Consider the following 72089-nt stretch of genomic DNA (forward strand, 5'->3'; position numbering starts at 1 on the left):
TTCGATCGATGTTTGAACGTGGTTCGATCGAGGTTCGATTGTGGTTCGAATGTAGTTCGATCGATGTTTGAACGTGGTTGATCGAGGTACGAACGTGGTTGATTGACGTTCGATCGATGTTTGAACATGGTTCGAAGGTGGTTCGAACGTGGTTCTATTGACGTTCGAAAGTGGTTTGAAGGTGGACGATTGATGTTCGATCGAGGTTCGAAAGTGGTTCGAAGGTGGTTGATCGAGGTACGAACGTGGTTCGAAGGTGGTTGATTGAGGTTCGATTGTGGTTCGAATGTAGTTCTATTGACGTTCGAAAGTGGTTTGAAGGTGGTTTCAATTTTATATATTATTCATATGCTTATTCTCATTATGGATTCTTTGTCTCAGACCGTATTGTTCTGTATCTGCGTTGCGTTGTTACGATATTATTTGTGTTGTTATTATTATTTTTATGCACCTATCCTTCCTAGGTCGGACATTCGAATCTTAAGGAGAAGAGGCTGTGTTGAGTGGTCGAGTTAACTTAACCTTAATTTCTTTATTATTATCTTTCTTATTATTTTTCTTTTTCTTATTTTATTATTACTTTTGTGCCAATAGCTTAATCAACACAGCCTTACACGCAGGTCTGTGTACAGGCTGTACACGGTATGCAGGTTGGTGCATGACTATAGCGTATTATAATTTAGCAATTTGGATTTATTGGATAATCATCTGTATTGCGCAGTAACTTATTGCAGTAGCTATTGTTATTATTTTGTCAAAACCGCAGCTATATTTGGGGGGTAATCTCCGTCGGTAACCTCTGTTTGAACGATTCTCTGGGTTTATCGTTGGGAAAAAACTCAGAACTGATAATATACCAACTGTATAATCTTTGAGTAGGCTCTAACATCAGTCGGTAACTGAATATTGGTGTAGAACAACTTTCGTCCGTCGGTAAAAGGAAAACTACTGTCGGTAATTTTTAATAGGACAAACTTCGACATTACCATCAGTCGGTAACATAGAAAACTACTGTCGGTAACTTTTATTAGGACAAACTTCGGCCGGTAACTTACCGACCAGTGTCGATAACTTTTGTTGGGGTACTCTAGAGACGGTAATACCATCAGTCATTGCTGACCAACGTCGATAACTTTAGAGTAATTTTTGGCTGACACCATTGTTGGTATACTTTGCGCGGGTAATCTTTCTCTCTTGCGTAGTTTTGGTGATATCCGGTATTGATATATATACTAGTTGGTCGATAAATACAGAAAACCGGTTGGTGTTATCTGTTCTTGTCTATTTATTCTTGCTGGGGTTGCATAAATTTAGATATTTGCCTTAAAACTAAATTCTTACACGAGGGCTTAGCAAGCAATACTTGACATCCTGCTTGACATTAAGGGGTTGCTCCTGTCCCTTAACTATAAGTGACACTGTAGCTATTCATGGTCAGGCTGGAATTATTGTTTTGCGGTTATTGATTGGCTAATTTTTTGGCACTGCTTTGCGCTCGGACTTGATTAGTGTTGGACCTCGATCTATTGAAAAATAGAGTTGTTAGAGTCCATTTTTGGTCCACTCTGGTCGCATAGTTAAAATCAGACGTTAAATATTGCAACTAAAATTAGACTAGCTTCACCATGACAGGAATTTTGAACACTGAGGAAATGTTGGATAAACTTAAAGAGGAAAATATTTCAGTAGAAGAAATTATTGGCAGAACATGTAACATTCTCTACTACATAGAGAATCAATTCCTAGCAGGTTACCTCCTGAATAAACGTAACCTCGTCAGGGAACTTACAGGTTATATGAAGATCCTGTATGACTATGGACAGCAGATGGACCTTGCTCGTAAGGTCCTTTTACATAAGATTACTCTGCGTGAGATGCGAATTAGGGACATGACTGCGGAACTGAGTGTCTTGCGGTGACAGCTCATCTCCCGAAAAAAAAAACTTGGGAGGAGATGAAGGGAACTACTGCTTCTTCTGAAATCATCACTATTGATGACTCATCCACAGATTTGAATACCAGCAATATTGAGGAGGATTTGAATCGATCACAAAGAATTCTGCTTGACGTCTCAAGGCAGCTGACTGACAAAAAAGAAGTCATGTTTGTATTGGACGTTGAAATGGAGCGAGCACTCGACTCTGTTCGAGCTACTCTGCAAGAGGATGCCAACATAACAGCTCTGCATGAAGTTTATGACTTGCCACGGGTAGAGCAGACCTGTGGCTCGGATGACTGCTGCTCTCTTATGCAATCTGGCATGTCACTGGACATAGGGGGAAGGACACCTCTTGAACAAACCAATCTTAAAACGAACATGGAAAGCACAACTGAACAGAGTATAAACGTATTGCCGCAGGGGGACTTCGGAACCCCCAGCGACCGGCACGGTGACATGGTACCCGGTGTTGTCCTGTCGTCATCAAGTAAGGGGAAAGTCTGCGCGTCACCGGCGAGCGCACAGGCTGAATTTGCTATCGCTTCGGTTTTCATTGATGATCAATGCGTGGACGACGAACAGGCGGTGGGGTATAGTAATTCACCTGACCCTTTAAATGAATCTCCAGTAACGAATGTCTCACAGGATTTGTCGCCATCAATGTTTGAGCCAGTTGTTGTTTCTCATGAACAAGATATGGAGGTTGATGCACCTAGACTCAAAAGGAAAGCATCTGCATCACCTGAAAATGCTGTGGAACGTGTGGAGGAACTGCGTCATACTAAAACTAGATGTCATCGTAAAACTAAATACATAGAGTCGTCTGAGGACAGCGATGAGTCTGAAATGGAAATAATAAGTAACAATGATTCAGATGATCGAGAAACTTATCTTGATAGTTGCGTTAGCGCTAGTAGGATGTCCACTAGATCTACTAGAAGAAGCACTAGGATTTTGGGAGACACAATTAAACTCTCAAGTGAAGAAGAGGAAACTAACAAGAAGTCCGCTTCTAAGAAGGAAAAGAAGAAGACGAAGAAAAAGGAGCGACTAACTATCCGGGATGATACATCTGAGCCACAATCCTCCAACCAAGAGGTACCTCTGTCATTGAATGAGGAGCAGTTGATGACAAGATTTTCTAAACAGCAACTGATAGAAATGAATGTAGTAGAATTGGCTGAGAAAGGATTAGGACATCTTAAGAAGTTAAGAGAATATCGCGACAGATGTAAAAATATCAAGGGACCTTTTAGAGGTATGATGAACGATCATAATGAAAAAGCAAACAACGTAATGAAGGCAATGATGGAAAAAATAACAGCGTCAGGCGATGTGACTACGTTTTAGAGTCCATGAACTTGAACAGGAGCTGGCAGCTTCCAAACAGCGTGAAGTAACCCTTAATAAAGAAGTGGACGAACTTAGGATTATAGTGTATCAAACTAGGAAAGAATTTCAAGCTTTTAAGGATAATGGAGGCCTATGCTTGGAAGCAGAGAGGACGTCTAAAGCTGGTCGCAGTAATCCGGGTAGAAGCCAGGAAGCTCTTAAAAAACCGAAAGAGTTTTCCTAAGGATAAAGATAATGAAGATCATAATTATCCTGATCAGGGAGGTACCTTGTGGGGGGATAATTGTATGGAGGAAGATTATGATCCTAATGATGACAAAGTTAGGAGTGTGCTGGCGAGAATGGAGGACGATGGTTTGATTGACAGGCGCAGGGTAGACTCCCTACCGTCTGTATCGCTAGTACCTAGGGAGAACAAGGGTATAAAAGTGGTGGAAAATATACAGCTTGTTCCTCCACAAGATTGGAAAGAGGTAGCGAACAGAAGGAGATACAGGGCTACGGCGTCAACAGCAGTCCTGGGAACAGGAGCAGTAGCAGCGAAAAAGAGGGCTACGATGAAGACGAATGTTGCAGCGACATCAGCAGCAGCGGCAACTGCGGCAACATCATACGTACCTTATTCCTCTCCGGGTTCGTCTGGTCGCGCTCCTCTTTCTAGGGCTCCAGCAGATGAAAGGTTGACTGGAATGAGAGGAGCTCCTACGAGGTCAGCTGTTTCTGATGGACTGACTGGGCAGAGTCAATGGTCTAAAAATTTAAGTAAAAGTATTAGTAAAAGGCGTAAGACGGCGGTAGTCACGATCGTTGGTAATCAGGGTGTTTCATATGCGGATATTTTGAAGGAAGCGAGAGAAAAGGTTTCGCTTCAGGAGATAGGTATAGAGAATACTAAGATCCGCCGAGCTTTCAATGGCGGATTAGTAATAGAGGTCCCTGGACCGGAAGGTAATGAACTCGCCAGTCGCCTTCAAGGAAAACTTATTGAGGTTTTAAAGGAAGTGGCCAGGGTAGATAGACCTGTTGCCAAAGGTGATTTAAGACTGTCGGGCATCGATCCATCCACCTCATCAGAAGAGGTAAGATGCTCATTAGCCAGGATTGGAAATTGTTCGCCTAATGACTTACGACTTAGCAATATCATGACGAGGAAAGATGGCATGGGTATCATGTGGGTGCAATGTCCAGTAAATGCGGCAGTCAGAATAGCTGAAATTGGTAAGGTCAACCTAGGCTGGACACGCCTTAAGGTTGATTTGCTGAGGAATAGACCAATACAATGTTATAGATGTTGGTCCTTTGGTCATGTGCGACAAAACTGCAAGGCTCAAGTGGACCGGACGGGGTCCTGCTTTAGATGTGGAAACGCCGGACACCAGGCTGGATCATGCAGCGCACCACCACATTTTGTTGTGTGTGCTGGTTTAAAAAAAGCGCATAACCACAGGATGGGCTCAGCACAATGCCTAAATAACAACGGATTTGCATCTGGTTTTGAACGTGGAAATGCAACAGGAGCAAGAGGAAGGAGGCCTCTCAACTCTACTAGCACATATGGTCGTGAAGACTAATATTTTACAGTGTAATATTAATCACTCTTGGGTAGCGTATGATTTGTTACGTCAACAACTGTTGGAACTGTGCAACCGCAGGTCCGGGTGGAGAGGATAACGACAGCCGGATCTAACAAAGAGCCAGCCAAGCAGCCGCCAAGTACGACCACAGAGGAGAAGACGGCTGATGGGGTCCCGAAAGGCCAGATCCGAGACTTGGAGAAGAGGTCAGCCGCTGCCGACTTTTTCTGAGGAGGTAACTAAAGTGATACAAGATAATAAGTTACCGACAGCCGACGGTCGGTAACTAACCTACCCGAAAAGACTTTACAAGTCGAGTCTGACGACTTACCGACGGACGATAAGTGACCGACTGTAAGGTCACCACAAAAACTTACCGACTTACCGACCGAGCACAGTCGGTAAGTTGACCGACACCGACTTACCATCAATGGTACTTACCATTGACTAGGACTAGCATAATATATTTAGTCTCTGATTTAACCTTTATTATATTATTAATTAATATTAATTGCGGTAGAATTAAGCGTGTATTAAACCATAAGCGGTTAGATATAATAAGCGCATATGTATTTAGAGTTAAGACGCCTATGCGTAATTGTAGGAGGCGCTGGCGCAAGGAGCTCGCCATCTTGCGGAGTGGGGGCCGACGCCTATATAAGGAGAGCCGAGAGAGGAATCGAGGCTCTTTCTCCGAAAACTACCGACGCGTTCACGTCGCGGGGATAAGCGTGCAATATACACGCAAAGCTATTTCTTTTTTGTTTTGTGCGCGTAGAGTCAGATTATTTATTTTGTTTTGGATGGAGAGAGCGAGTATATTTTATATTAATTAAAATAAATTTTATATATTTATAATATAAAATTGAGTCCTCGTTTATTATCCATAAACCGAAGTCCTGTGCGTGGAGACGTCTTCGGTGAATCCTGGACAGATCCTGAGGCATAGACGGGAAGCTGCCACATCCTGGTGATTCCTGAAATAATAATTAATACGATTAATTATTAACAACGCGTGTGACGCGAGTGTTGCGTCATTGCGTATGACGAACAAAGGTGACAGTTGGATGACGTCATCTTGTGCCTTTGTCTCTGACAAAGGAAGCTACGCAGTACAGCGAGCAGTGAAGCAGTAAAGGTGCTCATCTGCAGAAGGGGTTCTCATCCTGGGGATCCAAAGATCTTGTCGGGAGACAAGGTAAACCAAGTAGCAGTGGTGATCATCTGGAACAGGGGTTCTCATCCTGGGGATCCAGTGGTCCGGTCTGTGGACCAGGTAGACTACGCAGCAGCGGTACTCATCTGGCGAAGGGGTTCTTATTCCGGGGATCCAGAGATCTTGTCCGTGGTGTAAAGAAACGGACTGGCGACCGTGTTAAAGGTAGGAAAACTACCTAAATCACATAACTCCCGAACTCTCAAGACCCATCGTCCGGTCACAGTATTATTGTGCTCGTCTACGGGGAATTTGATACCGTAACCGCGAATCCTGTTTTGGAAACGAAGTCCGGTGTCCCGTGTCTGTGGGAATATCGCGCGGTAAAGTAACATAACCCAGTAGAAAAATATATCGGAGATTCTTTAGAATTGACGCTGTATTTCTTTCGAATTGGCGACCGTGACAGGACGTTGCTACCCAAGTGTCGTGAGTGCTTTACGAATACGTGTTCACGCGGTGAAGTCGAGTAGCGAGCGTGACGAAATAACCGTGTTCGATCGTGCGTAGCGATACGGCAATTGTTAACGGTAGAGCCTGATACGTGGACATAGCATAATGACCGACAAAGACGAAAGAGAGTGTAAGGAGAGCCGAGAGAGGAATCGAGGCTCTTTCTCCAGTAACCACCGACGCGTTCACATCGCGGAGACAAGCGTGCAATATTCACGCAAAGCATTTATTTTGTTTGTACGCAGAGAGTCATATTTTATTTTTGTTTGGAAGAGAGCGAGTATATTTTATATTAATTAAAATAAATTTTATATATTTATAATATAAAATTGAGTCCTCGATTATTATCCATAAACCGAAATCCTGTGCGTGGTGACGTCTTCGGTGAATCCTGGACAGATCCTGAGGCATAGACGGGAAGCTGCCACATCCTGGTGATTCCTGAAATAATAATTAATACGATTAATTATTAACAACGCGTGTGACGCGAGTGTTGCGTCATTGCGTATGACGAACAAAGGTGACAGTTGGATGACGTCATCTTGTGCCTTTGTCTCTAACAAAGGAAGCTACGCAGTAACAGCGAGCAGTGAAGCAGTAAAGGTGCTCATCTGCAGAAGGGGTTCTCATCCTGGGGATCCAAAGATCTTGTCGGGAGACAAGGTAAACCAAGTAGCAGTGGTGATCATCTGGAACAGGGGTTCTCATCCTGGAGATCCAGTAGTCCGGTCTGTGAACCAGGTAGACTACGCAGCAGCGGTACTCATCTGGCGAAGGGGTTCTTATTCCGGGGATCCAGAGATCTTGTCCGTGGTGTAGAGAAACGGACTGGCGACCGTGTTAAAGGTAAGAAAACTACCTAAATCACATAACTCCCGAACTCTCAAGACCCATCGTCCGGTCACAACTGAACATAGGGATCTGCGTGATTGCGGAACCTCCCCCGAAGATACAAGGTTCACCTAGCTTGTTTGTTAGTTCTAATGGTAGTGCGGCGGTTCTTTATATGCCTGACGCAGCGCGACATCCGTGTAATTTTAAGGCCAGGTCGTCTAGTACGGTAGCGGTTGAATATGGTAGTTTCTATGTAATATCTTGTTACATTTCGCCGAGTTTGCGTATCTTGGAATTTGAAGATGCACTCGATGAAATCGAGTGCATTATTAGGGGACTCTCAGGTGAGAGGATTTTGATTTGCGGCGACTTTAATTCAAAATCGGTATTTTGGGGGTGTTCATTTACGGATAGAAGAGGAGAAATCCTCAGTGACTGGGCCTCGGCTAATGAATTGAGGCTGGTAAATACCGGGAATCAGGCTACCTGTGTTAGACCACAGGGTAGCTCCATAGTGGATCTCACCTGGGCGTCCCCTAGTGCGATTAACCTTGTGCGTGATTGGAGAGTGTTGCAAGAAGTTGAGACACTCTCCGATCACCGATATATAGGTATGAGCGTGCGTGGTCATGCTACCGCTAATGTTGGCAGAAATGGTCGATGGAGATGGAACTTTAAAAAGTTAGATATTCCGCTATTTATTGAGGTAATAGAGTGGTCCTTGAATGGCAGGACCGAGGATAATGCGCCGGAAACTGTTGACGAAGTGGCAAAAATAATAGACAGCGTGATGAAAACAGCGTGCGATATATCAGGTCCTCGGGTTTATGGTTCGCGGCCGAGGAAAGCAATGTACTGGTGGAGTGACACCATAGATGGATTACGTAAGTACGCGATACGCGCTCGACGCATGGTCACACGTGCAAAAAGAAAAGGACATCCGGAGGAGATCTTTGATTCAGTCGGAGCATATAGAGAGGCTAAGAGGAGCCTCAAACTAGAAATTCGGAGGTCCAAACGCCAAGCCTGGAGGGAGCTTCTCGAGACGCTCGATCGTGATCCTTGGGGCCTGCCGTATAAGTTGGTTCTCAACAAAATAAGGAGAAGTAATTCATCCTTTGTAGAGACAGTTTCAGTGGCGGAGCTGGATACTCTTCTTGATAAGTTATTCCCCGACAACAGACGGAATTACATACTGCAGCAACGGGACGAACCTTGGAACGAGGAACTAGATGTATCATATCACGAAGTAATGGAGTTTGTTAAAAAGAGGACGGCGAAGAATGTTGCTCCCGGACCGGACAACATAAAGTCAACCATTTGGAAGAAAGTTCCGTCATCGATGATCGGCCTGCTCGCTTATTGTTACACGAGGTGTCTGAAAGAGGGGATATTTCCGAAGACCGGGAAAAGATCGACTCTTGTATTAATACCGAAAGAGGCGAGGACAACGGACGAACCAGCTAAGGCAAGGCCTATCTGCCTTCTTAACGAAGTAGGTAAAACCTTTGAGCGTGTTATTGCTGGTAGACTTGTAACTTGGATGGAGTGTAATCCGAGATCTAATCTCTCAAGCGTTCAATTTGGTTTCCGCCAATACCTTTCGACTGTGGATGCGCTTAAAGAACTGAGAAAGATAACATCAACCGTGACTGAGCGTAAAGGCTATGTCATAGCGGTTGCACTTGATATTAGCAATGCGTTCAACTCTTTGCCGTGGGGCATAATTATAAGGGCGTTGCATGAAAAGGGTTTTCCTTATTATTTAATTAGAATAGTAAGTGATTATTTGAATGACAGAAGCGTCTCTTACAGAGATAAAGATGGCGTCACCTGTGATCGGAGCGTTACAGCAGGGGTTCCACAGGGATCTGTCCTCGGCCCCCTGCTGTGGAATATTACTTATGACTATGTTTTAAACCTCGAGGTAGAGAAAGGGTGTCGTTTGTTATGCTACGCAGACGACACGCTTATAATAGCTGCATCGAGTGGTATCTATGATGCGGTGCTTAAAGCTAACCTTCAGCTAGCAAGGATTTGTAGAGGTATTAGGTCTCTGGGGCTTAATATTGCGGAGGAAAAGACAGAAGTGGTTCTTTTCCATAACGTAAAGAAATCGCCGAGTGTCTGGCCTGAAATTACAATTGGTAAAAGTAACATAAGAGCCAAAGGCTTTATGAAATACTTGGGCGTGATGGTTGATAGCTGGTGGACCTACCGGGAGCATTTTAAATACGTTGAGGTCAAAGCTGCCAAGGTTACTCGTGCATTGTGTAGAATAATGCCCAATTTGAGGGGACCGGGTGAGAGAAAGAGATCACTCTACGCTCAAGTTCTCTCATCAGTGGTTCTGTACGCCGCTCCGGTATGGGCGGATGTTTTTGCTGGTTCGCCGTATAGGATTCAAAGACCTCTGCGATGTCTGCAAAGGACCATTGCAATACGCGTGATATCTGGTTACAGAACCATTTCTTATGACGTGGCATGTTTATTGGCAAGGATGCCACCGTGGTTCTTGGAGGCGTCGCTTAGAGCGCGAACGTATTCGCGGTTGAAGTATTTGCGGAGCAGCGGTGAGTGGTCGGTTGCAGCGGTGGCACAAGTCCGAGAGGAGGAGGGCATCCTACTGATACGACAGTGGGATGTCCTCTTAAATAAACCTGGATGGGGTCAAGTGACAAAAGCAGCGATTCTGCCTCACCTTCGGGAGTGGCTAAACAGGAGGCACGGAGGTATGCATTTCCACCTTACGCAGTTATTAACAGGACACGGATGCCTGGGTCACTATTTGCGGAGGATGCAGAAGCGGTTGGTGGCGTGGTGCCAGCATTGCGGTGAAGAGGATGACACCGTAGAACATGTGTTGGAGGTATGCCCGGAATGAGACATTCAGCGTGCGTCTCTCAAGAGAGAACTTAATATAAGGAATGCGTTGACGCTTGTAAACATTGTAAGTGTGATACTAGATTCGGAAGATAAGTGGAATGCTTTCACGGTTTTTGCCAGCCATGTAATGCGAGGCAAGGAGGAGGAGGCGAGGAGGCGGGAAAGCCTCCTCTCCCCCCCCTCACAAGGTAGTCTTCAAAGCTTGGCCTCTGCCCATGACAATTAGAGTCATGGATGGGAGCCTCTCTTTATTTCATTGCGGGAATTAATTTTCATTACGTAACCCACATTGGTAACGTTACAGGTGGAAGGGACGGGTGCGTCTCTTCGTACCATTGTACGTGACTTACCACGGTGGGCGGGGTGGGTCGGCATTGCAGGTGGCGCCGACTTCACTCCTGTATTTTCGGTTAGTTTTTCAACGTAGCGCGATGTGCGCATCGCGGAGCTCGGGGGACCCCTGGAAGTTATGCGTAAGCGATTCCCGGGGGTCCCCCTATGAGCGTTAGGTTGCCACCGGTGAGGTTTAGTCGGTAAGAGTCCGGCACTACCCGAAGCTTCCCCCGAGGTGGAGGGTGTCCTATGCAGGATTCCCCACCGACATAAAAAAAAAAAAAAAAAAAAAAAAAAAATGATTTTCTGCGCTTGGGGTTATCGTAATGAACCCATTTTTCGTCCCCAGTCACAATGCGATGCAGAAATTCCTTCCGTCTTTCAAGCAACTGTTCACAAGCAAACAAACGCCGTTCAACATCTTTCGGTTTCAACTCGTACGGCACCCAATTTCCTTGCTTCTGAATCATTCCCATGTCTTTGAGGCGTTTTGAAATTGCTTGTTGAGTCACTCCCAATGATCGTGCCAATTCTTCTTGACTTTGACTCGAGTCTTCATTAAGTAATCCCTCCAATTCTGCATCTTCGAAAACCTTCTCTCTTCCATCGCTATGCCGGTCTTCGACGTGAAAATCACCGTTCTTGAAGCGTTGAAACCACTCACGACACGTTCTTTCACTAATAGCGGCCTCACCATAAGTATTTGAGAGCATTCGATGAGCCTCAGCCGCAGATTTCTTCATATTGAAGCAGAAAATTAAAACCTCCCGCAAATGACGAGAATTTGGCTCGTAAACTGACATTTTCAATCGAGAATAACTTTATGATGCAGACACAAATCGAGTAATGTTTCTATGGGGTTATGTTGACAGATGCTCAAGTTTATTGCATGACGTCTATGATCTATTTATTTCGACCACTACTTACCGCTAAAGCTATCTATAGGAAAACGGCGGAAGCAAAGTTGTACACCTAATATAAATATTTAAAGGTAGATCAAAATAGACTTAAGTTTTAAAGATAGAGTTTTGAATAAAAGAATAAGTTGTTTTTATTTTGGTTAGCAAACTTTAGGTTTGATAAGATTCTAATTATAGAATGCGCAAGAGCAAAAGTTAATTGAAATAATAAGAGCGCAAAAGGAATAATTAATTTTGATTTAGAATCAAAAGGAAAGATGAACCCGATAATTATTTTGAGTTGAAACATTAATTACGATATACGCACGACAGAGCGTACGAATAGAGTTTTGTAATATAATTAATCATAACCTTTTAATAATTAGAATAAGTTCATAATATTGGAAAAAAATGGAATATATGAAAACAAAATAAAAAGAAAAGAATTAGAGAACGATCCGTATGATCAGTGCGAGGTCAATAAACGAAAGTTGACGAATCGTTATAAAACTCTAATGACGTAACCTTATAAATATTTGAGACACATTCCAATCATTAATTCAGTTAGGAAATTATTTTGAATCAACGTAATACAAAATCAATTATAAACAGGTGTTGAAAAATAAAGACACTGATTGAAAATTATTTTATAATTTAAAACAAGCAGACAGATGCTATTCATTTTTAGTTTTATTAGAATTATTAATTGACGTTATTTTTAGTTGTGAAAATCAATCACGGTATGAAATCAATTATCAATATTATTTTATCAATATTATATTTGAGAAATAAATGATTGAAGTGTGTAAATATATAAATATGGATGTACAGTTAGTTGTAAGCATTGTAATATACGCGAAGCGTCCGCTAAGAACGCGAGAAGGGAAATGATATGATTGGCTAGCGCGAGCGTGGTGGGGATGACTAGGTGACTACCCAGCGGCGAGCGCGGACCATAACGAGAGGCCTGACGCGCTATTGGCGCTGAACGACAGCCAGCGCGGAGGACACGGATTGGCCGGCGACCCAGTAGTGGGGAGACGTACTATAAGAAGCGGCGATCCGAAGACTCGAGAGCTTTAGACTCTCCGAATCTCGACGCGTAAGGATCGCTCGGCGATGGGGGCTTCCGCTCACACCCTCGTACCGCGTAGAAAAAACACGTTCAAACTCGTTGACGCGAACGCGACAAAACTTGTAACGAAACGTGACGTGATATAAGTGCGAGAATTGTAACCGCGTTATTACCTGCCATAGTAAAACAGCGCGAGTTAATTTAATTGAGATTCCCTGTAATAAATCATAATTTCATTAAATATATATAACGTGACAATAAAAATCAAGTGTTACTTACCTGTGATACTTACCCAATCCTAATCGGTTGAGTTGACCATCCTTGTGAATGGTTGTCCTGTCGATGATTCCGGATCCTACGGGCGGTGCATCGATGTCCAACGGCGACCTGAAACAGAAAAAGAAGGAAGTCTAAATCGAGGAAATAGGGAAATTGACCCGAAGAAGGATCTTTGGCCAAAGTTGTCCATCGTTACTTATCAAACAACCAAACCTTGGTATTTCCACTGGTTAAAATACCTGGCGACCGATGAAACTTGGCGAAAGCGTTGCAACCTGGGGACTGGTGAGTGATACGTACCACACGTTACTCTCTAAAGACCGGTCACAACCTAACCTTGCAACCGCAGGTACGGGTGGAGAGAACTGCCACAGCCGGACCCAGCAAGGAGCCGGTCAAAATTGCAAGACGACCACCAAGCCCGTCTACAAAGGAGGAGACGGCCGAAGGGGTCCCGATAGACCAGATCAGGGACCAGGGAAAGAGGTCAGCCGCTGCAGACTTCTTCTGAGGTAACTAAATGACAGCTGACAAGCAGTTACCGACAGCCGACGGTCGGTAACTAACCGACCCGAGGAAAACCACTTTACACGTCGAGACTTACCACTTACCGACGGACGATAAGTGACCGACTGTAAAGTGTGCACAACAAGACTTACCGACTTACCGACCGAGCACAGCCGGTAACCTTACCGACACTCGAACTTACCATCAATGGTACTTACCATTGAAGAGATAACCATATAATATTTAGTTAATTATTAATTATTATTTCTTGCGTTATAATTAAGCATTTGTTAGACTGTAAGCATTTAGATCTAATAAGCGAAAGACACAACTAGTCATTAAGACGCGTTTGCGTGACTTTTAGAACGCGCAGGCGCGAGGAGCTCTCGACGACGCAGAGTGGGGGCTCGGCTATATAAGGAGAGCCGAGAGAGGATTCGTGGCTCTTGCTCTCGCAACAACCGACGCGGAACGACGCAGAGTCAAGCGTGCAATTTAACCAAAGATTATTTTAATTTTATTTGTGCGTGAATTTTATTTAGTTTTGGGATGTGAAGAGAGGTTTTTGTTATTTTATATATTAAATAAAATAAATATTTTATATATTTATTAATATAAATAAATCGAGTGCCCGTTCATTTACCCATAAACTGAATCCCGTGCGTGGTGACGTCTTCGGTGAATCATGGACAGGCCCTGACGCATGGACTGGAAGCCGCCACATCCTGGTGGATCCTGAAACAATAATTAACGCGATTAATTATTAGCAAAGTGTGTGACGCAAGTGTTGCATCATTACATACAACGAACAAAGGTGACAGTTGGATGACGTCATCTTGTGCCTTTGTCTCTGACAAAGGAAACTACGCAGCAGCCGCGAGCAGCGAAGCAGCAGCGGTGCTCATCTAGAGAAAGGGTTCTCATCCTGGGGATCCAGAGGTCTTGTCTGTGGACAAGGTAGACTACACAGCAGTGGTGATCATCTGGAGAAGGGGTTCTCATCCCGGGGATCCAGAGGTCTTGTCTGTGGACCAGGTAGACTACGCAGCAGCGGTACTCATCTGGTGAAGGGGTTCTCATTCTGGGGATCCAAAGATCTTGTCCGTGGTGGAGAAAAACGGACTGGCGACCGTGTTAAAGGTAGGAAAACTACCTAAACAATATAAATCCCGAACTCTCAAAACCCATCGTCCGGTCACAACCTAATCTTGAAGCCGGAGGGAAACACACCCGCAACGCCAAATCGCGACACAGAGCGGGGAGGCAACAAGGACACGACAGCTGACGACAAATCCTTGCCACCTACACCTAAGGTGATAAAGCGTCTAAAGATCCTGAGGACCGAGCTTAAAACGGACGACAGCGGAAGCCAGTCAAAAGTGGCAATCCTGGGACGATGCCAGCAGGACGAGGACAGCGATGACAGCGGGCTGGAGCCTACTGCGACACCTGTAAATAAATAATTAGTAATAAGTTATACTTAGTTATAAGTAGCATATAAGTGTACTTATAGGCGAGATGCCTATGAATGCGGCGAGCATTTTTCTTTGTTTATTTAGTAGATTATATCTTATTTACTGTTGAGCGCGAAAGCGTGAGCGAGAGAGCTCGAAAACACAAGAAGTGCAATAAAGTGTAGCTTCACTGCACTTTTCTATACCTGTAGGACTTGCACTTTCCTACACATTCAGTCATTACTTATTTGTTTTGTTATTATTGGAAATGTATCCATATATTTTATTTGTTTCACACGCGACAAGGGTAGAAAACCCGATATTAGCGTAGAACTTTAATTTAATCAGCCTGATCATCCTGAGCACAAGCGCGAGGCGGCGGCGAGGAGTGCGCATGCGTCGAGCCGCCGATGGAGCGAGCATAGTGGGGGAAAGATATATAAGGGAGAGCCGAGAGAGAACATTTCCGATTGGGCATGAGTAAGAATTAACATCTCGTGATCGAACATCAAGTCTTGAGACTTTTCGGTTAAAGAACAACGAAATAGTTAACATCTCGTTATCGGAAGTCGAATACCGTGCGCGTACAATAATAGCAGCTTTTGTTCAAGTAACAGCGAGATAAATAATAATCGCGAGCGAAAGTACGCTGTGATAGGACAAGCGTTTCGGGCGAATTACCATCGCGAATAAATCCGGGCGCAATCCTGATTGGACCAATGACGCGTGCGACGTGCGTCAGCGTTTGACATTGTGATAATTAAATCCAAAGACTAAACCTGTAAACACGTAAACATATATATCTTTTTGTTAAATATATTTTATTTATATGTTTTAACTAAAGTGAAGTTACTTACCTTGGCGAAATCCCGACATCCTGGAAGTCCGTAAAATCCTGTGTCCGTGGTGATCCTGGAATCCTGCGAAGACCTATAAAAAAGGAAAAGGACATTAAGTAAAGGCAATAAGGGAAAAGTGAGTGCGAACACAGCATACTTAGCTGGGAAAAAGTATTGCGTCATCACGACGTGTCACGACGTGTCGAGGCAGCCATCTTGGAAACAGTTGGTCGACACAAAGAAACTGCGTAGTTACGGCGGCCATCTTGGATACCGTCGACAGCCGACAAAGGATTGATACGCAGTGACTGAAATAAACAAAGCATCCTTGATCATTAGAGGTGAAATGATCTGGCGACCGTGTATGTAAGGTAAGAGATATCAATATTATCTCAATCTGTAGTTCTCGTCCATGTATCGTCCGATCACAACCTAACCACGTTCGAACCTCGATCGAACATCAATCAACCACCTTCGAACCTCGATTGAACATCTATCAACCACCTTCGAACCTCGATCGAACCACCTTCGAACCTTAATCGAACCTCGATCGAACTTCAATCAAGCATGATTGAACCTCAATCAACCACGTTCAAACCTCGACCAACTGCATTTAAAATAAAAAAATAAAAAAATAAAAATAAATATAAAATTTTAACATATAAGAATGCCGTCACGTACTGAAATTAATACGTGCACGTGTGGAAATAATCGCTTGCATACATGAACATGCACGTGCGGAAAAGTAATACATGCTTATGATAGAGGAAAAGGAGAGAGAGAACAAAGAGAATATTATTTTAATATTAATTTATTCAAAAAAGGATGTGGCGAATCATTGCGATGATTTGACCACCAATTAAATATTTTAAATACATTTTCTAAAGCGCAATTTTTTACATGTTTATCGCAACGTAGGCTATAGGTAGTATCTTGTTTAAGGTAGGAATATCTTCGTAGTTTGCATCCAAGGTCTCAATAATGAAACCTTTTCTCGCATCGTCCATTATATCATCCAACCATTCTCGCTTTTCATGTCCTTTTACGTACACGAGAGAGGATGACTCTTCTTCTTCTTGTATCATACCAGCGATAGCTGTTGTAATCAAACGCTGAGCCATGCTGTATGGAACGTTTCCATCTTCCCATTGCAATCCATGATGATTTCGAGTCAACCATGAGGCTTGACGTCTCTCCGATTTTATGAGCACACTCCATGGTACGGGGCATGCGAAAAAATAATGTGAAACAATGAATCCTCTTCTCAGGATCGCCGCTTCCTTCACAATAAACTGTTTATTGAAAATAAATCCCTGTACATCCAAAAACGTCGGTACATCCATATTGTTGCAAGAATGTTGGACGACTGATGTCGATTGTTAAAAATCTCAATCTTTTATATCAGAGGATAATTGCTGGTTAAGTAATTTTACGAACTATGTTGATCAACGGACAATATTCGACAACACGATCGTGCAAAATTAGACAATAGGCGGTAGTATTTGCCGGTACATCTTCCTTACATTCAAATTCTATTCTCACGTCCACGGTAGAATTTTGACAGATTCATTTTGTCGCGAACAATCAATAACTGCGAGAGGACCGTAATGTAGAAATTTTGCGATAGTTAGTACATTCTCAATATCACACCCGTAATAAGATTTGCGAAAACGAGAGTACATATCATACAGAATCGACCATCTGTTTTTATCGAAATCTAAATTTAAACCATCGTAGGGATAAGATTCCGAGTTTAGATATAGCTTAACGTTGGCTAATTTACAATGATCGAATGTAGTATTATCTTTTGTCATAACATTCTTTTTACCAGTCTGCAGTGCAAAGATCACATATCGCGGCTTTTCCAGCTGAGAGACGGTTTTCACAGTCCACGAACGCTTGGTCGTACTATGTAACAGCGGAAATTCGTACAGATCCCAAGAGCGAAAACTCATGTTTAAGAATCGCCCGCTTTCCAATGCTCGTAACAAGGATAGTTTATTGATTTCGTTCAATATTACATGCGGCATACGCCATTGTATCTTGATCAATTCAATATCAGCTTCCGCCCGTCCATACAGACAATTGTTGTCGTTGCGCGAACGTATCAAAATTAATTCATGGCGAGCGTTCATCACAACTTGCTTGTAATCTTCACAAAATCCCAACAGCATGTTGAGCGGTACGCAAAAGTTAAACATGCAACTATCACCACATAATCCATTATGCGTCATATCCCACCCGGCAAAGATTTTACTTCTCTCGATAGTTAAAGAGACATAATTTTTCAACGTAGAAGTTATTCCAACGTTTCTGTTGCGATCAATCTCCACACCATCGAGTTCATTTCGAATTTCATCAAACATGAACGCAACGCAGTTATTTGCCAATACCAGCGTTTCATTTGCATCTATTTTAGATACCGTCAACTTTCCCTCAACATACAGAAAGCTTTCGCACGATAACGTGTACAAATCCTGGTGGTGTATAGGTATCCGTATTTCATCGCTATGTCCAAGCGATGAGTTGGCGTATGGATTGTACGTATGTGTCTCAACCTTGACGATACGATCATCAAAGACTGGCTCACCACCAATATTCAAAATATCAATCATCTTTTCGTACGATGAATCCCAATGATTTTAAAAATTCGCGATTCAATGCGCTGAGTTTCTTTTTAGTGTAACGAGATCTCTGATTATTGTCGCTCACTGTCGCCGCCGCAGCTGCTCTCGCAAAAGTATTGTCCCTCGCAATGTCCCTCGTAAAATTTTTGTCTCTCACGTGCTCCGTATCATTTAGCACGAGCATCACACGCTAATTTTGTCGACTCCGTACGTGCAATCTTACAGTAACTTCCTCTCCTCGAAAATCCAGCAATCGTCCTTCTTGATCAACAATGCGTATCATTAAATCAGTAATGCTCCGTACGACGATCGGGAGATAAATGATCTGTGCAGGTGTTTCCGATATCTTATATCCTGGCGGCACGCTCGGTGAAAATTCATGTATCGTGTGTACGCGCTTGTCATTACTGTACGCACCAGTGGTGACGCTACATTCTATACGGATAATATTCACGCTAATTATATTTATAGGTAAATCCGAATCATGCCATTTGTGAGGTTGCAATATACGATTCGACGAGAATCCCAACAGCGATCCTATGCTGTCTGGTTTGCTAAAATTTATTCTATAGATGCATTTGATTTCGCTCTTTAGAGTATTATGATTGGCGCGAAGCGCACTATTGCATCTTCATTCTGCTCTTTATTGGAAGGATATTGTGAAATTGCAGGTCTCAGATACTCATCTATAGCTTGTATTTCGTATGATCCCTCGGGTATCGTAATTTCCTTGTCATCGTTATCAAAGTAAAATTTATTATTCTTAGAATTTACATTCGGTATCGTATGATAAGTTTCAAAATCTGTTAAACCGAGCTCATAATCACCATTCGATAAATCTATAGCTGGAAAGTAGCTTACAGCGAGAACGCTACTTTTGCCAGTCAACGTTAGTGTTAGCGACATGTTGTCAAACTGAATCGTGATGATGGATTGACAGGCTTTATATCAGTCGTTTGAAGAAATCGTAAACACAATTGTCCACAAGCATTCTGATTATAATTTTGATAGGATGTGTGATTGTATTCTATTTTCGTAACATTTAAATATTGCACCAATTCTTTGGGTGGTTAAAGATTGCCAAAACTATCGAAATATATTGCTAGATTTCCTCTCTTTACATATGCTACCCAATGTGTACCGGAACCATCAACGTCATCCAAATTTACAATACCGCTTTCATTTTGTCGTATATCGCTTATCGGTAAATTATTGAGCATGAAAACACCTCTAAAGAATGGTATACGCATACGTCTTGCCAGTTGTTGCAATTGTACATTAGTTGTTACACCCACAGGCATTTTTAGCTTTTTTTTGACGTTTTTTTTTCTTTGTTGAGAATCCCTGTCCACGCTTGTATGGGGCGAGATAAACTCCACGACCTTCCATAGCGGGATTATGACGTTACATTTCTTCAAGCTGACGTTGCGCAGCCTTGCTATCATTCACAGCCTTTGCGACTCCCGCTGCTCCACCGGCCAACGAACCGAGAACTCCCAACAATGGTAAAATTGGCAAGATACCACCACGCTTCGCCACTGGCAGTATTCGTTTCTTCTTCTTTTTGGAAGATTTTTTCGTCTTCATCCCCATACCGAATTTTGTCTTTGCTTTCATAGCTGCCCAAACAGTAGTAGCGGCTGCTCTTTCACCAAGAGTCGAATCTCTCGCAGTAATACGTTTTCGCGCTTTCGCAGCGAGTATATTGTCAGCAACGTGTCGTTCTCTGAGGGCGTTGCTTTGAGAATATGCAATGTCGTGCTCGCGACACGCAGCATCCAATGGATTAATGCCTCGATCACCTCTAGCCAATCGCTTTTCCAAATGAGTCCCCGGACCGCAAAACTGATAGCCGGGGATATGTAATTCGATCGGAAGTGCGTTTATCGCGCGATTAAAGAGACCACTACCTATTTTCGTTGACATTCGCTGCAATCCTTTATCATCGGCGCTGGACCGTCGATGTGCGTTTGCTGCCACGGTCGATTGTAATGTTTGAAACATCGACGACAGGTCTGAATCTCTGGATCCGCCTTTATGTGTTCCGGAAGCTTGTCCCACACGTAGTGGATGTGATTTTCATATCGCAATAAAAATGCTTTTGGTACAAATTGCAGCTGTTCGGCGCTCAAACCGTGAATATCGGAAGCACTTGTTAGCAGAACAAACATTTTTTCAATACTGAGTGATTCATGGTTCCGCACAGCTATAAATAGGCTCTCCATGAATCATTCATTCATTCGAGAGAAAACATGCGGTTCGTTCAGCAATCGACGATAATCAAAGTTACAAATTTCGACGATAAAACACGGCTGATGTCGGATAAAGAAATACGCAGACATGGAAACATACTGCCGAATACTATACGCGGAATCATTTGCGGTCCTTCGAATTGTGGTAAAACTAACGCGTTGATTAGTTTGATAGAAAGCCCGCACGGCGTTTGCTTCGAGAACGTGTACGTATACTCGAAATCGCTTCAACAACCGAAATATCGATATTTGGAAAATTTGCTATCACCGATAGAAGAAATTGGTTATTTTACATTCTCTAATAATAGCGATGTCATTCCACCGAGTGAGGCGCTTCCGAATTCCATTTTTATCTTTGATGACGTGGCATGTGACAAGCAAGATACGATAAGAGAGTACTTTGCAATGGGGCGACACTCGAGCGTCGACTGTTTCTATCTTTGTCAAACGTATGCCAAGATACCCAAGCATCTTGTACGTGACAATGCAAACTTATTCATTTTATTTAAACAAGATGGGACAAACTTGAAACATGTGTACAACGATCACGTAAATACAGATATGTCATACAATAATTTTCGCGCTTATTGCCTGAAATGTTGGCAACATAAATATGGATTCGCGGCGATTGACAAGGATAGTCCGCTGACTAATGGACGATATAGAAAAGGATTTAATGAATTTGCAATACCGCAAAGCAATTAGTCGCTTTCGACGCATTGATCGAGCAACGTCTAAATTGCAACATGATGAATAACGATCGTGAAAAGATTGTGAGAGAGATTGCGAAAACGAGCGATTCAATCCGTAAAAAATATCGTTTCTTGAAAACTGGTAAAATGGAGGAGGACGATGCATTGGAGATGCATTTTAAACCAATCTCCGAACCTCTGAAACAGCTTGTTGAAAATACAGTCGGTGTTGAGTCTGGTGAAGAAAAGATTGAACCATCGAGTATGCTCGGAGAGAAAAAAGAGTTTAAAACAAAGCGATCAAATATATCATTGAGCGGTATAACTTCTACTCCAAAGCGAATAAAAAGCAGGCGAATGCAACAATTATTGGATGCAACTACTTCTACTCCGATACAAGATGTACAGCCAAGTCAATTATTGCATGATAAGACGTCTATCGAGGAAATTTTCGAGACTTCACCTGAATCGCTTGTGACATCAATTCAACATTCATTACAAACATCCGATGGTCAAAATTCATTGCGAAATCACCTGGGTCCACTTGCTCAAAAATATGTGGCAGCTATATTGAGTCAAGATAAAAATTCCAAGATGGATTACGTATACGGTGTTAAATTTAACGATAAAGGAATGATGCTCGGTAATAAAAATTTCGATGTGGATAAAAATGATAATATAATTATCGATGGTTCAAAATACTTTGGAACAGCAGGTCTTTACGAGTTGGTTTTCAAGAAAATTCCCGACGATGAAATATATACTGCGAATGATTTGCAGAACTACAAAAGTATATTAATAAGAAGAAATGCGCACAGACGAAATGGTAATGTGAATCAGCCAGTATTAGGTAACAAGGGACACAAATAAAAATATATAATCGCACCATTATTCTCTGATAAAAAATCTGGAAAAGGTATACCGCATGCTATGACCTTAAACAATAATAAGATTGATTACGTGCATTGGAATGATCCCAACGAATTGGTAGATCGTCTGCGATTGCTCGAAGCTTCACGTCAAGCCGGCAACACCGCCCATGGCAATGAAATATTATCGATTATCGAGGAACTTTACGAAGCTGGTATTATTATAAAATAAGCTATACATCCACGATACGAGTCAGTCTGTCAATATTAGTGGTATCGAAATGTCGATTAATAAATTTGGATTATCACTTGGAACGTCGAATAATAATTCATATTATCAATGGAATGGATTACTAAGAAATTACGTGCGCGATAACACTCTGTGTCTAACAGCCTCCGGCTATGACGCAAGGTCGCGCAAGATACGACGTGTAGCGCAACCGGAAGATGATAATGATGCAGCCAACAAACGATATGTCGAAGCGAGTGTCAAGCTTTTGAGAGATCAACAGAAAGAAATTCAGAAAAAAATAATGAGGCTTGAAAGAAATATGCAGGCGCTATTATTAACTCTGGATAAAATGGTTGTAACGCAGACTACATCAAATGATACATAAAGAACTGTACGTGAAATTATATCACATTATTACAAATATGCCTCGATCAAACACCTCTGAAAAGCAGCCACTCGTGGAGGAATTGCACGCTCCAGCGAGAAGAAATTTTCCGCGTAGACGCGTCATAGTACGTGGATACGACGACCTGTGGCAAGCTGACGTGGTCGAGATGCGTCCTTGTGCAAGAGTCAACAAAGGATACAATTCCATACTCACCGTTATCGATGTGTTGAGCAAGTATGCATGGGCCGTGCCGCTCAAGAGTAAGAGTGGAAACGAAATGTCCGAAACGATTGCAAAGATAATTCGAGATGTTGGAAGATGCCCGAAAAATTCTCAAACCGATAGAGGAAAAGAATTTTACAATGCGAATGTGCCTCGGTCGTGGAACTATTTAATCGTACTTTAAAGAACAATATGTGGAAAATGTTTACACTTAATGGCAATTACAAGTGGATCGATGCGCTGTCCCGACTCGTTGCAGAGTATAATGCGCGAAAACATCGCACTATCGATATGAAACCTATCGATGTTACGCCTGCCATCGCCGAAAAACTTTTAAATACGGTATACAATAACGTAAAAATTGCTGCTCCGGCAAGATTCAAAGTAGGCTGTCAGGTACGCGTGAGTAAATTCAAGATCATCTTCGAAAAAGGTTTTACGACAAATTGGACTACTGAAATATTTAAAATTATCAAAGTGCAGAAAACTAATCCCGTAACGTATCTACTCGAAGATTCGCGCGGAAATTCCGTCGCCGGAGGATTCTACGAGTACGAGTTACATCATGTTGCAAATCCCGATGTATATCTCGTGGAAAAGATTTTGCGGAAGAAAGGCGATGATGTTTATGTGAAATGGTTGGGACTGGATAAATCACACAACTCTTGGATATATAAAAATAATGTATTGTAAAAATTGTTTGAAATATACAATAAATATATAATAAATATAAAATAAATATACAATGAAATCAAACAATCAATAATAGGCCTACTTGCGAGCCGAATAATCAAGATGTTAAACAGATTCTTTATTAAGGAATAAATTAAGTTATATAAAAAAACATGTAAACGTTTCGACAGTACAACTGTCTTTTTCAATACAAAAACTTAAGACATATTATTACCTTGAAAATGACAAATTAAAATTTGTTTATAAAGAGACTATATCTAACTGCTAGATTAATTAACAAATTACTATAAATGTTGAATATATCGCAACGTGACACGTACATGGTTATATTAGGTAACAATATGTCTTAAGTTTTTGTATTGAAAAAGACAGTTGTACTGTCGAAACGTTTACATGTTTTTTTATATAACTTAATTTATTCCTTAATAAAGAATCTGTTTAACATCTTGATTATTCGGCTCGCAAGTAGGCCTATTATTGATTGTTTGATTTTAATTATACACGAGCCTTATCTTAATTTTGATATTATTAATATACAATGAATATAAATATAATATAATAAATATATAATATATAATAAATATATAATATACAATAAATATTCTAGTAAAATATAATTTTATTTACAAAAATTTAATTCACAATGGTACCTTATAATGTCCCCATGGTAATGTTTCGGTGGTTTCAGGTACGATATACCGCTTATCGTCGTACGGACTAAGAGCAATTTTTGTTTCGCGAATGGTGTATACTTTATGCAGCTTGGATCTTATGCAAGACTGCTGACGCGTCATTTCAATATCTTCATTCAGACACCGCGTATAATCGTCGAATGTTATCGTTCTCGCAACAACGTTACTCTTGACTCCATTTACTTTTTTGATATCTTTCTTGCCATCCACTCGCAAGGCATACATTTTTGCTCTAAGCCCTACAAATTCGGTCATTATCGCGCCGTTGTTTCCATCTTTCATTAGACCGGGTACCTTTTTATTCACGAGCGGTATACCGTACGCATTGTCCACAGCGTAATCGCTCGTATCAAATTTGCTCACGTCGCGCTTCATATTCTCATATACATCTTCGCATTCAATGTGATATATTAGGCTGTCTGTGTCGGTGTACATTACCCGACATCTGTCACGATACAGCGGTGACATGTACTCGTGAAGAAATTCGTATAAACATGTTTTGGAGATGTCGAGTATGCACATGCCAACATAGATTGGTTTATAAAATTTTACCTCGAGTTTGCGTAATCCGACAGCGATTAGATTTTCAGAAAAGCTGCTTCTACTGTGAAAATTTGATTTCGCAATCATTGCCTCTGCACCGTATCGTCCATCCCAATGTGTGATGAGTTTTACATCGACACGATTACGCACATTTTCCATCGTCTTGACAAATACCGCATTATTCATTAATTTGTATAAATTTTTTTCAAAATCATTTTTCGCGTGTGTTCGAAATTTTGTATTAAGTTCGATATAATTTCGGAGAAATGGAGATTGAGTGAATTGTAATACGCGATGTATTTTTGTAACGCGAAGGCCGTGTCGCATACATTGCTGCAGGTTGCGGTAGTGTATGACATAACGCTTCTTATCATATAGCGTTATGAGAAGCTTATCTTCCCGCTTGCCGGGCGGTTTGTCACGTGTCGGGCAAAACGGTAGGTCAGTGTGCGTGTCGTGAAGATGTTGTGGATACTCTAAATCTACTTCGAGGATATAGCCTGTATGCGAATCGAGCGCTATTGACGAGATGTTGAAATTAGATACGTCGTCGACCCATCGAAAATCGGCATATGGCAATGGTTGGCACATTGCCCATCCGTATAAATTATTTACATCAAAATACATGAGATATGATGATGGTTTCGATGGATCGTACGACTGCATGTACTTATTATTAGCATGAGCGTATCTGTTGGAACATTGACTTAGACCGCCGCGTATACCACGTTCGATAAACATAACCATGTCGATATCGGTAAGCAATTCGAACGTAATATTTGTATGTTTTATCATGGCGTCCCATGTATACCCGGGAAGAGTATAATAATACGCGGGGTCGAGTCCATTACTTTTGATACAACTATCGCGAAAATTTTCAAAAATATCTTCTAATAACAAGACATCAATTTTTAAATACAGATTGCTATATTCGCCTAGCGTTCGAAGGGAGAATCGATTCCAGACGTTCTCGGCGTGCGCGTAATCGCTCTCGGATACTGTGTCACCGGTCAAGGAACTGTAGAATGATTCGCGCGGCGGTAAACACGTATCTTGCAACTTGTCGACACAGTCTATATATTCGTACGGAAAGACGCCCTTCCGTGTTAATAGATTGAAATTTTCAATCGGTAAATTTTGAAATTCCGAATGTAAAATTTTGAGATTGTCTTTATCCAAAAAAGATGCCAATTTATCGAGACTTGTCGTGCGAAATTTATATGAATCGATGAATCGTAATTTTATGCAAGCTGTCCAATCTTTGTCATCGTTGGTACTATTGACAGTTCTTGTGAATGATATATATTTTTCTTTAATTATCGGAAGTAATTCAATGCTCCCTTCAAACGCTGTAGCTATATCCTCGATAATGAAATGTGAGTCGTAACCAGATAAATTATGAAATACTATTGGAATACAAAAAGAGTTTTTATAATTTAGATTGCAATTTGAATGCGCGGGACCTCGGTACCGGCCAGTCAGATGGCAATGATCGCGTACGCGTGTATCATCTTGCGTAAACGATTTTTCGCAAATGTGACAATGCGTTGCGCTATGAAATTTTTCCCACTTGTTTGATGTTAAATTTACCATGGGGACGTTAGTTGCTAAAATATTCTTTACGCGTATCGCTAAATTTCGTAGTTGTTCGGAAAACCACGAAACGCAATCGGTGCTGCAACGAGAATTGTATGCGGATAACGAATTGTTGTACGAGCAGTGTACATAGTATCCGATACTAAATACTTGATGATGTTGAAAGTTTTTTTCTTCTTCCATCTTTGCCAAAACGCATTCCAAGTCGGCGTACAGCACAAATGGAAGCCGCTCTTTCCTGGTGTAGTTGGTGAAGCTGAGCCACTTGTCTTTTTCGCTCGGTAACCGGATAGCGCAGTCGTTCATCTCTCCGCAGTCTACCGTATGTGATTGCAGTTTGTCTTCAGATCCGAAATAATGCATACATCTGTAAAATTACAGTTATAAACAATTTTATTTTATATACATATATAATTTACAATAAATATACATATATAATTTGCAATAAATATACATACCGATCGCAGATATATGTCTTGTGACCATGTTTGCTCAATTGTGAGCTGACAGGTCGGGAGAGATTCTTGATGCATGTGAAATGTCCAATGTTGTTGCTGTCTTCCACGTACAGCAAGTTGGCGTGTTTCTCTCTCTTTTGCTCCGAGAGACGCATCGGGATGATGCCGTTCTCAATACAGTAAACGTTGATGGTGATGTTGTTAGCAAGTTCAAACTTTTTAATTTGGTTTAATGTCATCGGAAACTCAATGTCTTGGAGATTGAGTACTGTCGTATAATGAGGATATGAAGATTCTAGTTGCACATTTCTTTCGGCGGGATACAGTGCAGCGACCACAGCCCACGCGAAACATGCATTGTCTTTTGATTGCACGTTCACCACCGCTCTTTTGATCATTATTTCTCACGGTAATTTAATGTGGCATCCCGCACGCATTGGATTATACTTGTTTATATTTACAGTCAAATCAATTATCCGCGACAATGCCCAACCACTATCCTGTTCTTGGAACTCTTCGAGAGATGCCAATGTGGGCTCGATAATGCGATGTTCGTACCACTCGCGTAGGTTGGACGTGTGAAAGATTTCATAGTTTTTAGTATTAATTGATTTATTGGCGCCCTTATCACCCGACACGAACTCACCATTAAACACAGTGTTCACTTTCACATTAAAATGTTTTTGCATAAATTGTTGCATGTGTCTGATCACAATGTCTTTGGCATCTTCGAGAAATTGACGAGGTTCGATGTAATTATAGTTTATTACCGCACCAGTCAATATGCGGCTTTCAAACGCTGTATCAATCTCACGCCAAAATAATCTGTTTTCTTGCGTACTGCATCCGGCACCTGTGTGTATGAAACGTCGGCGTACCAAATTTTTCAACCCTTCTAGGCGAGCAATTTGGGCGACAAGTGATTGTCGAACTCCAATCGCTAATCGTGGGCGTTTGATTCGGCTTTGTTCTTGCAATGATTCGATGTATTGGTCACATTGCTGCTCCCACACAATGTATTCCTCCACCGAATTCACCCTTGCTGATTGCTCCAACAAACTTGCTTCCAATTGTGCCATATTTCTTTACTCGAGATGCACTTCTTGAACCTCTGACAAAGATACTGACAGAGTATGCCTCCTTACCTGCATTTTTATTTGATCACTGACACTTGAAAAACTCGAGTATGTTGCGATTTTGTCACGTGCGGCTCATCGGCCTTGAAATTGATATATTTTTTACATCTAATAGTTCATCTGAAGATGATATCATAACAGCTGTACATTGGCGCTTGAAAATTGCAATTTTGCAAATCGGTGTGATTTTGTCACGTACATTTTGAAAACCTGGGGGTGATGTCATAGCAGCAGCCGTACATCGGCGTTTGAAATTGTGAATATGTTGCATTTTTTACGTCTAATCATCTGAGGATGATATATGTCATAGCAGCCGTACAGCGGAGCTTGTAATTTTATATATGTTGCATTTTTACGATGATTTCATTGAGGATGATATCATAGCAGCTGTACATTGGCGCTTTGATACATTTTGCTAATCAGCTGATTTTGTCACGTAGGTTTTGAACACCTGGGGATGACAGCAGCCGTGCATCGGCGCTTTGATTGGTTGAAAATATTATCGCGTCAGCAATAATTGCAGTTGCAATGCAACAATGTAAAATTGTAATAATAATTATTTAGTATTGCGTTGATTACTTGAGTGAAAGGTTCTTTTAAGCAGCATGAATTATTACACTCCGAGAATTCAGGAGAGCGATGTTTTGTGCAAGAAGAAATGTGATATGTAAGTTTTAATACTTTTTTTGTTAAATAATGATTTTTAAATAACCTCAAATTTATAGCGCTCATCGTGCGGTTCGTATTCTTGGAAGAAGATACGCCCTAACATTAACATCATATAAATATTTGGAAATTGGAATCAGCGTTGGAAATATATCTTCTGTGGAATTAGCTCTCGGAGATAATCGAGGCAATCAAATAGTATTACCTATTGAAACGTGGAAATTGCTAATGCAGAAACGAGCAGACATTGAGCGGTTAACTGAAACTCCACTATGGATTCGAGATCTAACACTCGAAGCGGTTAACATGTATACTTCAAAAATTATAAAAATTACATCATCTGATAATTCTTTGTACATGAAGCCATCAACGTTACTACATTTATTCGATTTCGAAAAATGTATTGATCATATGTATTCCTGGCTGTGTGAGAATACTCATAGTGTTAATGAAAAATTTAAGCAATTTGTAAATATTTTACAATGTGATAATATCCGCGATGTGAGCAATGCCGCAAAGGCGATACGTGATAGTAATATGTTTAATAGCGAATCACTTATAGATTGTGAATTGATAACTTGTGCTATAAATAAAATTATTTATAATGCTTGCAACAAATAAATTATTTTACTGTTAAACTGTGTTTAATTATTTCTTCCCTGTCTGATATACATAGTCGACAAAACTCTCTGGAGATGTAGAAAAATGATGAGCTGGATGATACTCCAGTTAGAACAGAGAGATGAAGAGATGAAGAGAGATGTAGAATTAAAATCAAGAGGGGAGCAACATTATAATATATGTGTCGTGTCATAGAGTAGCAGACTTATGCTCGTGCTGTGCGGTTGCATGAAACTGTAAGATATACTCTAATTGAAGGGAAAACGTGTTGCAACTGTAGATGCTCCCTAAATCAAATTTTATCGTGCAGTGTGTGTCCTATTTGCACACATTAAACTGTTAAAAATTGGAACACTTAAAGTGTGAATTCTGCAAGTGCTGTGAAGATGGTAACTCTGATTAAATATATTGCATCGCTGGAAGAACTTGTGTTAAAAATTGCTGCTGCGATGGAAAAAAACATTTTAAGGGGAGGAATGCGTCCGACTAAAAGTGATAAAGTGAGTTATCTGTTCTGGGAGTTAGATTGCGATGAATGTATCGACTTGTTAGAAGGACAATGCTCACAAGAACTATTGACATTTGTAGACCTGACAATAAACCCGAAAAACTTTTTAATTAAAAATTTGCAATCACGGACAGCTCAAATCGCGCGACTTGAAAGAGAAAGAAAATTTCTACGCAAATGTTACTTAAGCGTAGATACCAGTGTTTCTGCGCTTTCGACACACACTCCGGTGAATTCAATCGTCCAGATGATACATGGACGAGAAATAGGTTTGAGAAAATGTCATACAGCTACTCTACATACTCAAATATCTCATAATTTCCTAAAACCCACATAACCCTACGTTTCGTCCCCGCGGAACCAGGGTATCTCCTTGGAGATTTCCCCTTCGATACAAAAAAAAAAAAAAGATATCGCAATTTCCTTGTGAGCATGGCGACTTCTTTGAGAAGGAATAAATGTAGTAAGTATCTCTTTAAATTTATAATAAATAAAAAATTTTAAAGATTATTAATATTTTTTGTGTTATACAGGAGTCCCGCCCAGCCGTCGCCTCCGCTTGCTGCTTCAACCACCATCACCTCATCATCACCATCACCATCGCTCAACACCGCCCCACATCCCCTATTTATATTTTACATTTTATATTAATTTATATTTTATATTTTATATATTGTATATTTTATATTTTAAATTCACACGCACACACATTTTGTAAATACATACACACACACACACTTATCAAATATAATTATTTAAAAAACAAAAAAAATCTATTTGCTTTAGAATAAGATTCCTACCTCTTGTTTCCTTTAAAATTATTAAATAAATGTATTTATTTTAAAATTCCTCTCTCCCCTTCCTCATCCTAAAAATATTAATTTAAAAAATATTAAAAGAAAAAATATTAATTAAAAAAATTCTCTCTTTGCGTTCTCCTTCGCCGCGTTACCTCTCTCGCGTGCGCCTCGCGATATCTCTCTCTTTCTCGCGACCGCTATCTCTCTCGCTCTTGCATATACGCCTCTCTTGCGATATCTCGCTCGCGTGCGCCTCGCGCTCTCCTTCGCGTCATCTCCTCGCTGTGCTACCTCTCCATCTCGCACTATCTCGCGACCGCTATCTCTCTCCTTCGCGTGCGTCATCTCTCTCTCGCGTTCGCCTCGCGCTCTCCTTCGCGTTCCTCTCTCCGCGCGGACCCCTCACTCATCAAGCTCCACGCGGTCTTTCGCGGTTTTCCTCTCCCCGCGGACCCCTCGCCCACAAAGCTTCACGCGGTCTTTCGCGGATTCCTCTCTCCCCGCGGACCCCTCGCGGACCCTAACATCGTGGACGCTTCTCCCTCCCTGCGGACCCCTCGCGGACCCGGCACCAAAATCGCGGACGCTCCCCCCTCCCCGCGGACCCCTCGCGGTACATCGCGGACGTTTCCCCCTCCCCGCGTGACGTCATTCCCCCACCTGCGTGACGTCATTCCCCCTCCCCGCGTGACGTCATTCCCTTTCCCCGCGTGACGTCATTCCCCCGCGCCGTGGGTTCCCCTCGCCCCTCACCCCCCTTATTGCCCCGTAGTTAGAATCGGCCTAGTATACCTACTATCAATGTTCCGAAGAACGAAGAAAAATATCCGGATGTGTAACGAATATCACCAGTGCATTTTCTACGCGATCGCGAACTCGGTCTACGCGGAACTAGTAAACACATCGTCAGACAAAGAATTATTATCGATACTGAACCTCCCTCTGATTGGTCTTACTACATGAGACGGAAAATATATAAACGGACGTGGGATGAATGCAAGAGAGATGAAGAAGATTATGCGATCCATGAGGTGTCACAATATAATGAAATAGATCATTATGCGACAAAAATCGGCAAAAAGATCCAATTTAACTTTCACAGAGCTCTATACATTAAAATTATAGATATTGGAAGGTGTGTGGAATTGCTGGTGATGAATAATTTGCGTAATTCAAAGTATGACCGTTGGCAAAATCCTAACCACCTAACAATGTTCCAAAAAATGTGTGACGATGATAAGGATGAACTTGAACAATATGTACTATAGAAAATATCCCACGCTTCAACCGTCATGAATATATGCTTATGCATTATCGCGTTCAAGATAGTGAACGGTATTGTTTCTCGTGTGGACAAGTCACGTGCAAGTGCTCCGTAGAAGAATGTGATGTGATTTAAAGTGTGTGGGGGGAAAAAAATGGAAAACATCGACCAGGAAACTGAACGCGACCTGTTGGAGCGGTCCCACCAAGTCGCCACCTTGGGCGAATATTTTACATGGTTGCAGCGTTGCGAAGAGTTTATCGAACAGCTCGAAGAACGCACCCGTGTCAAGCGTCAGCGATTTTCAATCGGAAATAGACAATCTTTGGTGGCTAGAATCGCGCGACTCGAGAGTGCAAAGACTCGATTACAGACAAGGTTTATATCTAGTGGTGGTGATTATAGTGGTGAAAATAATGCGGAAAGACTCGTTTGGCGAGAGATTGATACGTTCGAAAGCCGCATCTTGACCGGTGCGGTAATAAACAATAATTACATCGAACCTCGTCAATTTCTCGAGGATGCCAAAGACATTGTGATCGAACACGTGCAGAAAGTAATGCAAAGACACATTAATGTCAAAGTGAACACTGTGTTTAATGGCGAGTTTGTGTCTGGTGATAAACGCGCCAACAAAAGTGTTAATACAAAAAACTATGAACTCTTTCGCACGTCCGATTTACGCGAGTGGTACGAGCGCCGCGTTATCGAGCCCACGTTAACATCGCTAGAAGAATTTCAAGAACATGATAGTGGTTGGGCATTGTCACAAATAATAAATTTAACTGTAAATATAAACAAATATAATCCAATGCACGCAGGATGTTATCTAAACTTGTCACGAGAAATTGTGACAAAGAGCGGTGATTAATGTGCGATCAACGGATAATGCCTGTTTCGCGTGGTCAGTGGTGGCCGCTTTGCATCCAGTTACAAAATATAGTGAGAGAACATCGTCATATCCGCACTATACGGCGGTGCTAAATCTCCAAGATATCGAATTTCCAGTGACTTTAAATCAAATTAAAAAATTTGAACTGGCAAATGACATCTCCATCAATGTATATAGTATTGAGAACTGCATTGTCCCGATACGTCTTTCGGAGCAAAAGAAAGACAAACATGTCAACTTTCTGTACATACAAGACAGCAACAGCAATAGCGTTGGACATTTCGCGTGGATCAAGAACCTATCCCGACTTGTCAGCACGCAATTGAGCAAACACGATCACAAGAAGTATATCTGCGATCGGTGCGTATATATATATATATTTATTTATTGCAATAAAATTATATAAAAATTATATAAAAATAATCGTAAATTGTAATTTCTATTTTACAGATGCTTGCACTATTTCGGATCGGAGGACAAGTTACAGTCACATACGATATACTGTGGAAAGATAAATGACTGCGCTATCCGGTTATCAAGCGACAAGGACAAGTGGTTATCTTTTAACAGTTACACCAGGAAAGAGCGGCTTCCATTCATAGTGTACGCCGACTTGGAATGCGTTTTGGTAAAGACTAAAGAAGCCAAAAGTTATCAACATCACCAGGTATTTAGTGTTGCTTATTATATACATTATTCGTACGACGACTCGTTATCTGCTTATAATTCTCGCCGTAGCGCCGATTGCGTTTCATGGTTCGCTGAAGAACTTAAAAATTTAGCGTTAAGTGTAAAGACTATTTTAACGACAAATGTCCCCATGGCGAAATTAACGCGAGACGAGTGGGAGAAATTTTATAGAGCGACGCATTGTCATATATGCGAAAAACCATTCGTACAAGACGATACACGCGTACGCGATCATTGTCATCTAACCGGACGGTACAGAGGTCCCGCGCACTCAAATTGTAATCTAAATTATAAAGAATCATTTTGTATTCCAGTAGTTTTTCATAATTTATCAGGTTACGACGCGCATTTTATTATCAAGGATATGGCTACAGCGTTCGAAGGGGAAATCGAATTACTTCCGATAATGAAAGAAAAATATATTTCATTTACAAAAACTGCTAAATTGACACAAGAAAATTCGAAAAATCATATCAAATTACGTTTTATCGATTCATATAAATTTCTCGCTACAAGTCTCGATAAATTGGCATCTTTTTTAGATAAAGATAAACTCAAAGTTTTACAGTCGGAATTTCAAAATTTACCGACAGAAAATTTTAATTTATTAACACGGAAGGATGTCTTTCCATACGAATACATTGACTGTGTCAACAAACTGCAAGATACGCGTTTACCACCGCGCGAATCATTTTACAGTTCTTTGACCGGTGATATAGTATCCGAGAGCGATTACGCGCACGCCGAAAACGTTTGGAACCGATTCTCCCTTCGAACGCTAGGCGAATATAGCGATCTGTATTTAAAAATTTATGTCTTGTTATTAGCAGATATTTTTGAAAATTTCCGCGATAGTTGTGTTAAAAGTTATAGTCTCGACCCCGCGTATTATTATACTCTTCCTGGGTATACATGGGACGCAATGTTAAAGTATACAAATATTACATTCGAATTGCTTACAGACATTAACATGGTCATGTTTATCGAACGAGGTATACGCGGCGGTTTAAGTCAATGTTCCAACAGATACGCCCGTGCTAATAACAAGTACATGTAATCGTACGATTCATCGAAACCATCAGCGTATCTTATGTATTTTGATGTAAATAATTTGTATGGATGGGCAATGTGTCAACCATGCCTTATTCAGATTTTCGATGGGTCGACGATGTATCTAATTTTGACATATCATCTATCGCGTTCGATTCGCCTATAGGCTATATCCTCGAAGTAGATTTAGAATATCCGCAGCATCTTCACGACATGCACACTGACCTGCCATTTTGCCCGATACGCGACAAGCCACCCGGTAAGCGGGAAGATAAGCTTCTCGCAACGCTATACGTTAAGGAGCGTTACGTGATACACTACCGCAACCTGCAGCAGTGTATGCGTCACGGCCTTCTTATCGTAAAGATACATCGCATATTACAATTCGTTCAATCCGCATGGCTCCGCGATTACATCGAACTTAATACAGAATTTAGAACTCATGCAAAAAATGATTAAGAAAAAAAATTATACAAATTAATGAATAATGCGGTATTTGGCAAAACGATGGAAAATGTGCGTAGTAGTGTCGATGTAAAATTATTGACAAAGTGGGACGGACAATACGGTGCAGAGGCAATGATTGCGAAACCAAATTTCCACAGTAGAAGTATCTTTTCAGAAAATTTAATTGCCGTAGAATTACGTAAACTCGAGGTAAAATTTTACAAACCAATATATGTCGGCATGTGTATACTCGACATCTCTAAAACGTGTTTGTACGAATTTCATCATGAGTATATGTTACCGCTCTATCATGACAGATGCCAGGTAATGTACACCGACACCGACAGTTTAATATATCATATTGAATGCGAAGACGTGTATGAAAATATGAAACGCGATATCGCCAGATTCGATACGAGTGATTACGCTGCGGACAATCATGCGGTATACCGCTTGTGAATAAAAAGGTACCGGGTCTAATGAAAGATGAAAATAACGGCGCGATAATGACCGAATTTGTAGGGCTCAGAGCAAAAATGTACGCTTTGCGAGTGGATGGTAAGAAGGATACAAAAAAAGTAAAAGGTGTCAAGAGTAACGTTGTCGCGAGAACGATAACATTTGATGATTATACGCGGTGTCTGAATGATGAGATCAAGAGACACGGTAGTGTCTCGCGCCTAGTTTGGGCGAAGCCGACCCCTTAGAAGCGAGGCACCGTGTATCTTTACGCGAATCGGACAGTTGAGGTAATCATAGATTTCGGATGCTCAATAACGGCTGAAGCGATCGAGTTTTTACTAGTCTTAATCGAAAGATTGAGGTCGAATTAAATAAGGAAAGTGTCTTTATTTTTGCTCTACGTTCATTATAAACGAAGATATCACGATGCAAAGTTTCAATATGAAAAATTTCTTGTAAGAAACGTCCACGTCTTCATCGTTCGCAAGTCCCCAATGTGCGCATGCGCGATTCTTGTACAGTTCCAGCTTTTGGTACAAGGGCGCTAGTGCTTCGTAATGTTTACCACAGACAGATGTGTGCTTATAGGTTAAATGGTCCGGGATATATACAGGGTGTCTCAGACCACCCGTATCACCCTATTATATCGAAAACTGAGCGCGGCAGACAAAAATGTTTCAGACAAAAATTGTAGGGCTTTAAGTAATGCATTACATAGTAATATTAGTATGACCTTGAAGAGTGTTGTCAAGGTCATATAAAAATGACCTTGAAATTTTTAAATGGAAGTACCTATATTTCATTCCATATTCTTGTAGCTTATCTCGAGAGCTTTTCAAAACACTATATGTAAGTCTCTTTTTATTAAGTAGTTTTCGAGTTATGGAGCTTGAAAGTTACAGTACCGCCGGCGTTAGCACTACTCAAAGTCTACCGCGCGGAGGTTGCCCGGTCGGATTTACATTTCTTTTATATGTGCGCGCGCGTATGTCTGTGTGCTGTGTGTGTGTGTGTAAATGTATGGCTAGATGCTACATGTGATTAGGCCTGATGTTCGAAATGTTTACCGTTTACTTCAATACAAGCACGTATTCTTTTCTTTAAATTATTTGTTGCATAAAGAATTTCATCGGCATCTAAAGAACGAATAGCGTCGAGTATTCTATGAATCATATTATCTCTTGTCGTTGGGGATTCGCAGTATACCAGATCTTTTACTCTTCCCCACAAATAGTAATCGAGAACACTGAGGTCCGGTGATCGTGCTGGCCAATGATGTGGGCCATATTTGCCTATCCATTTGTTTGGAAACATATTGTTCAATCGTTGACGAGCAACTATAGATGTATGCGCTGGGCATCCATCTTGCTGAAAAAACATGTTTAGGCGTAATTGTAGAGGAATATTTTCAAACAAAAGCGGAAGATTATTTTCAATGAAATTGGCATATCGAGCACCGTTTAAGTCCTCTTCAAAGAAAACGGCCCAACGACATGTTTTTCAATAATTCCGCACCAAACATTGACTTTCCAAACATGTTGATGGTCAATTTCTCGGAACCAATGAGGATTTTCTTGTGCCCAATAACGACAGTTCCAAGTATTTACAGACTCGTCACTTTTAAATGTGCTTTCATCAGAAAATAAAATTTTCTGATGAAAGTTTTGTGGTTGTTGACGTATCCAATTGCAAAATTCAAGTCTGTTTCTAAAATCGACAATCGTCAATGCTTGGTGAAGACTCATCCTGTACGGATGCAGCTTGTTTTCATGAAAAATCCGGTGGATCGTGGCACGACTAATACCAGAATCTCTTTCTCTACGCCTTAAAGAATCGTGGGGATACAATTGAGCAGATGCAAGAATTTCTGGCGTCCTTTTCTCTATAACTGGGCGTCGAATTTGTCTACCCTGTTAATAATTCCGCTTAAGTGAATTTTATGTACGGATTAATTGTTACGCCATGCGCCGCCTAGCGGTGCTTTTTGCCGATGAAATTCTTTATGCAACAAATAATTTCAAGAAAAGAATACGTGCTTGTATTGAAGTAAACGGTAAACATTTCGAACATCAGGCCTAATCACATGTAGCATCTAGCCATACATTTACACACACACACAGACACACAACATACGCGCGTGCACATACAAAAGAAATGTAAATCCGACCGGGCAACCTTCGCGCGGTAGACTTTGAGTAATGCTAACGCCGGCGGTACTGTAACTTTTAAGCTCCATAACTCGAAAACTACTTAATAAAAAGAGACTTACATATAGTGTTTTGAAAAGCTCTCGAGATAAGCTACAAGAATATGGAATGAAATATAGGTACTTCCATTTAAAAATTTCAAGGTCATTTTTATATGACCTTGACAACACTCTTCAAGGTCATACTAATATTACTATGTAATGCATTACTTGAAGCCCTACAACTTTTGTCTGTAACATTTTTGTCTGCCGCGCTCAGTTTTCGATATAATAGGGTGATACGGGTGGTCTGAGACACCCTGTATATAACGTGTATGTGATATGTGACATGTGACATAGGTTAAGTGTGCGGTTAGCTCGTTTTTATTTATTATAAGAGAAGTCCAGCCAGAGGGTCATAATCGATAGAAGAAGAAGATGAGATTTATAAGAATCAAGTAATTATTTTATTTTATATTTCTTATAACAATATTAACAATTATATTCTTATGAAAAAATAATAGGATGGTTACGTAACAAGAAAATAGTTATTATTATATTATTATGAAAAAAATATAGTATATCACATATAAGTAGTATTGCATATCACATGTATGTAGTATATTGCATATCACATGTATCGTTACCATTTTATTTTACTATTTCTTTCATAATAATAACTACTTTTATGCTACGCTACCATCCTACTATTTCTTTTATAAGTACATAATTATTGATGTTAAATTAAGAAGCGAATAAAAGCTAATAATAATAAATAATGTATAGATAATCATAGTACTATTATGAGTACTATGAGCTATCAAAAATACATCTTTACGTTATTTATTATTATTAACTTTTATTATTCACTTCCTCATTTTATATCAATAATTATATACTTATGAAAGAAATAGTAGGATGGTAGCGTAGCATGAAAGTAGTTATTATTATGAAAGAAATAGTAAAATGGTAACGTAACAAGAAAGTAGTTGCAAATATCATTATAAATATGTATTCAAGAAAGAAATAGAAGGATCTACATTTTGCAATGTATACTACATACATGTGATATGCAATACTACTTATATGTGATGTTCTATATTTCTTTCACAATAATAACTACTTTCTTGTTACGCTGCCATCCTATGCTATTTCTTTCATAAGTATATAATTGTTAATATAAAATATGATTTAAATATGTTTTACATTGCAGATACAGAATGAGGACATTGTAATCTTTTGAAATAGTACTAGAGTTGCTCAAAAAGTAATGCCCTACATTATTTTTTCAGAATATTTATTCAACAATTTATATACAATATACATGGTAATCTCAATCAACTTCTATTGCTTTATGCCAGTACGATACATTATATGTATTTACTTGCCTTTACTGTACCAACTTTTGTCCTTTCCACGTAACCATGTTTTCACATTTGAATCACGCTCTCTTCATCTTCCAAACCGTATTTCGCGAAGTGCATTTAATTAAGTGGTTCAAAAAGTTAAATATTGGAAGCTATCGCTAAACTGTGTTAAACATATAATTTAAAGATCTCTGCGAAACAAGATTGGGAAAATGATGAGGGGATGATTGAAGCTGTGATGACATGGTTACGTAGAAAAAACAAGAGTTGATACAGTAAAGGCATACATATACTTGTATCGTGCTGGTATAAGGTTATAGAAGTTGATTGAGATTATATTAAAAAATAATATATATTTAAAAAGAAGAAATATCCATGTATGTTTAAAAACATTTCAAACCTGTTTAATAAATAGTTTCTGAAAAAAATGGCATTATTTGAGCAACCCTAGTAAATCTAAATCATATACAAAAATGAATGATATCCCTATAAAAACTTACCTTTAAAAAAAAGGTAAAAAAAGGCGCCTAGTATAGGCACGCCAATAGTGAAAAATTACCCATTGCAAACCCATGTGTAGAATCGTATGAAAAATTACTCATTGCAAACCCATGTAGAATTGTAGTATAAAAAATTACCTATTGCAAACCCATGTAGAATCATATGAAAAATTATCCATTGCAAACCCATGTAGATCGTACTACAAAAGTAATGATATAAAAAAAATTGCGCGCCAAGTGAAAGTAGAAACTTTTGTACCAGTGGAAAATTTAAGTTGCAAACCTATAGAGTCGTATAATAAACCAGTGAAAAATTTAAGTTGCAAACCCTTGTAGAATAGTATAAAAATTAAAAAATTATTAAAATTAATACAAATAAAAAAAAATTAAAAAATTTTAATTAAAAAAACTAGGCACTGCTAAATTAAACAATATGCTAAAATTAATATTGAAATTTAGCAGTGCCTAGTTTTTTTAATTAAAATTTTTTAATTTTTTTTTATTTGTATTAATTTTAATAATTTTTTAATTTTTATACTATTCTACATGGGTTTGCAACTTAAATTTTTCACTGGTTCATTATACGACTCTATAGGTTTGCAACTTAAATTTTCCACTGGTACAAAAGTTTCTACTTTCACTTGGCGCGCAATTTTTTTTATATCATTACTTTTGTAGTACGATCTACATGGGTTTGCAATGGATAATTTTTCATATGATTCTATATGGGTTTGCAATAGGTAATTTTTTATACTACAATTCTACATGGGTTTGCAATGAGTAATTTTTCACTACTGGCGTGTCCATACTAGGCGCCTTTTTTACCTTTTTTTTAAAGGTAAGTTTTTATAGGTTGAAATGACGCGACAGCAGTCTTGTATAAGATCTAAATTGCACGAAGTGTATACTCTCAGCGAGACGAAAATTGCTCTGAGTCCGTACGATGACAAGCGGTATGTCATACCTGATTCAACTGACACATTACCATGGGGACATTATCGGATACCTTTATAAAATGTAATATAATGTAATATAATGAATATAATGTAATATAATGAATATAATGTGTGTGTGTGTAATATAATATTATGTAATGTAACATATTATACTATTGAAATATTAATAAAGATTTTTGTGCATATGTATGTATTTCATATTTCATGTATTGTAACGATTATTGGAAAGGGTGTATTAATAAAGATTTTATATATTTTCATATTTTATGTACATTTTCATATTTCAAAAATTTTATATGTATTTCATATATTTTTTATACGTTGTACACATTGTATATTTTTTCTTAAAATTAAAAAATAAACACAATCTGTATGAATTAAATCACATTGTCCTTATGTATCCAAGAGTTGTGCGAATTATCAAATCGCAACCATTTTACGTAAACTTCGTCACCTCTTCTGCACAATACTTTCTCCACGAGATACACGTCCGGATAATTCGCGCGATGCAACTCGTACTCGTAGAACGCTCCAGCGACAGATTTTTTGTGATAATCCTCGAGTAGATAGCTTACGGGATTAGTATGCTGCACTTTAACAATCTTAAACACTTCGGTTGTCCAATTTGGCGTGTAACTCTTCTCAAAAAGTATTTTGTACTTGCTAACGCGTACCGAATCGCCTACTTTGAACCTTGCCGGACTCGCGATATTTACGCGGTTGTACACGGTAGCCAAGAGTTTTTCAGCGATCGCGGGGGTAACGTCGACGGGTCGCATGCCGATTGTTCGATGCTTGCGCGCGTTGTAATCCGTTACGAGTCGCGGCAACGCGTCGATCCACTTGTAAGTTCCATTCAGCGTAAACATCTTCCACATATCGTTCTTCAGCGTGCGATTGAATCGCTCGACGACCGATGCCTTCAATACCGAATAAGTGGAATAGTGATTAATGTCATGTTTTCGCATTAGCTGTTGCACATCAGCGTTGTAAAATTTCTTCCCCTTATCGGTTTGTATGTTTCTCGGGCATCTCTTGCAGTCTCGAATTATCTCGGTGATAGCGTCAGCTGTCTCGCTTCCACCTTGACTCTTGAGTGGTACGCCCACGCGTGCTTGCTCAACACATCGATGACAGTGAGTATGTAGTGGCAACCTCTGTTGAAACGGGAGTATGGACGCATCTCGACAATGTCAGCTTCCCACAGGTCATCGTATCCCCGCACTATGACATGTCTTCGGGGAAAATTTTTTCTCGCTGGTGCATGCAGTTCGTTCACCAACTGCCGTTTCTCTAAACTATGTTGTTTTTTCATTTCACCGGTTTTTCTCAATCGCCGTTTGTTGTCATTAATTTTATCATTCATTTATGTTTTATCGTTCATTTCGTCCTTCAATAGCCGTTCTTTATCATCCGCTACCATTCGATATTCGTTCTTGACCCGTTCGCAGCCGTTCTTGACCCGTTCACAGCCGTTTCTGACCCAGTCGCAGCCGTTTTTGACCCGTTCCTGAGCTGATAGATAACTGTCTGACAGTCGTTCCTGAAATGTTCGTTGCCGTTGGTTGTCACTTTTTAGCCGTTCGTAGCCATTTCTGTGCTGTTCACTGCCGTTTTTGACCCGTTCATAGCCGTTCTTGACCCGTTCGCAGCCTCGTTCGTAGCCGTTTCTGAGCTGTTCGCAACCTCGTTCGTAGCCGTTCTTGAGCCTTTCGCAACCGTTTCTTAGCCGTTCACTGCTATTCATTGTAGTTAGATAGCAGTTCAATAATCCTTCGTAGCTGTTCGATAATTGTTCGCAGTCGTTCGATAATCCTTCGTAGATGTTCGACAATTGTACGATAACCGCTCCTAATCCGTTCACTGCCGCTCATTACAGGTTAATAGCCGTTTCTGAATTAGCGTTAGCCGCACGTCGAAGCTCGTTTATCGCAGTCTCTAACGCTCGCATATCCTTCTCGAACGCGGTCTGATGCTTTTTGTTGATACCTCAACGTTTTAACACACTGTTCCACGTAGAGTTTGTTGACGGCATCGGTGTCAGCCTCAGGTTGCGCTACACGGTGAATCTTGCGCGACCTCGCGTCATAGTCCATAGCGACGCGACACAGAGCGTTTTCGCCCACGTAACCAATCTATCCCAATGAATGCTTGTGCCGGTTGCATCATTTCTTCGTTCAAATAATCCAAATTTGATTTATTGATAGGCATTTTTTTTCGATGCGAGTGACGCCGATCGACTGATTAGTTTTGTCGAGACACCGTTTAATTTATAATAATGCCGACTTCGCGAAGTTCCTCGATGATCGACAGAATCTCGTTGTCGTGAGCGTTGTGGCCAGCTTGGCGCGAAGCATCGAGCAATCGTAGGCGATCCACTAACTCGTTGGGGCCGTCCCAGTGCACGTAATCGATCTTATTGTCGGTTAGCGTCATCGCGCGAGGCATAAATTTTCCCTTTCCAGATGTTTTCCTTTTCGGTTCGGTCGACATCAATGGTGCGATTATTTGTTTGTACTTATATCCCCTGTTGCTTCGTAATTGGCCTTGCGCATCATAATTGCGTTTATGCGCGTTCGTCGCCAATAATATGCTTTGTATTTTTGCATATCATTCTCCGTGTAAATAATGTCATCGGGAATTCTCTTAAAAATCAATTCGTATAATCCTGGTGTACCAATGTATCTCACTTTGTCTATAATTGGAGAGTCATCTCTGTCGATGTCGAATCGTTTGTTACCGAACAGCATTTCATTCTTGTCGAAATAGACACCGTACACGTAATCGAATTCTTTTTTTTATCGCCACCGAGGAGAGTGCTCATGTACTCTTGTCCCAGTGGTCCCAAGTGCATTCGCAACATTTCTTGACCTTTCGGCTTTTGTAACCTGTTTCGAACGAACGATGTTTCAAGCGAGTTGCCCGCGGTTTCGAAAGCATTTTCGTTTGCGAGTGTTTCGGGTATCGTAGGTTGTACAATTCTTGTTGTCGCGAATGGTGTAAAGATTATCGGCGGTTCATCCAGTAAAGCATCCGATGTACGCGGTGTCGATGAGCGATCCACGTTTGATCATTTCCTCTTTTTCGGTGTCGCTTTCTCCTCCTCATACTCCTCCTCCTCATCTTCATTTTTATACCGCTTGATGGGTAACGTTTTAATCTTCACCAGCGTTACTTTCCGACTCGTTTTTCACCGCGATCGAGCTCGAGTTGTCGACGATCTTTTGTAGCGGTTCGATAATAGGTATAAAGTGGGTCTTGACCGCGATATCGTCATCGATCTTACCTGTTTTCAAAGCGCGATGTTTTTTGCGGATCGATTCGCTCGTTTTCGCAATCTCCTTCACTCTCTTTTCACGCTCGCGAATATTATCGCTCCCAGCCATGTTAACAGAGTGTCGAACGCTTGCGTTTTAACCTTCTCAACAGAGTATCGGCAACGACTAATATTTTTGCGGTATCGCGAACACGTTAAATCGTTTCTATATCGCCCGTTCATAAGCGAGCTATCCTTGTCTATTACTAGAAATCCATACTTTTGCTGCCAACAAGTACGACATAATTCACTGAAATCATCATACGACATGTCGGCATTCACGTGATCATTGTACACGTGTTTCAAGTTGGTACCGTCCTGTTTAAACAAGATCAGAAGGTTCGCGCTGTCACGTATAAGATGTTTCGGTATTCTCGCGTACGTCTGACAGAGATAGAAACAATCGACGTTCGAGTGACGTCCCATTGAAAAGTACTCTCTTATCGTATTTTGCTTATCGCACACCACGTCATCGAAGACGAAAATCGAGTTTGGATGTGCCTCGCTCGGTGGAATGACGTCACTGTTATTGGAGAATGTAAAGTAGCTGATTTCGTCGATCGATGTCAACAAATTCTCCAGATACCGATATTTCGGCTGTTGCAATGACTTCGAGTACACATACACGTTTTCAAAGCGAACGCCGTGCGGGCTTCCTATCAAACTAATCAACACGTTAATTTTACCGCAATTCGAGGGGCCGCAAACGATCGCGCGTATAGTAGTCAGCAGTATCGTACCGTGTCTGCGAATCTCCGCGTTGTCTCCCATCAATCGTAATCTGTCGTCGTAATTCGTCACGCGTATCGTCAAAGGTTGTCGCACGAATTTCATTTTCTCACTCCTGACTGGATCGAACGTCTGCCTATTTATAGCTGCGAGAAACCGCGAATTGCTCAGTAACGAACAAATGTTCGTCTTGCTATCAAGTCCTTACGATATTTGTGATTTGAGCGCCGAACAGCTACAATTTGTGTCGAAAGCAGTTTTATTGCGAATGTGCGGTAATTACGTCCACTGCGTGTTAGACAATCTTCCGGAACATATAAAGGCGGATTTGGAGGTTCAAACCTATCGCCGCTGTTTCGAACATTACAATCGACCATGGCAGCGAACGCACATTGACGGTCCAGCACCGATGATAAAGGATTGCAGCGAATGTCAACGAGAATAGGTAGAGGCCTATAAAATCACTCGATATACGCACTTCCAATCGAATTCCATATCCCCGGCTATCAGTTTTGCGGTCCGGGCACGCGACTACAAAAGCGATTAGCTAGAGGCGATCGAGGTATCAACCCATTGGACGCAGCGTGACGTGAACACGATATAGTGTACTCTCGGAGCAACGATCTCACCGAGAGACACACGACAGATAGGATACTCGCCAAGAAAGCGCAAACTCGCATCGGTGCGAGAGATTCGACTCTCGGTGAGAAAGTCGCCGCCACAGCTGTCTGGACAGCGATGAAAGCCAAGACAAAGTTCGGTATGGGCCTGAAGACGGTGACAAAGACAAAGACAAAGACGAAGAAGAAGATGGCGAAGAAACGGATACTTCCGGTAGCGAAACGTGGTGGTGTACTGCCATTTCTACCAATGTTGGGTGCGCTCGGATCCCTGATCGGTGGAGCGGCTGGTGTAGCAAAAGTGGTGAACGATGGAAAAGCTGCGCAACATCAGTTGCAAGAGATGCTACGTCACAATCGCGCCATGGAAGGTCACGGATTGTATCTCGCTCCGTACAAACACGGACGAGGCGTTTTAACGAAAAAAAGATAGAAAAACGTCAGAGACGCTAAAAATGCCGCAGGGCGTAACTACCAACATACAATTGCTACAACTGGCAAAACGTATGCGCATTCCGTACTTTAGAGGTGTCTTCATGCGTGACTCATTGCCAAAAATCAGTGGTATATATCGAAACGAGAGCGGCATCGTAAATTTGGATAATTTCAAAGGACAAGGTTCTCATTGGGTAGCGTACCCAAAGAGGGGGAATGGCGCTATATATTTCGACAGTTTTGGCAATCTTCAACCACCGAATGAGTTGGTGCGATATTTTGGGCGGAACGTGACAAAGATACAGTACAATCACACGCCTGTTCAAACTTACAATCAAAGCATCTGCGGACAATTGTGCTTACAGTTTCTCCGAGCAGTTGATGCACGCGAATTTAAAGACAGACATTGCGCTGTTTAACTCAGTACTCGTTAAACAGTTTTGTCAACATGTCTATGACATTCACGCTGACTGGGAAGAGTATCGTCCTTGCGGTAAACTACTTTCCCGCCGTAGATTTGAGCGACGATGAATACGAGCTCGGTTTAGCCCATTTTGAGATTTATCACACAATATCGAACGTGAATTCCTCAAATAATAAATTTTACTTTGGCAAAGACGACGTGGAAATTACGATTCACGAGGGATCGTACGAGCTGCAAGCGATATATGAGTTTTTGAACCAAGCAATTTCACGGAAACGTCCGTGACACGCTGTTCGTGACGGCGATAAAAAACATTTTGACAATGGTGACTTTGAAGATGAAGAATATCCGATAGTGCTCCACGCTAATTACAATACGATGAGGAGCGAGATCAAATGCGCCTACAGAATAAATTTTAGGAAGCCCAACAACATTGGATCGCTGCTGGGATTCTCGAACCGTATACTGCAGCCGCGAAAATGGTACAAGTCGGACATGCCGATTAATATTATCAACGTGAACATTATCCGCGTAGAATGTAATGTGACCGCGGGCGCGTACAGCAACGGCAAACTCGTTCATACGATACATGAATTTTCACCGAGGGTACCACCAGGATATAAGATATCGGAACACCGGTACACATCATTTACCTGCCAATCATCGTGCGGAGCATTACGGATTATCATTACGAGTTGTCAACCAAGACAGACGATTGCTCGATTTTCGAGGAGAAGAGATCACCATTAGATTGCACATACGACGGCGATAGCAATAACGTACATTTGCGGCGTATGAGATGCTCGTGTTGAACGGATCGAAAGACACGAGAGATAACACAATCTTTACGAGGCCAGCGACATCAACAACAACAACGTCGACATTCGCTAATATCCAATCATCCGGTTGCACTAAGAAAGAGAAACTGAACGCATCGAACATTGCATTTTTACAATCTTTGGGATTTGCGGTGCGAAACATCTGAACGATGACCGATATCCTCAACATCGGAGACGAGCCAATCTTCGACGATCGCTTCGTCAAGATCGAGACTCACATGTACAACCCGTTCGCTAACACAACATTCGGACACAGTGATGAGAAAGAATACCCATACAACAACAGGATCTGTATACGTTGCCGTATGAGAGTTTCCTATACATCGAGGGAGAACTAAGGATAAATAAACTAGCCGAAGGATCTGATGTGATACTGGGAAATAATTGTGTCGCATTCATGTTCGATGAGATTCGATACGAACTCGATGGCGTGGAGATTGATCGCAACAGACGTAGGAGTAACAACTACGCTCAAAAACTATGTAACAATATCATCCGATAGAAGCGTGATTATGAGAAACGCCGGCTGGAGTGATCCGACTACTGTGAATGGAAATTTCAATTTTTGAGTACCGCTCTACATGTTATTGAAATTTTGCGATTACAGACGAGTGGTGATTAACGCTTGTCATGAGTTAATCTTAATACTATCGCGCAATGAAAACAATTGTCTGTTTGGAGATTCGACGCTGGAGCCTTTAATCAATATATTCAAAATACAATGGCGAATGCCACATGTGTTATTAAACGAGATCAACAAACTGTCGATGCTGCGCGCTCTGGAAAGTGGACATTACCTCAGCTTCGGTTTTTGCTCGTGGGATCTGTATGAGTATCCGCTATTGCAGCGTACAATCAAGCATTCATGGGCCATTAAGACGGCGACTCAGCTGGAGAAACCACGATATGTTATCTTCGCTCTGCAGACAGGTCGAAAAAACATCATGTCTGAGGATATGAGTCGATTCGACGATTGCAAGATGACCAACGTGAAACTCAATCTAAATTCGGAATGTTATCCGTACGACGATATGAATCTGGATTTCGATAAAAACAGATGGTCGATTTTGTACGATACGTATGCGCGTTTCTGCAAGAACTATTATGGATACGAGTATCTCGAGCCGAGTCTCACCGTCTCAATGTTTCTACGTAACGGTCCGTTCGTGATAATCGATTGTTCTCGACAAAACGAATCGGTCAAGAGCGTAACCGTTTTTTTTTTTTTTTTTTTTTTTTTTGGGGCTGTGGAAACCTCATGGTACCACTCACCCCCGGGTAGGGGATGAGGGTTATGTGGGACTCCTTGTCCCCCATCACCGATCCACGTATGGATCGGTGGTGGGGTCCAAGACCTACCGCACTAAAACCACAGCGGCTGCCTACGCTGGCGCTTACGGGGATGGCAAGGAACTGCCGAAGCATTACTTCTTGCCATCCCCTGGCCTTACCTTCTCGGGGAGCATCTTCCCCGTGAAGAAGATACTCCCCCCCGCGAACACATCGTGCGGGCCTTCCCGGTTGCGGCGCAGGGGGGCACCGCCCCCACGCCGCGCCCTCCCAAAAAGTTTGGTGGCGGGGTCACGGCTCGAGAGTTCCCGCTCGAGCCGCCACCCCCCGCTCCCGGAACGGGGCCCCCTATCTCTCCCTAAAGGGATGAGAAATCCGGCCGACGCTCCGGGAGCTCTTCTCCTGAGAGTTCCCCCCCAGAAGGGGGAGGAATCCTCCCGCAGGCAGTAGTGCCCTCCCATCGGCGCTCTAAGGCACCGGTGAGAGGGCCGCCCCTGCCGCGTCCCTACCCGGGGGACCACGTGCAATGGGGCTCCTAGTGAGCCCCTGTGGTCCCCGCGGCCCATGGCCGCGGTTCCCTCCCTTTACGGGATTCGACCATCAGCCCGGGGGCATCGCCGTGGTCCTCCCCAGGGGGGTGGAACTCGGCAGGGGCGGGAATGGATGCCGTCCGACTCCCGGCCGCAGGGCTTACGCCGAGCGGCCGCCAGCCAGGCGACACCCGCCCCCGCCCTACTCTATCTTTGCGCATGGCGAGGGGGGCACAGCGCCCCTCGCCCGGCTACTCCTCCCTTACTTCACCATCGGGCGGGGGGGCACAGCGCCCCTCGCCCAGCATAAATCCCGCTTAGTTCAACCAATCAGGGGGGCGTCTCCTTGTTCGGCGACGAGGTGGTCCGCCACCGCGACCTCGCCTTGGCGGGCCGCCACCGCCGCCGCCCCCTCCACCACGGGCACCACCCCTTCCCCGCGACCCCTCAGCCCTTCCTCGCCGGGGCACCCAGGTGGGGTCGTCCCTTTCTTCAGGGAGTCAGGGGTAAGCGTTTGCCTACCCCGTCGCCCCCGTCTCTCCCGCTCCCTCTCTGCCTCCTCCTTCTGCGTCATAACCTTGAAGCAGAAGGAGACCGCTCTCCACTTTTCGTCGTCTACCAGGATCTGCCCAACAACGTTGGGCAGATGCAAGTCCTCTCCTATGATGTTGACCAGGACTCCGCGCTCCTCTGCCCATGCAGGGCAGAACTCCAAGGTGTGTTGCGCGGAGTCCTGGTCCTCCCCGTAGTGATGGCACTGCGCCGTGCGTTCTTTCCCAATTTTACACAGATATTCACCGAAACATCCGTGTCCGGTGAACACCTGTGTAGTGTGAAACGATGTCCCGCCGTGAGACCTCTCCATCCACTCTTCCAGTCTAGGCCTCACGGCCCCGACGACCCTGTGCCCCGAATTTGTATGGGGCACATTTGACAGGTACTCATCAAATTTCCCTGTCATTTGTCGCCGGGCTTGGAGCCTGAGAATGCCCTTAACCCTGGCAGTCACTTGCATCCCCATTTCACGGAGCTCGCGCTGACGCTGGTATACTCCAGCATACATGTCAGCCACGAGCTCCATGGGGGGCATCCCCACCAGAGTTATGGCCGCCGCATGCGACACAGTCCTATATCCCCGGACGACGCGAATGGCCACCCTTCGCTGGACACGCCTTAGCGTATCCTTGATGCGTCTGGTGGCCATCGCGGCGTCCGCCCAGACTGGCGCTCCGTAGAGCGCCACGGAATTGACTGTGTTCGCGTAGAGTCGACGCACTCGATCATCCGGCCCTCCCAGGTTTGGCAGCAAACGGCTTAAAGCCGTCGCCACCTTATCTACCTTTATGGCCAAATGATCGAAGTGATCTTTAAAGCCCCAAGTTCCGTCCAGCAGTAGTCCCAAGTATTTAATGTTGGGACCCAGCCGGACGGGGACACCGTCCACTTGGACATGGGCCATCGGAGGTCTTCCACGTGTACCATCGTGAAAGAAGGCCGCCTCGGTTTTCCGAGGGGCCACTCCTAGACCCATGCCCTTTATGGCACGCACGGCGCATGCCACTGCCATCTCTGCCAATATCCTTGCTTCCCCCCAGTCCTTTCCCCCGGCCAGTACTAGCGTGTCGTCTGCGTAGCAGACGACCTTACTGCCGGGGGGGGGAGGGCAGACCTCAATACACGGTCGTACGCGAGGTCCCACAGCAGGGGGCCTAAGACTGACCCCTGCGGGACCCCGCAGTACATCTCCCTCTGGCAATGGGTACCTTCTTTGTTACGGTACCCTAGGCCCCTACTTTGAAAGTAGGACCCTATGACCCCCACGAGATAGTCAGGGACGCGATGGTACTCCATCGCGTCCATGACCCTACCCCAGGGGAGAGTATTGAAGGCGTTAACTATGTCCAAAGACACAGCCACCAACACGTCACGGATTCCACGAAGGATCTGACCTTCAGGATGGCGTCCGTCGTCGAGCGTCCCTCGCGGAATCCGAACTGGTCCTCGTGGAGGTCGGGCCCCACTTCCTTAAGGTGCCGAACGAGGCGGTTGGTGATGATTCTTTCCAGCATCTTCCCCGCCTCGTCCAGCAGACAAATGGGCCTGTATGCCGAGGGAGTTCCCGCAGGCCTGCCCCCCTTTGGGATGAGGACTAAGTTAGCCCTCTCCCAGACTGGGGGGAAATAACTCTCCCGTAGGCATCCCGTGAAGAGATGTCTCATAAACCCGGATAGGATGTCCAGAGCGATTATCCAGACCCTACCGGGAACGCCATCCGGGCCGGGAGCTTTATTTCCTCTTGCCCTCAGCCTCTTGGCGATCCCGACTATTTCATCCCCTGTCACCCCAAGGTCCTCGTGCCACTCGTCGGGCCCCCCCGAACGTATCGGTTCTTGGGGAACCCTCGGGAATAGTGTGGACACTATGTCTTCGAGGACCTGGGGATCCAGGGATTCCGTCACCGAGGGCGCCCAATATCTTAGTTTATTCATAACTAATTTGTATGGGCGCCCCCATGGGTCTGAATTTAGGGAGAGCAATTGCTCGTCCCATGCTCCAGACTTGGCCCGCCGTATCGCCGAGCCGAGCTCATACTTCGCACTCCTGTATAGCTCTAACATCTCGGCGACTCTCTCGGCGCTGCCGCGCCTCCTAGCTCTAGTGAAGCGGCGTCTGGTCTGGACTGCTTTGCTGCGTAGTTCCGCAATTTCAGCAGTCCACCAGTACGCCGCTCTGCGCGGCACGGACTTGGCTCGGGGCATGGAGAAGTTGCACGCATCCTCCATAATCTCCCCAAGCCAGTCCACCTGGCCCTCCACACTATCTTCTGGCAACTCTGTGCCAGGCCAGGTCGCCGAGAGAACGGCGGCCCTTAACCTATCCGGGTCTAACTTCCTCAGGCCCATCGCTTCGGTCGTGGCTCTGCCTCCCCTTGGGCGCGGCCAAGCACCCCCTGGCGGGTGACTTCGACCCTCATCCTGATATATAAATGGTCAGAGAGGGTCTCCTGATCTGTCACCCGCCAATCGGTTATCCTGTTGGCCACGTTTGGGGAAGCCCACGTCAAATCTATGACGGACTCCCCCTGCGGCCTAACGAGGGTGCTCCTCGTGCCTGTGTTTATCAAACACAGGCCGAGTGCCGCCGTCCAGTCCTCCAGGACTCTGCCTCTCCTATCAGTGCGGCGGGAGCCCCAACGCGCTGATTTCGCATTGAAGTCTCCCGCCACAATCACCGGACAGGGCAGCCTGCCTCTGACAAAGGCCGCTACCCCATCCAGCGACTGCTCATACTGTGCAGAGTCCATGTTTGGAGACAGATAGCACGCACCGACCACGATGGGCCCCCATTCTACTGAGACGTGAACGGCCCCCTCCCCGATTTTAGTGCAGGGAGGGGAGCCGTTCACGTCCCTCCACGTGACCGCCACCGAACCATTACCATTGGCCGCCCAACATGAGTGGCTGCCCGGCACTTGGTAAGGCTCGGAGGCGATCCCTAATCCGCAATTCCACTCCAGGAGGGTCTGCATAAACAGGTCTTGCGCCCCCCTGCAGTGGTTTAAATTTGCCTGGAGGAGAGTGACATTCATAGCGCTATTAAGTCAGCCTCCTCCATAACAACCTCCATCAGTGGCTCCGGCACCGCGGGAGCCACTACGGCTGCCGCTGCTGCTGCCACTGCCTCCTTTCCTCCTTTGGGTGGCTCCGGCACCGCGGGAGCCACCCTGTCCGCTGCTGCTGCTGCTGCGGCTTTTCCCGCTCCTTTTATGGGAGCCCCCCTTGATCTCAGTTTTCTCTGAGACTTGGGGGATTCCGTTTCCTCCACGACGTCCATTGGTACCGGGGGGGACTTGTCGCCTCCGGATTCCGCTTTCTTGGGCGTTGGCGCCGCTTTGGCGCCAGCGCTCACACTTGGGTTGATCCTGCCACCCTTTGGTTTTCTTTTTGGGTGGCAGGAGTCCCCACCCACTCGATGGTTGGCCGGCAGACCCTGCTCGGCGCATAGGGGGCACCTCGTCTGTGCGACGCACTCACTGGCTTTATGGCCCTGTGCGCCGCAGTTATAACAGGCACCCCGCCGGTCTGCGCCGCTTGTGCAGGCCGCCTGCACATGCCCGCGCTGTAAGCAGCGGTGGCACTGCAGGGGTCTAGCTTTAAGGGCGTCCACCGGCGCAACCACCCATCCCACTTTAATTTTCCCGATGGCGGCCACCTTGTTGGCCGCCATCAGTGGGCATTGAACCCATAGGGTTCCCATAGACTTTGGGGGAATTTGATCTCTCCTGCCTTGTCCTGTGAGGTCTGGCAGCCCCCAAGCCTAACGACTTCTGCCACCACCTCTTCCACGGTGGCTGACTCATCTAGTCCGCGGACTCTAATCTCCCCCTTTTTGGAGGGGCGCGCGACCCTAACTCCCTCTTTATCTTTTAGGGCCTCGCGGAGTTTATCCGCGAAAAGGTCCGCCTTCGCGGCCTTGTTCTGCCCTGGTATTTCATAAACCAGGGCGCCGGTAGCCGCTCGGCGGACCTTTACGTCCTTTATTTCTAATTCCTCCAAGTTTACTGCTTGGCGGGCTTGCCTCACAGTTTCTGCGTACTGTCCCTCCGGGCATGTGATTGTGATCGCAGCCGTCCGTGAGGCATTCCTCTTCTTCCTCCCTGCACCGGCCTTTGTGACCGCCATCCCCTTACCACTCTGTTTCAGAGGGGGGGAGGCTTGGGTCTTGTCGGTCGCCTTTATTGGAGGATTAGCGGGCTGGGCGGTGTTTGCCCGCTGTCCCCTCTTTTCCCTTCTGCCAACAACCTTCACCCAGGCCCCTTGGCCCTGTGAAGGTGGCTGAGGGATTTGAGGGGTTTGTACAGAGGACGCCCCTGGTCGCTGCGGTTTACAGACCGCAGTTTCCCCTTTCTTGGGTGGGTTGACGGTTCCCGTCACCACCATTGCCTGTCGCGCTTTTTGTTGTTGTTGGGCCGGCTTCTCCTTCCCTTTCCTTGATGCCTCATCCTTGGCTGGCCGCACAGGACCCACAGCCTTATTTGCTGTGGGCCGCTGTCCTCCTTGTGTTTGAGGCTTCTTCCCCTTCTTTCCTCCCTCCGGCGGCCGTACAGGGACCACGGCCTTTGCTGCCGCGGTGTACTGCGGACCGCCGGGGGGGAGACCTCTTCCTCTTGTGGGAGAGATTGATCCTGCGGGGCAACACCGCCCCTTCCTACTCTGCTTCTCCTGTCGAGAAGCTTCTCGATTTTAAGAGAGAGCACGTCGTATATTCGACGGCTCTCTTCCGAAACCACGCCCGGCGGGTAAATTCTCCCCAGGTCTTTAACAACACCCTTAATGGGGGGTCTTATCGCCGGAGCTTGGGCTTGAGGGTACATATCCTCGCTCTCCACTTCCATTTCTACCTCCATGCCCTCCGCGCTCGACATGTCCGGTATATCTGGCATGTCTTTCACGTCGGACATGAAGTTTATATAGGGCTTTCGCCCTATTTCTTCTTTCCTCGCAGCCTGTTTGGTTTCCCCAACCGATTGAGACTGCTCCTTTCCCGCGGGCTGGACCTGCACCGTCTTGGCTCCTATCGCCCTTTTTCCCTTCAATTCCAGGATTTCCTTTTCCCGGTTGCGGAGACGTAGATTTTGAACCCTCAATTCTTGGATCTGTCTCCTGAGGGTCTCGATCTCACTCTCCCCTTCCGCAATTGTGCTCATCGTCTCTGTGTTCGAGACGCGTACCGACAGAGTGTGCAGCGCTGCTTGCAAAGTGCAAGCAGCCTCCCCGACCTCTTTGCGCACGGTGCCTTCCATCTTGCTACACTTTGTAGCAATCTGCTTTAGCACCGTAGCGCAGTCTAGTGCTTGGGACGCAACATCCAGCACAGGGGAGTCCCTCATCTCATCCAGACGTATTGCGACCTTGTTGTCGAGTCGCTTCCACGCCTGGCTGTTCGTATCTGGAGCGGTGGGGTCGAACATTCTTCGCTCTTCCTCCTCTTCCCTTTGCTCCGCCTCTTGAGCCTTGCGCACCTTAAGGCGTCCGTAGTCCCCAGTGGACTCCGGTCGGCCTTGTTTGCGCTTCTTTGGAAGCGATTCCCTCAATGTTTCAGGCAGGTAGTCACATAATGTGACCGCCTGCCTGCCCGGCATCAGGTCCTGCTCCTGCAGGCCCGATGGGCCTGACACCGCCTCCGCGTCTTCACGCCTTAACCGAACAGAGACCTCCATGATTTCTGTTACACGCGGTCCTTTCGTCGACAGAGGACCTGGTCTATTCCTCCGTGCTAACCCTCCTCTCTCCTTCTCCGCCTCCTTAACAGTACTTGTTTTGATATCCTTCATTGTGTTTGATCCCACGGTCCCGCTGCGGCTCCGTCCCCCAGGGTATACCTCCACCGGCCAAGGGGTGCCCCGAAACATGACCGGCCACACCCCAAGGCCGGGCCTCAAGTTCCCCCGGGGAGGGGATATACGTCATTAGCCGGGGGGATACCGCACCCCGGCCAGACCCCGAGCCCCTTACTCACCCGTGTGAGTTTTAACGCCCACACGGGCTTTCAGGGGACCCCCGCCTCCGACAACGGGGGTACCGCAGCGGGTGGCGCTACCCGGGGGGCCCCACGGACGCTTCGGACAGGGTCGCCGCTCCCCGGCCCTGCCCTACACGCCGTGGCGACCAGCCGTCCCCGCACAGGTAATCACGTCCGGTGGAAGGGACACACCTTCTCCTGACCGGCCGGTTCGGAAAGGGGAACGGTCCCGACCAGCCAGGAGTACGAGTCTGGCCGCCGGGCCCCACCTCGGAAACGTCCGAGCGGCCCCGGCGACTGACCGCCGTGACTCCCTCCGGGCAATGCCCCTCGGGTAGTCACGCCTGGTCCCCTCCCCCTGCGGCCCCCGCCGCACAAAAAGCCCCACCCCGAGACCCCGGGGGGAACACCCCCGGGAATAACCCCAGAAAATATCCCCCCCAGAGACACGGAATGGCACCCCGGCGGCCGAGGCCGCAGACTGCATGGCGGGAGGGCAAGCGCCGAAGCGCCGTGCCATGCCCTCTCCTAACGGTGCCATGCCACCGGGCGTTTGAATTCCGGGTCGCCATCCCTTACCACCTACGAGCCAAGGCTCTGACGGGGAAGTGGGCCCCGTTCCCCCAGACCGTGAGAAGACTCCCACGGTCCAGGAGAAATCCCCGGAAACTGGGGGAAGCCCCCCGAAACCGGGGGCAGGTGTGCCTCAAGATATGAGGCACTGTCCGCTCTTGGCACCCCTCGCAAGGCTATCCCCTTGCGAAGGGTGAGCTCCCCCACCACGCCAAGGTGGCGGACAACGGGGGAGTGCCACCCAGGAGGGTGCGATAGATTTCGGGTCCCCACGGAGACCGTCCATCCCCAAATGTCCCTCTGCCGGGACATACTACTCGTTGGGGGAGGAGCCTGTACACCTGCCAGACACCCCCCCCTCCGATCGCGTGTCACTCGCCGAATGTTTATAGTGGAACGAGTGATCCCCACTAGACAGACGTCTGTATTGGCAGGGAGTCGCCTCTCCTGCGAAACCCCTCTTGGCACCTAGCCCCTGACAGAAGAGGGGAGGTGGGCCGCTCCAAGTGTCATATGGGGTGAGGGGGCTCACCAGCGTCCCACCCCGGCACAAGGAACAACCGAAATCGCAGGAGCACGTGCCCGTCCACCGGTCAGACCATGCCATTTAAACCAGGATGTTTCCACTTCGAATACATCCCAGCACCGGCCGCCTTCGTGTTTTTATACGAGGGGAAAGGCGGACCCCTGTTTGTATGATGCATTGCCCTCTGAGTAAAGACCCAGAGAACCATCATCATCTCTACCCGTGTCCCCGCCTCCGTGTTTTTATACGAGGGGGAGGCGGACCCCTGTTGCTGGCGATGTCAGCCTCCGGGATCCCCCTTCACTTGACATCCCCGCGCCCCGGTGGGCATCCGTGTCTCGACATAAGTGACTCGATATAAGTGTGCTTCCGTATTTCCGGAAGGTGAAGCACAACCCTCACCACCCACTCTACTTGGGTCTCTTTCGAGCCCCATGCGGAGCGGGTAACGCGTGCAGACCTCAGGCGATCCGCGAATCCCAGCCAACAGATCACCCCGGCACGGCCGAAGCCCATCGGTACATCACCGTCAGCCAGGACGCGCAGTGAGGCCGCTCCTACCCGAACACCTCCGACCTCGGAGGCGCAACCTACTAGCGGAGAGGATGGCTGTTCCCGATAGGCTCGTCGAGGCGTACCTCGCCTCCCACCAAGCCGCCACCTCTCCGTGAGCACCCCACAAGCAAGGCACCCGAGCCGGTTCTCCCTCAGATTCGGGAACCAAGCCAAGCTATATTTCCTTCCTCCTAAGGTCGGCCATCCCGAGGAACAAGCTTCCTCGAGATTGCGCCTAATGCGCCGCGATGACACCTTTGCGATCACCCGACATCCCCTGCCACGGCTTAAGGATAATTACCCCCAGCCTAGCGACCGGACATTCGCCCAGTTTTCGGCTGTGACCGCAGCATTCGAAGGGATATCAAGCGATCTCGCCAGTGTCCAGAGACACATAACGATATATGCGCTCTGCCCGAAGCCAGTACCCCGTTAGCCGCCGAGGGGGTACCTCGACGTTTCCAACTCTCACCACGTGGAGGAGGGTTTGGCACATGGACCGTCGTCCTTTGAGAGTCTCAAGAGCGTAACCGTGGATGTGAGATTGGAATTCGAGTGTAAGGAGAACGTGCCGATGAATACCACTGCGTACTGCCTCATCATACACGATCACGTGATCCAGTACAACGTCCGTTGACCAACGTTGTGCGCAAAATCACCTAAGTGTTCGCGATAACATCGAGTTTAGACAACAACAATTTAGAGAGAGGGAAGAGGAGTAAGATATAGATCAAAGTGCTGTGAGATGGTTATCATTCTTCTTGACTGACGCATCAAAGAGAGAGAGATCTCATCATGTCTGTACCAACGTTCGATCTGCAAGGATTCATCGTTTCGGGAAAATTTATCGTGAAGGAGGTGGCAGTGCTGAGGAGAGGAACTATTCTCGCACACTACTTTCTTCGGAGTCCTGTACCATGGCATCTCCTTACAAAATCCGAAAAGTCTCAAGCTTCATGGTTGATGGCGAATCATCATGGACTACAATGGGAGGACGGAATCGTTGCGTACAGCATGGCGAAACGATTGATTACAACAGCTGTGGTTGAAGATAATGAAATGCCGTGTACCGTATATGTTAAGGGATGCCATAAACAAAAATGGTTGGCTGATATGCTTGATGATGATGATGATGCGATAGAAAACTTAATCATCGAGACCTTGGATGCTGATTACGATGATATCGAGTCTCTAAATAATGTAGATGTTAAAAATACTATGCGATGTAGAAAACATGTTAAGAATTGTGCATTACAAAATATACTCAAAATATTTAACTGGTGGTCGCAACGGCAGAAAAAATTACAAGATTTGGAAAAATAAAATATTTAAACATTAATATGTTTTACCTCTTATTCCCCCTACCCATTTCTTCCCTCGCGAGTGGTATCTGAGAATTCTTTTTAATGTTGTCCGAGCGTCGTCTCTCCCTTCCCCTAAATTTCAGAGCGTTATAAGAACTTTTAGATACTCTCCCACCACATTTATTACTAATCTACCCCACTACTTTTGGAAAAAGAGCATCACTCTTAATTTTTATACGATCAGTGTCACGTTAACCGCTTGTACCGATAGTTCACTTTTCACAACCTAAAGAAATGTACTACGTCGAAAGAAGCAGCAGCAGCGGTCCCGGCAGACGCGTGAATAATTACGTACTGAGTCGTTATGAAACTCCATCGTTTGAGAACAAATGTGAAAAGTAAGTTTTAACTATTTTTTTTTATTTTCTTACATTTTTACAAATTGTTTTATTTTTTAAAACTAATTTCACTTTTTTTCTACAGCATTTCATTAAAGCCTTGTGCGGTTCGTATACTAGGTAGACGATACGCATTGACAGCTACGGAATTCAAATTTCTCGAAATTGGTATCAACGTATGTCCACTGAGTTACGTGGAGATTGTCATAGGAGATCATCGAGGAAAGGAACTGATATTATCTCTCGGAACGTGGAAGGGACTCTACGAGCAGCGTCACAATATTAAGAATTTTCTTCGGAACGACTCTAAAGATATCCACAGTTTTATAAGCGTTGGACCGCTAAGTGTAAAAGTTCATACGATTAACAATGTCAAACTCATAAGTCTCGAATCTTTAAATGTATGCATGATGATGGTCGAATCGACGTTACACCGTATGTTCGATCTCGATCAATGCATTGATATAACTTTTGATCGATTGGTTAAAATTACCGATACAGTCGATGCCAAGTTTACGCAATTCTCCAATATCGCGTCTACTGTAACGGGTAATAAAGAAGTATCAAATGTAATTCGCTAGTAACGCTTTCAATAAGCATCAACTCGTCGATTGCGAGCTGGCGTCTTTAGTTTTTAGCCCATAATATGTAAGAAAAAATATGTAAAAGAATAATAAAGAGTTTTTAAATCTAAATTATGATGTAATTTCTTCGCACGCATTTCCATCCACCATCTTTCTCCTATCTGTAAACAGCCCCCAGCTCTTATACGTAGCTCCCAATAGTTGTGAAGAATAACGGGCAAGGGGGGACCGTGAGAGAGATAGCGCTTAGAAGAGAGAGAGAGAGGTAGCGAGAGGCTAGGAACCGTGAGAGAGATAGCGCATAGGAGAGAGAGGTAGCGAGAGGCTAGAGATTGCGAGAGAGATAGCGCTTAGAAGAAAGGAAAAGGAGAGGAATTTTAAAATTAACTCATTTTTTTTTATATTAATAATTTAATTAATATAAATGTGTATTTACATATGTGTGTGTGTGTGTGTGAATTTAAAATTTTAAAAAGAATATACAAATGAATATAAATGAATATGAATGAATATAAAATATATAAAATTTAAATATTAGATTATAAAAAATATAAAAATACAATATAAAATAAAAGAATAAAAATAATATATGAAATAACATGTTATATAAGTTGGTGGTGGGTGGTATTAGCTGCGGCTTCGAGACGGCGCTCGGGCGGTGCTGCGAGGCGGTGGATGCGGGACTTCTGCATAACAGAAAAAAATTTTTTTATTAGTATTTTTTTAATTTTTAGTTTAAAAAGAATACTTACCAATTCCTACACATCGGAAACTACTTAAATATCAGTATCTGTATCCCGGCACAATCTCCGAAAGTTTATTGCGTGCAAATAGGGCACAGACTGCATGATACTATTTGAGACACTGATAATCGACATTCGCAGCATCTGTCTCCCAAAAGTAAAATGTATTGCTCAGTCTCATGTTTGCGCACAGCGCGCGCACGTGAAAATAAGTCGTTGACTCGCAAAAAACATGCTGTGCAAAATTTGTCGTTATTAACTTCATAATAAAAAGAAATGCAACACATTTTATGTAGTTCGTCAATATCGTGAATATCAGCTCGTTTTAATTCCCGCACTTGTGTCTCACTAAACTCCTCACTACATACACTATCATAATCGGAGTCTTCTAAAATTCTTATATTATCATCATCATCGGATGATTCTTCTTCTTCTTCTACGTTCATAACTTCTTCATTATCCACTTCTTCGACATCTATATACATGTCTTCATCTTCCTCAATGGCCTCATTATTCTCAAAGGCCTCTTCTTCTCCATTTTCGATGACAATTACATCTTCTTCAATATTCATTTTCTTTTATACACTTTTACTTTGCTCTTTACTATATGAATGCTGAAGACTTTTTGACGCGGAGACAAACCCTCTCTCCATAAGTTTTAGCCCTATTCTTCTCAAAATTTCCACAAAGGAATATCGTAGTAATAAAATCGGGCGCTATCTGTTTATATTGTTTACAAATTCGAGCTGTCGAACATCGATGCTATTTTATTTACACCTGAGAAAACATGTACCCTGACACGTTCGTCGATAACCGCAGCGTCGAGATCCCTCCACACCCTTCCCTCATAAATTTCCATAAGAAATATCGTAAACGTCTCTTACTAATAAAATAAGAAAGATAATTCTGTCGATTCTAGGGCGGTATTTGTTTAAAAATTCGAGCGGCCAAATATCGGCGCTCACTTTTAGCGCTAATCGTAGAATTATTTATAAATAGGGAAGATACCGCGAGGGTACAAAGCTGCCGCACATCGGGGCGCTATTTTGTTTACACCTGAGAAAACATGTTGCGATACGTTCGTTGATAATCGCAACGTCGAGATCCCTCCCCTTATAAATTTCCATAAGAAATATCGTAATGATAAACGTCTCTTCCTATAAAAATAACAAAGATAATTTCGTCGATTCTAGGGCGCTATTTGTTTAAAAATTCGAGCGATCGGACATCGGCGCTCACTTCTTTAGCGCTAATCGTATAATTATTTATAAATACGGGAGATACCGCGATAAGCGTCCCCGCCCGCGTGACGTCACCCCGCGCCGCCGAGATACCCCGCGCCCCGCTCGGAGCCCCATGGGTTAGAACCGGCCTCTTACACCTACTAGTTATTAACGAAAAAAGTTGACATTATAAATGTGCGTTTAACTTTATAGTTTTATAATGTGAACTTTACCTAAAGTAGCGGTGAAATAGATTTATTCACATGCAAAACAAGGTCCACCTTCATCACCCTGTACTTTTAGCGCGAAACGAGATCTATATTTGTCAAATTTCTCTCAAATACCTCTTACACCACGCATATCTCACTGAAACTTATCTTATATTAAAGAGAAATCTCTAAGATTAAATAAAATAGAGCGAATTTCACATCACAATTGTACAACATAAACATCCGTATAAATCATTGTTTTGTATACATACATATATGTACATACATACGTACCATAATGTCATGTGACAAATATAGATATATTTTTGAATTATGTATAACAGTTGCGTCTCATTTCCTACGGCTTGCAGTGCACAGTGCGATGGAAAGAGTAAGTGGTCTTCTTTTATAATTTTCTGTATCGCAATTTATCTAACTTTACATACGTGTGTGAAGTTAGCTCCGCACTTTACGAATTTTATATTTTTATGAATTGTGCTGCATTGTGCTATAATTGTGCTAACTTGTGCCGCAAACGCAAGTTCGATAAAATCAATAACAATTAAGAAAATAAATAAAAACGAAATTGTAATAGCCCCGCACTTTTTTGCGATTAAGCTCGAGTTCTTTTCCTAAATTGGCATTAACTTGTACCGTATTCTGCCGTTGGAAAAATTTCAATATCTTATTTTATTTCGATAAAAATAAATTAACAATGATAGATAAAGAAGCATATATAATTCACATTACAACGCAAATATAGAATTTCTGCAAGTTGTACTGACAAATTGTACTGACATGAGTTGTGCTACTCAAAATCTACAAGACACTTGTATAAAAAGCATGGATTAGCTTAGGGGTTGATAAAAATGTAAAAAAGGGGTAAGGGTGAATATAGAATTTGACGTTTTCTAATTTTTTTGGTTGTGCTGGATTGTGCTAAAGTAGCACAATAACTTTTCCAAATGACAAAATTTCCTCAGACAGTTAAATTTCGCAGCACAGACAAAGATAAAAATTATACATTAGGAATTTTTAGGAATGAAAAATTTCAAATGTATAAATTGCGAACAGTAAAAAATAATTAAATTCTGCGAGTTGTGCTGAGTTGTGCTACTCAAAATCTACGAAGCATGCATAAAAAGCATGGGCTTAGGGGATTAATAAAAATTACTGAAAAAAGGATGAGGGTGAATAAAATATATTTTCGAATTTTTTTTGGTTGTGCTGGATTGTGCTACAGTAGCACAATAATTTTTCCAAATGATATCTCAGATCGCTAGATTTCGCAGCACAGACAAAAATAGGAATCAGACTTTAGGAATTTTTAGGAAAGAAGAGTTTCAAACTCCGTTATGACGTAAGCCGTAATTCAATCACATAAAGCATATTTCAGAAAATAAGAAAATACAAAATTTGCATTATATACTACGTTTGCCTTTAAAGTGAAAATAGTGTCAATCGAAATGCATCCTTCATTATACTTTGTACACTATTTCAGAGTTTATCAAATATTATTAATATTGTTTAAAAAATAATTAATATTGTTTAAAAAATTTTTATTATTTACAAAAAATTGATCTATAATAATTTTATTAATGAAATCAATTGTATTGTAGTGATAGAATTAATTAAAATTGCAAAGCATTCGTATCAATGTACCCTCGAGCACATTTATTGGCACATTTATCCAGAAACCATAAATGTGCTATAAATGTGGTTCAGAATAGGATTTTCACTACAAAGTTGCGCATTTAGACTAAAAATGGTGAGGCGCCTCTAAATGTGCCACTAAATGTGCGCTCAGAATATCGCCACATTTATGTGTCATCTAAAGGCACATTTAGCGATAAATGTGAGCTCAGAATACGGGCCATTGTTTCATAAAACACAAACACCAGTCTCACCAACAAATGCTATTGAAAAAATTAATTACTTTATAATTCCTTATGTTCCCTTCATTTCGAATCAGTTCAGAAGCATAGTTAAAGACTTAAATGCTCGAGTGACATACTTCAGCCTTTCCAAATTGAATTGTTTTATTAAAGCACAAAATGATGTGCTCCCTAAGATGAAACGTAGTAATGTTGTTTACAGAATTAATTGTAATTATTACGACGCTTCATACGTTGGACAAACCAGTAGACAATTGTTAACGAGAATCAAGGAACATAGAAATCATATCAGAAGGAATGTTGACAACAGATCTGTTGTTACAGATCATAGAATTGAGACGGGTCATGATTTCGAATGGGATGATATTGAAATTCTGGACGAAGAACGGTTCTTGAAGAGATTAATATCAGAGATGATACATATTAAGTGTCAAAGTAATGGTTTGAATCGGCAGGCAGACACTGAGGAATTAGCAGATACTTATTTGTTTATTATAAACAAACTGTTTAAAAGATAAGTCTAACGAGTTTATGTAAGCTGAGTCATCCAGTGCGGGTTTTCAAGTACAAGACTATGATAAGCTTGAATGTCTTTACTTCTGACAAGAACTGTTTAATGAACTGTGTAATTATTGTACCTTTTAACGGATTCGTAGTTCAACATGTAAGTTTATTGCGTTGTATTTTTTAAAAGTAAATTTGTTGTTAACATTTTTATGGAAATTATGTCAGGCCTCCTAGTGAGAGCTGCAGCGCTTTTCTAACATCTTATGCAGTATACCTCACGTCTGGGTCTATCAACCGGAATAAAGGATGCACTTACGCCCGTATTCATAGATCTGCCTTGAGGAATAAGGAATCCTTATTGGATAAACCATGTTTCATAGACCTTCCTTTACCAAACAAGGAGCCTTTTTGGCTCCTTTATCTCAAGGAAGGTTGCGAGCTTCCTTGAGGTGGCGATTTTAAACTTTTTAGCAGATGACACGATAATATAACCCAAAAGTGTCATACGATTTGTGATGTAGTGTTACTGAGTGCAGTATAAAAAGTGTTAAAATGGATAACGAATTTTTAAGTGATTCAGACGATGGATTTCAAGATGAAAATGCGGAAAATAATATTCGATGGCATTTACCAAAAAGATATATTCGTGATGTGGAAAATCCTTTTGAGTTTTACGAAGATATACCATTTAAAAAACGATATAGATTTAATAAAAGAACTGTGATTGATATTCTATTACCACTGGTATACGAACAGTTACAGCGAGACAACAACCGCGGACTACCGATTTCTCCAATAATGCAGCTTTTAATAACACTAGGACAACATAAGCGCGCGCTACGCGCGCGCCATTGTTCAAGTTTATATTTAAAGATATATAATTTAATAAATAAATAATGTAAATAATTAATGAATAATGTAATTTAAATATAAAAATATCAATATCAATAATAATAATAATAATATATAATAAAAATAATAATATATAATAATAATAATAATAATATATAATAATATTAGATGTACAACTTTGCTTCCGCCGTTTTCCTATAGATGGCTTTAGCGGTAAGTAGTGGTCGAAATAAATAGATCATAGACGTCATGCAATAAACTTGGGCATCTATCAACATAACCCCATAGAAACATTAGTCGATTTGTGTCTGCATCATAAAGTTATTCTCGATTGAAAATGTCAGTTTACGAGCCAAATTCTCGTCATTTGCGGGAGGTTTTAATTTTCTGCTTCAATATGAAGAAATCTGCGGCTGAGGCTCATCGAATGCTCTCAAATACTTATGGTGAGGCCGCTATTAGTGAAAGAACGTGTCGTGAATGGTTTCAACGCTTCAAGAACGGTGATTTTCACGTCGAAGACTGGCATAGCGGTGGAAGAGAGAATGTTTTCGAAGATGCAGAATTGGAGGCATTACTTAATGAAGACTCGAGTCAAAGTCAAGAAGAATTGGCACGATCATTGGGAGTGACTCAACAAGCAATTTCAAAACGCCTCAAAGACATGGGAATGATTCAGAAGCAAGGAAATTGGGTGCCGTACGAGTTGAAACCGAGAGATGTTGAACGGCGTTTGTTTGCTTGTGAACAGTTGCTTGAAAGGCAAAGACGGAAGGGATTTCTGCATCGCATTGTGACTGGGGACGAAAAATGGGTTCATTACGATAACCCCAAGCGCAGAAAATCATGGGGATATCCCGGCCATGCTTCCACGTCGACGGCCAAACCGAATATTCACGGCTCCAAGGTCATGCTCTGTATTTGGTGGGACCAGCTCGGCGTATTATGAGCTGTTAAAACCGACTGAAACAATCACAGGCGATCGTTATCGAACGCAATTAATGCGTTTGAGCCGAGCATTAAAAGACAAACGGCCGCAATACAACGAGAGACACGATAAAGTGATTTTGCAGCATGACAATGCTCGACCCCATGTTGCGAAAGTGGTCAAGACATACTTGGAAACGTTGAAATGGGAAGTCCTACCCCACCCGCCGTATTCTCCAGACGTTGCTTCCTCTGACTATAGTAGATATACTAGGAGAGTTCTAACCCGGGTCCTCTGAGGGGGCTGCGGGGCGCGGGGGGTTCTCCGTGGCGAGGGGTATGACGTCACGCGGGGCGGGGGTATCTCAGCGGCGCGGGGGCTGACGTCACGCGGGTGGAGGGGATGTTTCGACAAAGAAGGGGGGGAGTTTTCTGAGTGCAATATTTGTAGATGGTATCTTTACGACTTTTTTATGAGGGTTCTTAGACATTTTCCCAACAAAAGAATAGTATAGAACAGTATAGAAAAGTATAGAACAAGCGCCGATGATTGACAATTTTGTACCCTCGTTAGTATAATTTTATTACGGAAGCGCCGATGTCCGGCTGCTTGTAATCGGAGCATTCTAGAATCCATAAAACTATGTTTTTTTTTCTTTTATGGACAAAATTTCCATTAAATGTCCATAAAATCATTAGGATATTATGGAAAGGAATGAAGATTTTATGGCCGACGCTGCGACGAACATGTCAAACGTTATTTATAGGTGTAAATGTAAAAGCGTTGACGTTCGGCAACTTTGTACCCTCGCGGAAAATCGGTCGTAAACGAGAGCGAAACATTTTTCTTAATATTTTTTAAGGAAGAATGCAACGTATCGGCGCCAACGTTCGGCAGCTTATGTCCTTACTCCTCTATCCATAAAACCAATATCTCAGGAAACTATCTTTTGGGATACGCCAAATGTTAGAAAAGGAGATAGAATTAGGTGAAATATATATATAAGGAGGATGAGAGCGCGTCAAACCATAGTACGATTTGAAAGCGCATAGATGCAGCGGTGAAAAAAGTTTAGTGGTTACTTTCTTGTATTAGAAGTGTTAGTGGTATAATAGTGAATAAAAGAAATAATGGAAAACATCGAGCAGAACGAACGCGACCTGTTGGAGCGGTCCCGCCAAGTCACCACCTTGGGTGAATATTTTGCATGGGTGCTGCGCTGCGAGGAATTTATCAAATTGCTCGAAGAAAACAGCCGTAACAAGCGTCCGCGACTCTCGATTGGAAATAGACAATCTTTGGTGGCTAGAATCGCGCGACTCGAGGTTGCAAAAATTCGATTGCAGAAACAATTTATATCCAGTGGTGGTGAATACAGCGGCGACAATAACGTGGAAAGACTAGTTTGGCGAGAGATTGATACGGCGTTCGAGAGTCGCATCTTAACCGGTGCGGTAATAAACAATAATTACATCGAACCTCGTCAATTTCTCGAAGATGCCAAAGACATTGTGATCGAACACGTGCAGAAAGTGATGCAAAAACACATTAATGTAAAAGTGAACACCGTGTTTAATGGCGAGTTTGTGTCCGGTGATAAACGCGCCAACAAAAGTGTCAATACAAGAAACTATGAACTCTTTCGCACGTCCGATTTACACGAGTGGTACGAGCGCCGCGTTATCGAGCCCACGCTAGCATCGCTAGAAGAGTTTCAAGAACGCGATAGTGGTTGGGCGTTATCACAAATAATTAACTTGACTATAAATATAAACAAGTATAATTCAATGCGCGCGGGATGCCATATTAAATTATCGCGAGAAATTATGACGAAGAGAGCGGTAATTAATGTGCAATCCAGAGACAATGCATGTTTCGCGTGGTCAGTGGTGGCCGCTCTGTACCCCGCTGAAAGACATGGAACGGGAATCTTCATATCTGCACTATACGACAGTGCTAAATTTACAAAACATTGAGTTTCCGATGACGCTGAACCAAATAAAAAAGTTTGAACATATAAACGATATCTCAATCAACGTCTACTGCATCAAGAGGAAGAAGGAACTATCAATTGTTCCGATACGACTCGCCGATCGGAAGAGAGAAAAACATGTGAATTTGCTGTATGTGGAGGAGGACGACAACGTTGGGCATTTCACGTATATCAAAAATCTATCTCGGCTTGTCAGCACGCAACTGAGCAAACACAATGGTCAAAAATATATCTGCGATCGGTACGTATATTTATTGCAAATTATATATTAAAATAATCATAAATAAAATTTTAATTTTTTCTTTCATAGATGCTTGCACTATTTCGGATCGGAGGACAAGTTGCAATCACACATGGTAGACTGCGGAGAGATGAACGACTGCGCCATCAGATTACCAAGCGATAAGGATAAGTGGCTCAGCTTCAACAACAACAACAGAAAGGAGCGGCTTCCGTTTGTAGTATACGCCGACTTGGAATGTGTACTGAGGAAGATACCGGAACACGTGTCATACGATCAACATCACGAGGTATTTAGCGTCGGGTACTACGTGCAATGTTCGTACGATAAAACATTATCCGCCTAACGAATTTATCGCGGCGTCGATTGTGTCGCGTGGTTCGCCAACAAACTTAAAAATTTAGCGCATCGCGTAAAGGGTATTTTGTCTGATAATGTCCCCATGACAAAATTAACGCAAGATGAATGGGAAAAATTTCATAGCGCCACGCAATGTCACATTTGCGAAAAACCATTTGTACAAGACGATACACGCGTACGCGATCATTGTCATCTGACCGGGCAATACAGAGGTCCCGCACACTCAAACTGTAATCCAAATTACAAAGACTCTTATGTCATTCCTATAGTTTTCCACAATTTATCCGGCTACGACGCACATTTCATTATCGGGGATATAGCGACAGCGTTCGAAGGGGAAATCGAATTACTTCCGATAACGAAAGAAAAATATATTTCATTTACAAAGACTGTCAATAGTACCGAGGACAAAGATCGGAAAACTTGCGTAAAATTACGATTCATCGATTCATACAACTTTCTCAGTGCTAGTCTTGACAAATTAGCATCTTTTTTAAACAAAGATAAACTCAAAATTTTATGTTCCAATTTTTCCACATTATCCGCTCACAATTTCGAATTATTGACGCGAAAAGGTGTCTTTCCGTATGAGTACATTGACTGCGTGGACAGGCTGCAGGACACGCGTTTACCACCGCGCGAATCATTTTATAGTTCCTTGACCGGTGACACTGTATCCGAGAGCGATTACGCGCACGCCGAAAACGTATGGAATCGATTCTCCATTCAAACCTTGGGTGAATACAGCGATCTGTACTTAAAAACTGATGTCTTGTTATTAGCAGATATATTTGAAAACTTTCGCGACACTTGCATCGCGAGTTACGGACTCGACCCTGCGTATTATTATACTCTTCCCGGTTTTACGGGGGACGCCATGTTAAAACATACAAATATAACATTCGAATTGCTTACCGATATCGACATAGTCATGTTTATCGAACGGGGTATACGCGGTGGTCTAAGTCAATGTTCCAACAGATACGCCCATGCTAATAACAAGTACATCCAATCGTACGACTCATCGAAACCATCGTCGTACCTTATGTATTTCGATGTAAATAATTTATACGGATGGGCAATGTGTCAACAGTTGCCATATGCCGATTTTCGATGGGTCGACGATGTATCTAATTTTGACATATCATCTATCACGCTCGATTCGCCTATAGGCTATATCCTCGAAGTAGATTTAGAATATCCACAACATCTTCACGACACGCACGCTGACCTACCGTTTTGCCCGACGCGCGACAAGCCGCCCGGCAAGCGGGAAGATAAGCTTCTCGCAACGCTATATGATAAGAAGCGTTATGTCATACACTACCGCAACCTGCAGCAATGTATGCGACACGGCCTTCGCGTTACAAAAATACATCGCGTATTACAATTTACTCAATCCGCATGGCTCCGCGATTACATCGAACTAAATACAAAATTTAGAACACAAGCGAAAAATGATTTTGAGAAAAATTTGTATAAACTGATGAACAACGCGGTATTCGGTAAAACTATGGAAAACGTTCGAAATCATGTGGATGTAAAATTATTGACAAAGTGGGACGGACGATACGGTGCGGAGGCGATGATCGCGAAACCAAATTTCCATAGCAGGAGCGTCTTTGCTGAAAACCTAATCGCCATTGAATTACGTAAACTTGAAGTAAAATTGTACAAACCAATCTATGTCGGTATGTGCATACTCGACATCTCTAAAACGTGTTTGTATGAATTTCATCACGAGTACATGTCACCGCACTATCGTGACAGATGCCGGGTAATGTACACTGATACAGACAGCCTAATATATCACATTGAATGTGAAGACGTGTATGAGAATATGAAGCGTGACATAAGCAAATTTGATACGAGCGATTATCCAATTGACAATGCGTATGGTATACCGCTCGTGAATAAAAAGATACCGGGTCTTATGAAGGACGAAAATAACGGTGCGATTATGACTGAATTTGTAGGGGTTAGAGCAAAAATGTATGCCTTGCGAGTGGATGGCAAGAAAGATACCAAAAAAGTAAAAGGTGTCAAGAGTAACGTCGTCGCGAGAACGATAACGTTTGACGATTATACGCGGTGTTTGAATGATGATATTGATATGACACGTAGTCAGTCTTGTATAAGATCGAAATTGCACGAAGTATACACCGACGCGCGAGACGAAAATTGCTCTAAGTCCGTACGATGACAAGCGGTATATCATACCTGATTCGACCGACACATTACCATGGGGACATTACCAGATACCCTTATAAAATATAATGTAATATAATGTATGTGCGATATAATATTATGTAACATATGTATATGTATTTCATATATTGGAATGGAAAGGATGTTTTAATAAAGATTTTGTATTTCATATATATTTCATGTATATTTTTATATTTCAAATACTTTTATATGTTGTACACTTTATATATTTTTTTAATTTTTGAGTAATTAATAAATACAGTTTGTATGAATTAAATCACATTGTCCTTATGTATCCAAGAATTGTGCGAATTGTCAAATCCCAGCCATTTTACGTAAACCTCGTCACCCCTCCTGCGCAGTACTTTCTCCACGAGATATATGACCGGATAATTCGCGCAATGCAACTCGTGCTCGTAAAACGCTCCAGCGACAGATGTTTTGCGATAGTCCTCGAGTAGATAGGTTACGGGATTAGTACGCTGCACTTTAACAATTTTAAACACTTCGGTTGTCCAATTTGGTGTGTAACCCTTCTCAAAAAGTTTCTTGTACTTGCTAACGCGTACCGGGTCACCTACTTTGAACTTTGCCGGAGCAGCAATCTTTATGTTACTATATACTGTTTTTAAAAGTTTATCAGCGATCGCGGGGGTGACGTCGGCGGGTCGCATGCCGATCGTTCGATGCTTGCGCGCGTTGTAATCCGATACGAGTTCCGACAACGCGTCGATCCACTTGTAAGTTCCGTTCAGCGTAAACATTTTCCACATGTTCTTCAGCGTGCGATTGAATCGCTCGACGAACAATGCCTTCATTAATGAATATGTAGAATAGCGATTGATGTTATTTCCGCATAACCCGTTGCACGTCGGCGTTGTAAAATTCTTTCCCCATATCGGTTTGCATGTTTCTCGGGCATCTCTTGCTATCTCGCATTATCTCGGCGATAGCGTCAGCCGTCTCGCTTCCACCTTTACTCTTGAGTGGAATAGCCCACGCATGCTTGCTCAACACATCGATGACGGTGAGTATATAGTGGTAACCTCTGTTGAAACAAGAGTACGGAGCATCTCGACGATGTCAGCTTGCAACAGGTCATCGTATCCCCGCACTATGACATGTCTTCGGGGAAAATTTTTCCTTGCCGGCGCGTGCAGTTCGTTCACCAACTGCCGTTTCTCCAAACTATGTTTCTTCGCTTCGTCGGTTTTTCTCGATCGCCGTTTGTCGCTCGTTTTATGATTCATTTTCGTTTGTCGTTCTTCAATAGCCGTTCTCGAGCCGTTCCTGACCCGTTCGTAGCCGTTCTTGACCCGTTCTTGAGCCGTTCGCAGCCGTTCCTGACCCGTTCTTGAGCCGTTCTTGAACCGTTCTTGAGCCGTTCTGCGTTGTTTACTTCCGTTCTTGACCCATTCGAAAATCGTTCCTGATTCGTTCGCTGCCTTGTTCACAGTCGTTTCTAACCCGTTCGTAGCCTTTCCTGACCCGTTCGCAGCCGTTACTGACCCGTTCGCAGCCCTGCTTGAGTTGTTTGTAGCCTTGCATGTAGCCTTTAAAGACTTGTTCGTAGCCACGTTCGCAGCCCTGCTTGTGTTGTTGGTAGCCTCGTTCGCTGTTGCTAGGCCGTTCACTACCACTACCACTCATTGTAGTTAGATAGTAGTTCGATAATCCTTCGTAGCTGTTCGATAATTGTTCGTAGCCGTTCGATAACCCTTCGTAGATGTTCGATAACCGTTCGATAGCCGCTCCTAACCCGTTCACTGCTGCTCATTCAGGTTGATAGCCGTTTCTGAGTTAGCGTTAGCCGCGCGTTGAAGTTCGTTTATCACA

The 72089-nt window shown here is 43.1% G+C and overlaps 1 protein-coding gene and 1 pseudogene across 1 annotated transcript; one reads left to right on the forward strand and one right to left on the reverse strand.

Moving 5' to 3' along the window:
- Positions 1 to 24254: 24254 nt before the first annotated feature.
- Positions 24255 to 24776, reverse strand: LOC145941623 (uncharacterized). The gene has a single exon (XM_083047802.1). The coding sequence runs from the start codon at positions 24774 to 24776 to the stop codon at positions 24255 to 24257; it is 522 nt and encodes a 173-aa protein (XP_082903928.1).
- Positions 24777 to 30268: 5492 nt separating this feature from the next.
- LOC145942129 (uncharacterized) lies at positions 30269 to 42422 on the forward strand (annotated as a pseudogene).
- Positions 42423 to 72089: the final 29667 nt, after the last annotated feature.

This window comes from Prenolepis imparis, unplaced genomic scaffold (genome assembly GCF_030444845.1).
Source record: "Prenolepis imparis isolate NDT839.2.m4 unplaced genomic scaffold, iyPreImpa1.0 SCAF_10, whole genome shotgun sequence".
NCBI classification, from domain to species: Eukaryota; Metazoa; Arthropoda; class Insecta; order Hymenoptera; family Formicidae; genus Prenolepis; species Prenolepis imparis.

Coding starts and splice junctions, on each gene's coding strand:
- LOC145941623 (XM_083047802.1), bottom strand. CDS start 24,776: ATGTCACCGCTGTATCGTGACAGATGTCGGGTAATGTACACCGACACA.